The 72,089-nt window shown below is 43.7% G+C and overlaps 2 protein-coding genes across 4 annotated transcripts in view; both read left to right on the top strand.

The window, feature by feature from the left end:
* LOC142497610 (myotubularin-related protein 12-like) overlaps positions 1 to 5,195 on the top strand; it is a 58,964-nt gene extending 53,769 nt beyond the window's left edge. The window contains exon 16 of the mRNA XM_075606081.1: positions 1,566 to 5,195. Within this exon, the coding sequence (XP_075462196.1) occupies positions 1,566 to 2,141 (576 nt within the window). The 3' untranslated portion in view covers positions 2,142 to 5,195. The remainder of the gene's footprint in view (positions 1 to 1,565) is intronic.
* A 26,841-nt stretch (positions 5,196 to 32,036) lies between these two features.
* On the top strand, positions 32,037 to 66,377 carry GOLPH3 (golgi phosphoprotein 3). Of its 3 annotated transcripts, XM_075587518.1 has the most exons (5): positions 32,037 to 32,574; positions 60,877 to 60,978; positions 62,108 to 62,239; positions 63,329 to 63,443; positions 64,453 to 66,377. In XM_075587518.1, the coding sequence occupies exons 1-5, from the start codon at positions 32,392 to 32,394 to the stop codon at positions 64,875 to 64,877; spliced, it is 957 nt and encodes a 318-aa protein (XP_075443633.1). In that variant the 5' UTR covers positions 32,037 to 32,391; the 3' UTR covers positions 64,878 to 66,377. The 3 variants fall into 3 exon arrangements, with proteins under 3 accessions (XP_075443633.1, XP_075443654.1, XP_075443644.1); XM_075587529.1 differs by lacking the exon at positions 60,877 to 60,978 and having other exon boundaries at positions 32,039 to 32,574; XM_075587539.1 differs by lacking the exons at positions 60,877 to 60,978; positions 62,108 to 62,239 and having other exon boundaries at positions 32,038 to 32,574.
* The last annotated feature ends 5,712 nt before the right edge of the window (positions 66,378 to 72,089 follow it).

Here is a 72,089-nt window from a genome sequence, read left to right as displayed (position 1 = left end):
CCTCTGAGTTTAAAATGATTTGCATCACTACAGTTGTCTGACAGATGGATCCCACAATGTGATAGCTGTACACAACAAGCACACGTACAATGCATTCACCAATGCATTAGTTTATTGTAGATCGATCAATGTTGACTGGATTACAATAAACATGAAGCATTGGGAGTACATGGTACTTAGACTTGTTTTGGATTATACAGCTACAGCTTTCCACCTGGTCAACTGTCTTACTATTCGGAGTGGTCAGCTATTGTGACATGTATGTATAAGGATGGCACGCTAACATTATCCTTTTGCCTCGGTTCACAGAGGAATAATTCTATATAACAGCGAACAGAAGACAACCACTCTCGCGGGCCTTTCTGGAAGTAAAGTGATGGTGGTGATCTAATCAATGTTTCGGTCCTCTCCAGGACCTTTCTTGAGGACCGAAACGTTGATTGAAAGAGAGGGAAAAAAACCATCAAAACCATATTATATTTCCTTCCCCAACAGTAAGGATTATTACATTAAGTGAATACTTAAACCACCATAAATTTTGGGTGAGGGTTAAACAACCAATACATTCTACTTTTCCAGTTGAATTGGACAGAAAACAGATGAAACCTACCTTCAAATTGAAGCTGCTCTTTTCTCACTTGCAAACCTCCCCCCCCCCCTCCCCTTCAGTTGGGATGGATGGGTTGTGCAAAAGTCTTCCGGTGTAATGCTGCACTGCTTCTAGGAATAAAAGAGCTTCTATACTACACTTGGGGGGAAAAAGCATAAGATCAGTAGGAGAACATGCAAAGCGTTTTCTGTTCAAACAAACCCTTTCTCCGGACCTTAACGTCATTTGTTATGACTCATAAGGAATATTAAAATTGGCTTTGAGAAATGTAAAAGTAATTCACCCCTTGAGTGACGGGTAACTGAAATGATTTTTAATGTGTTCTTTTTTTTTTTTTTTAATGTTTGTGGTGCATGGGAGTTTAGTAAAGCTGACAAATCTTCTGTTTTGCAAAGATTGGTATACTGCAGCAGCATAAAATACTTGTTCTAATAACTAAACAATTTTCTTTAAAAATACTACAGATTAGTTTTTTTTTTTTTTTTTTGAGCCAATTAGATTTGCAAGTTCTTCTGAGCAGGAGCTTCTGTGTGTTTGTGCAGTGGTTAACATTTCTCGTACAATGCATTGTCAGGAGTAGACCTAATTAATATAATAAGTAAATAAATTAAGAAAACTGATGAAAACCGGCACTCAAGTGGGATTTTGCAAACAAAATAGTAGCTTTATTTCAAGAGCATTGATGTTTTGGTCTCTGCGTCTTGATAAAGTCTACGCAGAGACCGAAATGTTGTCCCTCATTAAATATAATATAATAATAAAACCATTATTTTGTTTGCAAAAGCCCACTGGAGCGGCGGTTCTCTTCAGCTCCACGCAAGTGGGCTTGTCCATGCACCGGTGGCAGTTTATCCACTTTTTGTGAGTGCACCTACTTCCTCTGCTAAGTAAATAGAAATTATGCATAAAATAGTCATGTGTTACAGCTGAAATGTTACTTTATTGTCATTTTCAGCATCAGAGACAGCTTTCCCTGCCACTCGCCCAATCAAAAACTTCAAATAAAAGAGGATTCTTCAAAGACGAGACAGGACCGTTTATAAAAAATCTGCTCGGCAAAAGAATAAGCAAGTTAATCAGTGCCTCGGACGAAGTGCCAAACAACTTCCGGGAGTTCTATGAAAGCTGGCACAGGAAACCAGTAGACCTCCATGGTTTGATTCTGCCTCACATTGAGGGGCCCGAAATTCGAATCTGGGCTCAGCGCCACCTGCGTTGGATTCCAGAAGCGCAGGTTCTCGGAGGAGGAAATGTTGCCACCATGCAAAGGGTTTTGGAAATAATGGATGAATTGCAGAGCTTGAAAAATAAAATCGAGCAAAATCCCACATTACATCGTCTTTCCACCAAGGAAAGCGAAGTCGATGCCAGGCGCAAAAAGTCAGTTCGGCGGTCATCACTATATCCATTTGCAATGCTACATGGGATCTCTTTTAGGCCAGTCATAGCCACCAGCACATGGCGAAGTTGGGAAGCAGAGGATGACCTTGTGAATAGGGAAGATGAGGACATAGACTTGGGCAATCTGTGATGTATATAAAATGTGTATTTTTTAATTTTATTTCCATGTTCTGTAAAATTGCTGATTTTGCAGGTAGCTGCATCCACTGTGGTGGCTAAATTATGATTATTATTTTTCTTCTTTGAATTTTTGGTTTCATTATGAAACAACCATATTCCAGAGGGCTTTATTAATGGTGTTTGTCAATCTATTAAAAATAAATAAATAAAAAGATAACCAACATTCAGTTTACAATGCAAGGACACTGGGTATATTTTTTCAGTCCTGAAGACTTCAGTGGATATAGTGTAATCTACAAGTCTGTCTTGTAGACTTGTAGAAAGGGATAAAGACATTGGCACAGGATTTATCTTTCAATCCCATTCCTGAGTAATAGCACTGAGGCAGATCTGTGTATAGCCAACGTTGTGTTAGTGACTGGTCCATTAAATGAGCGATGCAGAGAGATGAGCATTAACACCCCTTTGTGAATCAATTCTCAGGTATTGGTCAGATCTACTGGCTGTGTCTGGGGTTTTTTTTTTTTTAAAGATTCTTTCTGACTTAGGCTGCATCTAGAGAGGGGGGGAGCAGTGCGGAACAGCGCTGACACTGTGTGATTTCATGCACATGCAGGCGAGCCAGCGGGCGCGATTGGGAGGCGGGGGGGAGGCGGGGCAGTAACGTCGCTGGGCCAATCGCCCGCGACGCACTGACGTCAATGTCACGGCGCCGTGACGTTGACGCTGCTTCGCGCTGATTGGATGTTTTTAGCCGACAGCGCGCTGAAAAACAGCTTGGCGCTCGGCTGAAAAATCCAACTCCTCAGCACGCCTGCGGACGCTCGCGTGAGCCCCCTCTAAAGACATCCTCATTGAGGATGCCGGGGCTCAGTGCGGAGCGTCGCACGGCTCAGCGCGGCTTGTCCTTCTATGGACGTGGCCTTATGCAGAGGCTTCTCTAGTACAGAGCAGTGCAGGCGGAGTTAAACTTTCTTGTATCCTTCTAGTTTGTATGAAGAGGAATCACAATTTTCATATGATCATAGTTTGAAAATTTAGATTTTTTGGGGGGGGGTTCCCCCCATAGCTATTAAATGAATCCCCTGCTAGTTCAAATCATGTACGTTCCCAGGGAACAGACAATCCATGGGCCCTTCTCTGCATAAGGAGCCTACAGTACATTTCTTTGTATTTAAATGAGCTCACTGCCACTCAGATTAGAAGACAAAATAACGATGCAGTTACATATTTTGCACTTTGTTAAAGGTTTCATATTGTCTGCAATACGTGGAGTATACAATTCCAGTGCTCTGTTAATTCTGGAGAAAACTGAATGATTTGCTTCTTGTAATCCCTTTGTCTTTGATATATATTTTTTTTTTATCTACGTGAAATTTGCAGAATTCTTGTTGCTTGGCATCTAAAGCCAAACCATGCTCTCAGATGTGCAGATGGGCCCATCAGGCTCGCACACAGCATCTCATATCATTTTCATGTCGGAGTTATTTGCTAGGCGTAAAACCATTCCTGTATCAACGTATGATGACCGTTGTTGTTAATTTACTAGAATGAAAACAGATTTAGCAATATGCCAAAACCTGGGTTTGCGTAATTAATTTGTTATTTTTTTTATTAATGTGGTTTATAGTACCAAATGAAGATGCCATGGCAGGAATTTATTTATTGTCCATATAACTAGGTTAACTTACATGAACAGAATCAGTCATTTACCGTCCAGTCCTGAAAGTCTATTCTACTGGAGCTTTCCGAATAATATAAAATGGTGGGAAATGGTCATACTTTAAAACTATAAGTTGTTTTACATTTTTGCCATTTGTGGTGACTTCTTTTTATCGTTGCAGTTTGTCTACATTTTTTGTAATCTCGCTTACTCATACCGTTCTGGGCAGGCACCCACAAAAGTGCCACACGTCTGCAACGGTGTGTTATAAAGGAATTCTGACGCAGCTGAAGACGCCAATAACCATTCCTACTTCGTTGCTTTAAACTGTGGCTTGGTCTTGTTTTACAGTTTTAAATGTTTTTCGTGATGCAGGTGTAATTTTGTTAGCTCTAACAAATGCATCACATCTATCAGCACAAACTGAAACGCGTGGCTCGATGATGTACGTTTCTGTAAAAAGAGTTACAAACGCAGCGCTTGTTCTTTCATATGCGGCTGTCAAACATTCGGTAGATGCCACATCTGCTCCGTATGGCAGTCAAGCACATTTGGTCGCAGCCGTTTCGCCGCGACCAAATGGCCGCCAGTGCTTTGTCGCAACTCTCCCCTGCCAGAAGCTACCGCCGGCTGCTACGATAAATAAAAACCCCTTACCCGAAAACCCCCTACCCTAACACCTAAAGTTAACCGCCTACCCGCTAAAACCCTTAAATTAACCCCCTACCTATACCAATAATAAAACTTCCCTTCGAAGCAGCTGAAGTTCCAGTGGCGAATCGGCTGTGGCAGAGGCTAAGTCTGCGGCGAAGCAGCGGCGGCCATTTGGTTGAGGTGAAACTGGCGCGTCCAAATGTTCCCTTCTGTCGTATGGTTTCTTTGGGATGCTACAGAAGTAGCACGCTTTACATCGCCACTTCCTGCCGCCTATGAAAAACAAATGACGTTCAGTTTATCAATGTTTTTAATTAATATATAAATATATATAATATATAAATATATATATATAAATATATATATATATATATATATATGAAATCTGTTAGAATTACACTTATGGAGTAACACCACGTGGTGAATATAATCCTAAATGTATACTTCATCCCCTAGCACACAAAAAAATAGTTGTGATCGCGCGCTCACAAGCCAGCACTAGCCTGCATACTCCCTGCGAGCACGCGGCGTGAACCAAAGGCAGGCCATAGAGCACGTGACCGCAAACGCAATAAAGCGCGACCACGTGCGATTCCCGGGCAGACAAAATAATTTGATTTTGTTGCACGACAGCCGAGTCACGTGTGCGGCTCAGCCAATGAGGGCGAGCCACTCGCATGACATCACAGGCACGCCTCTTCGACGTATCTCCCTATCCTGTAAGCCACAGATCACCTCTGGGGCTGTCTCACACAACGCCACACGCTCCTACTATATCCGTGGACTTACAAAATGCCTATGAAGTAATGGGCTTATGGCAAATATATAACTGAAACTGGCAGCTATGGTTAAATCCCAATAACATTGTGTATTAATCTACTGAAAAGCACGTATACAGAATGTTTATTTGCAGTTAGAAAGTTTTTCACATTTTCCACAAAACCGTGCACCATAAAAAGCGGCCCGTGATTTGAGCCGCTAATCCTAGAGGTTTAAGGTTTCAAGGGTAAACTCTCTGTTCTCTCTTCACGTGGAAGAGATACATATATACAATGAATAAGATTATTATTTTATTTATTTTTAAAACCTTTCTCCATGTTGAATAGTCGACACACACGGCAACCCAGCGTTGGGTACAGCTGTCCCAGCATAAAGCATCAGTCTTAAAATATCCTTGGTGGGCAGGGACTATGTATAAAGGTACTGAAAAGAAAGCAACGAGACGTACAGCACCGACATATAGATTTGTCTGCTCCAAATATAAGAAACTAGTTAAACAAGTGTCTGACATTTGACACAGATCTTTAGTCAGAGAATATTATCCCGAGTCAGGCAGAGGATTTTGACAGATACAAAATAGGTGGGTGGGAGCAACGCACACAGGGTTTTATTCACGTTATATGTGGCATGTGCGTCTGGTGATTCCTCCTCTAACCACTATACCAAAACACAAGGTGACACGCAGGGCAAAAGTGGTGAGAGAATTACTTTGATACATTGACATTTGGAGACGCATTTTTGCAATGCCCTTCAAATAATCATTTTTACAGCAACGAGTAATTGCATCCCTTTATACATGGTCCCCGGTGTATTTACATAAATATGATGGTGTGACAAGCATAAAAGCTTAGATACTGTTTTTGTCACTCATTTTATGATGATGCTGTTCAGCCATGTAAGATTGAAATACTGTATACTGTACTAAAACATTGTAAAAGTAACATTTTAAATTGCTTTGTGCCATATCTGATTTACATACTCACCCTGCACTTCTAAAGACTGTCCCCTCTGCGGATCGCCTTATGATAAATTAATCTGCGATGTAGCACAATTGTACACAATAGAACAGCACCAACACCTTCACATTCCATAAGTTAAAACAAACAGGTTGATTATTCTTAACCACAGTGAGGTACATCCTTGGGTGCAGTCTGTGAGATACCTGAGCATGTTCTTATTAAAGATACATAAGGGCATACTGAGATTTTCTGGCATCCATCAATGATTCACACTTTGGGGATTCGTCCTTGAACTGTGATGATGCCAATGAGGGCACGATCGCACCGAAATACCACATGGAAGCCAATATGCGTGTCTGGTAGTGCAGGGTCAGCACCACCGCAGTGTAATGAAGAACGCCCTTTGTTCCCTTTACCTTTGAAAGAAATATGGACAACTTTTTGAAGAGTTTACCAGAGCAAGGTTTTTTTTACTTTATGTATAAAAAAACAAAACATGTTTTTTATATCCTATTACACAACCCATCTTCAATAGAAATGTCACATTTGTGCTGCCATCTACTTGAAAAATACTTGCAGAGAAAGACATGCTAATGTTACAGATGTGATCATTTTGGGCAAGGTCTGTATTAGAGGCAAACTATTTAGTACCAGTGTTGAAAAAGACTGTCTTGTCTTGTGTTTTTATACCCTTAAAAATGTTACTACTTCACGTTTTGCTTTATTCCAAATGTAATCAATACAGGTGTCACAAGGGGTTTTCTATGGCATATATGTATGTATGTATATACTGTATGTATTTGGCCAATCTGCATTTATTATGTATAACTAATTTTTATTTAAATGCTTCTGATGGGACATTGGAAAGTAACGAGGAAACTTTGTGAATAGGAACTGTATTTTGCTAAATAAAGCATGCTGCTTTTTTCCCCAATGTATTGTAAATTTTGAGAAACAAACACCTTCATTAAACAAAAATAATGACAAATGACATTGTTTTCTTTCTGCACTGCAGATTGAAATGCTGTAAATTTTATTTAAGGTGTAGTTTTCTTCCGTCTGTAGGCAAGATTTAATTAATGTTCTTGTAAGTTGATTTAGTGGCATTACTTGTATCGCTGCAACACCATTAATTCAACAACTTTACTTAAAGGTGCATTTTAATGGGTTTAGAAACATAGCAAGTATTGATGTCAAAATAAAATCTGGCAAGTATAATTATTTTGTAATAGAACCAACTTTAAGGTGGATGTTTATTAATTGAACTGCAATAGCGCCAATTGGGAAATCTCTTATGTGCCCTGATTGGCACTGTTGCAATTTAGTGACATAACCATATAAGTCAATCTTGTTTGCTTCATCAAAGTGATACCTTATCAGATTTTATATATGTGTCATCTCTGCAAATGGACAACATTAAGTTTTCCTCTGGAAATAAAGGCAATAAAACATGTAAATCTCATGTTCGTGTTATCTGAAGTTAAAAGTTTCCGAATGATTCTGGACTACACATAGGAGGAAGGGGGAGGTAGAGAATCAATAAATGAATCTGGCACCCTGATGCAAAAATAAATATATTCTCACATATAATTTTACAAAAAGGGTATATGAAAGAAAGATTAACCCTTTTAGTGCCCTAGGATGTAGTCACTACATCATGTGGTTTAGCACTCCTGTGGCCCTATGACAGTGACACGGCATGCGCAGGGAGGGTTGAATTTCCCCGTTAGATTGTGTCCTGCGTTCCCATGGAGCGCCGGAGTTTATCTGTCCTGTGAGGAAACGGCAAATTATAACGCCACTTCCGTTTCATAAAAAAAAATGGCTGCAGCAGTCACGTGACCTCAAGGTGCCGGAGGCAACCTCTCGGGCGGTCAAAGGTTTAAAGAACAAATGGACCTGGTGAGAAATCCTTATTGAGGAAAAACCCTTTCTCATGGGTATTTTCCCCCCAACTTTCCTTTAAGTGCACCCTCTATCCCTTCTCTATACATTCACGAGGCACCCGCTCAATCCCATCACCTACAAAAAGAAAACTGGCATTAAACACTTGCGTTGCTCCACCTATAAGTTATGATTAAGGGATGCTGCCATAACGTGATTATCTGGATCAAAACACTCATTGGCGCTGCTTGTACTGAATCAGCTTCAGAATAAGGCTGTGCCTATAATGCCGGCGATGGCGTCACGACACGACGGGTGACGTCGCCACCGGCGAAAGTTATGTTTCGCCAGGCAGCGGCGTCGCGGTATTCCGGCAATTTGATTTGTTCAAGGGCCGCCACGTGATAGCCCTTGAAAAATCAAATTTGGCTGGCTTCAGGTTTTCGCGACGGCGATGTATTTGTTTTCAGGCGACATCGCGTCGCCTGCACTATAAGCGCGGCCTAAGATTAGAGATCAATAAGGCTTTTGGAAAGCAAGATTTTTAGTGTACTGCAGTGTCAATTCACTTATACAAATCCTCACATACGCCCAACTTAATTTGAAGTTGGTTAAGTTAGTATCTTCTCTATCATACCTTCTGGGATCAATTCACTAGGCAAAAAAAGGTAGTGGAATAAAATTAGGTTTACTTAGGTAAACCCGCGTATACACGCATGAAATACAAAAGAAAGTTGAAATACACCTTGGGGGTGAAAACTAACCTCAACTAAGTGCAGGCCGCCTGCTTCAGGAAGGCTTACCCTGTCTGCTCCATGTCCAGGAACACACACTACTCTTTTTGGGAGAGTCACGGTGCTCTCCCCACTGCAGAACTTGTTCTCAGCTAGGCTAGGCTTCTCCGGCACCTCAATGCCTAGTGCTTTGCTTTTGCGCTCAAAGCACCTTGGAGAAGCCTGCCAGCGCTTCACTGGACCAAGTCCCATGATTGCACTGTGAGACTGAGAGAGAGCTCTCTGATCGGGCAGTCCCTTACATAGACCTCGGTGTCCTATGTCTAACACGTAAGAGAGATTAGCTACTAATCAGAGTGTGGGAATTTTTCCCACCAGCCAATCAGAATGGGACTCGCCTGGCTGCTGATGTCAGAGGAGGGGGTGTGCAAAGCTGGCTTGAAAAAACGGGTGGGTGGGAAATATGAATTAGCCAATGGGAAACGTGCCCACGAGCAGCATCTTCTCCCCAGCTAACCCATTGCCACCCCCTGGGCAGGCTCCACCAGGTCTGGCAGTCACAAAGGGGCCCCAGTGTGGTGCCCCCTGTTCTCTGGACCTAGCACTTGGTCTTTCCCGCTCACCAACCAGTTTTCTCACCTCTGGACATCCTTTCTCCTTTGAACTCTGATGTCTATGCAGACATCCTGGCACCTATGTATATGCCGGGCTGACTGCATAGACATTTATACAGAATGTAGAAAACATTATAAAACATACTTTAATAAAGTATAGACCTTGGGGAACCTTATACCTGTGATGGAAAGGGTCTGGGATACCTGTGGTCGAAAACCAGAATTCAGGGGGTCACTGGAGCCCCGGTGTAATTCACATCACGTACCTGCAAATCATGTCTGCACGTGTGGGAGAATTACTGGACCTTCGGTACCTTTGTCCCCCGAACTCCTGCAAACACAAGGAATACATTTCTACCCAAATATCCCACCTAAAATTTACACTCCCGAAGTTGTATGTCTCTAGGGCAAGGGGAACAGGTAAAGCCCAAAACCAAGACATGTTTTTACTTTGCATTGCATGGGACTTCCATAATACACCCTGTCTTCATCTGCAGACCGGTTCCCGCAACTCATACACTATTTGCGGGTAACATAACAGTACTACCGGCTACTCCGGTAAGCATCATTTAATACACTTTTTAACCCTAGTTGCTTCCCAATATCCACCCTTAATCTGCTCCCAAAGTCCCTGCCCTGTAGCTATTTCCTAACAGGAATCCTAACTACACCTGGCATCCCTAGCTTACGTTCCTGCAGGGGACCGTAAAATGGGAACAGAAATACAGAAATTCTCCCCCCCTCTCTCTCCCTTCTCCCCGCCTCTCTCTCTCCCTTCTCCCCGCCTCTCTCTCTCTCCCTTCTCCCCCCTCTCTCTCTCCCTTCTCCTCCCCCTCTCTCTCCCTTCTCTCCCTCTCTCTCTCCCTTATCCCCCCCTCTCCCTTCACCCCCTCTCTCTCTCCCTTCCCCCCCTCTCTCTCCCTTCTCCCCCTATCTCTCTCCCTTCTCCCCCTCTCTCTCTCCCATCTCCCCCCCTCTCTCTCTTCTCCACCCCTCTCTCTCTCCCTTCTCCCCCCCTCTCTCCCTTCTCCCCACCTCTCTCCCTTCTCCCCGCCTATCTCTCTCCCTTCTCCCCCTCTCTCTCCCTTCTCCCCCCTCTCTCTCTCCCTTCTCCCACCTCTCTCTCTCCCTTCTCCCCCCCTCTCTCTCTCCCTTCTCCCCCCATCTCTCTCTCCCTTCTCCCCCCTCTCTCTCTCCCTTCTCCCCCCCTTCCCTCCCCTCTCTCTCCCTTCCCCCCTCTCTCCCCCCTCTCTCTCTCCCTTCTCCCCCCTCTCTCTCCCTTCTCCCCCCTCTCTCCCTTCTCCCCCCCCTTCCCTCCCCTCTCTCTCTCCCTTCCCCCCCTCTCTCCCCCCTCTCTCCCCTCTCTCTCTCCTTTCTCCCCCCCTCTCTCCCTTCTCCCCATCACTCTCTACCTTTTCCCCCCTCTCTCTCTCCCTTCTCCCCGCCTCTCTCTCCCTTCTCCCCGCCTCTCTCTCTCCCTTCTCCCCCCTCTCTCCCTTCTCCCCCCTCTCTCTCTCCCTTCTCCCCCCTCTCTCTCTCCCTTCTCCCCCCATCTCTCTCCCTTCTCCCCCCTCTCTCTCCCTTCTCCCCCCCTCTCTCTCTCCCTTCCCCCCTCTCTCTCTCCCTTCCCCCCCTCTCTCTCCTTTCTCCCCCTATCTCTCTCCCTTCTCCCCCCTCTCTCTCTCCCATCTCCCCCCTCTCTCTCTTCTCCCCCTCTCTCCCCCTTCTCCCCCCTCTCTCCCTTCTCCCCCTCTCTCTCTCCCTTCTCCCCCCCTCTCTCTCTCCCTTCTCCCCCCCTTCTCTCTCCCTTCTCCCCTCCTCTCTCCCTTCTCCCCTCCTCTCTCCCTTCTCCTCTGCTCTCTTTCCCTTCTCCCCCCTCTCTCTCTCCCTTCTCCCCCCTCTCTCTCTCCCTTCTCCCCCCCACCACACCACTCCGTTTGCCCCCCCCACAGCAGCAGCCCTTTTGCCCCCCCCCACCCCACCAGCATCCCGTTTGCCCCACCCCACCAACAACCCGTTTGCCCCCCCAACCCAGCAACAACCCGTTTGCCCCCCCCCCCCACCACCCCAGCAGCAGCCCGTTTGCCCCACCCACCACCACCCCAGCAGCAGCCCGTTTGCCCCATCCACCACCACCCCAGCAGCAGCCCGTTTACCCCACCCACCACCACCCCAGCAGCAGCCCGTTTGCCCCCCCACCACCACCGCAGCAGTAGTCCGTTTGCCCCCCCCCCCCCCCACACCAGCAGTAGTCCGTTTGCCCCCCCCCCCCCCCCTTTCCACTTCTCTCTGCTCCCTCTCGGCTAAAAATGTAATGTTGTGTGTGACAGGAGTAGAACATGCCCTCTCTCTTACCATTGGTCAGAGCAGGGTCATGTGACCCTACTCTCAGCACTAAAGTATCTCTCCCTTGTCTCCCCAAACACAACGCTTGGGAGAGCGTGTGTGCACGCGCATGAGCGCGCGAGCACAGCGGGAGAGGGGATGTGCTGACCTGCATTGCAGAAGGTAAGCGCGCCAAGCGCATAGCGAGCTCAGCGCCAGCGGGGACAGCCTAAGTCAGACACGAGGACCAAGTTCTGAGAATTGAACGTAGCGGTCACGGCTGGGAACTGAAGCCGAAAAGAGGACCAGGAGAACCATATCGTATATCCCGGTCAGGGTAAGCTCATCCAAGCAGGCGCCCTGCCCCTAGGAAAGCCTAGATTTTTTTCCCCAGACCCCCAACAAGTGTATTTTTAATTCTTCTTCTTGTACGTGGGTTTACCAAAATAAACACAATTTGTTTTTACTACCTTGTTTTGCCTAATGTATGATCCCGGTAACATATAAATGGTGTTAAAAGTACCTGGTCTCCCGTGACACTGTAATTAAATGAAAAAGAAATTGAGAATTATTGTAAATTGAATATTTTTCAGCGATAACTTTGCTTTAAAAAAAATGTTGTTAGGGGTAAAAGACCTTCTATAAAAAAAGGATTTTTTTCGGTAGAATGTAAAATGGTTTCATATGAAAAATATGTTTGTTTCTTGTGAATTTATTGTCTTTTCACCCCATTCAAGAAAGTAGTGTTTTTAAAAGTCTCCTCAGTGAACCCCAGCTAGACAAGATTATGGGTACGTCCACTTAAATTAAGTGCATTAATATGTTTTTTGTTAGTTTACTTTGTCTAAAATCTAGTGTGATCAAAGGTTCCTTGAGTAGAGGAGGATAACCATGCATTTGTATACCTACTGCCAAAGAACAAATATGTATGGAACATCTCTGCAATTCCATATGGGGCTAAAAGCCTTTGGGGTAGACCCAACGAGCTAACGGAGCTCTGGATCTACCCCTCAGTGCAGTAGTGAGTGGAATGTAGCTTCTGTTATCCCGTGAACTGTTGGTGCACTTTGTTGAGGTACCTGCCGAGTACTCCAGTACTCGGTGAAGCCGACTTAGCAATGAGGATCCGTCTGATCCAGCGACATGGCTCTCCGCAATGGCGTCCACCGCTGCATTGGGTGGACTCCGGTAGGAGGGTCTCACCTTTAAGAGTCTTTGATAACACCGCAGTGGTCTGGTCCCAGACCACAGGGCGCTATCATCGCGCAGCGTTTTCACTGTGTCACTGACACTACAGTAATATGGGGAAGCGTCCCTATCTAAGGGCTTTCCCTGCAGCAGCCACGAGCTACACGTGATTGGGGCCTATCTGGAACCTAAGGGGGTTCTCTGGCCTAATCTGAGTGCCACTGTCACTCAGACACTACCTTCCTCTTGTCTGTCCTTGCTCCAACTGACTAGCGTGGCTTCAAGTGCGCAAAATGTATCTCTTCTCCTCAGAGGATCCTAACAGCCCTATTGGCTGAGCTGCGCCCTTTACCCTATGCCCCAAAGCACTATGGGGCTTGTAGTTCCCATGCGGAGACTGTATGTAATGGCCGCCGCAACTGTGAAGCCTCTGAAACTTGTAATGGCCGCCGGTTGCTTGCTGCACATGCGTGAGCCTCCCTGACATGGCGGCATCTCTGGCGACCCGCTCGCCCGCATTGACCTCCCCGCACCCGCGATACCTGTGCCGGGTCCACCTGCCATTCCGGCAGCACCAACACCTCTCTGCAGCGCGCCCGCAGCCTCAACAGCCTCCCCCTTCCCCGCAGCGGAGGTAAAGGGGGGTGGGGGGGTAAAGGGGACACGGCTACCCATAATGACACTATCATTTTTCGAATAGTTCAGAATCAGGACAAGTGCACAATAACATACACATGGTGTGTGTAAAACATGTTTCAGGACTCAAATGATGTTTTCAAATATTTCTGAAACAGCAAAATGACATTGGTCAGGTGTCTGCTACAGTAAGTGGGACAGCCCTTATCATGTAGTATGAGTATACAGATCAATCATTTCCAATGCATATTGTGCCATATCTGACAAGTGAATGTATTCATTGAACTGATCTTCAGGATAGTACAATTTGAGTTTCCCTGCTAAAAACAAATGGCTGCAGGTTGGCACTGCAGAGTAACTACTGCTTTTTATTTTCACACCTAGAAAACTATTACCCTTTTTTATTTACAAGCTTACAATTTCATATTATTTTTTTAATTAAAAAACGGGATTTTCATTTAGAAAGCCTCTCCCCTTCCTGTTTTCACAGATTAAATGTTGCTTACTGTACATTTCTCTTCTACAATATACAGTAATTCAAAGCACTTTGCCCCAATATTTAGATTTGTGTTACGCCGGTAGCCGACAGAACCAATACTTTTTTAAGCCGCTTCGACCACTGGCTAAAACTGAAGTAAAACAAATGTCAGTATAAAGTATATGTCTACTTTATAGGCAGTTTGACGGTTAAAAGATAATATATGCAGTAAAATATATCTGGATCAGATAACAGAGCAGCAGAAAGTGCAATTCGCACCTCATTATCATAATGTTGGATCTGCCACACAACATTTCCTATTCTGCAAGTGAACAATTTTGCTTTAACTCCCTTCTTCTCCGTGTTACTAATCCTTTCAAAATTGCTGGTTCTCTTTGGAGCACAATAGAAAAGGATGTGTGACCAGAGTAAGCAGGAAGGAAATGTCACAGAGATTAGACAAGGGAGATTAGAGTCCCCAGAATTCAGGTCCCATTCCCACTCAGTAACAGTGTACTCTGACCTGAGGAATAGAGCAGGAGTGTCCAAATAAAAAAAGGTGTCATCTACTTTTAAAGCACTGAATTTTTCACAATTGCAGCTGGACTGACCTTGCTACCACAACCTATTCGACAGAGAAACATAAATTGCATGTGCAACAGAGTGAAAGTAATCGGGCTTGTCACGTTTGCCACCTTGTATTATTTGTCTCAAACATATAATAAAAGCCTGTGAAAATTACCATTGTCAAATATTACAGAATATCATCCCATCATCTTCATCCCTTGTCCACTGCTGGATGAAGGCCTCCCCAATGATCTTCCAGGTACTGCGATTGCAAGCCTGTCTTCTCCATGTAGCTCCAACACATTTTCAGATTTCCTCCTCCCATCTTATCTTTGGTCATTGTCTTGGTCTTTTGAAATCCCTTGCTATCCAATGGAGTATGGTCTTTGTCCAATCATGGTCATCTCTTCTTTTGATGTCTGGCCAATGCCATTTTAATTTCTTCACCCGTGTCATGATATCCCAGACGTTTGCCAAATTAAAGAACATAACAGGCCAAATTGACTAAGTCATGTTATGCAATGACATTTTCCAGCTCTGGAAACACCCTTAGTGCTCAATCATTTAAATTGGCAGTAACGTGTCTTGTAGCCGCAGAGGTGTTTAGTTTAATATCTACTGCTTTTATTAAGAGCTAGTTAGGGGTTAACTGAAGAAATAAACCAGATTAACAGAGCTAAATTATAAAGATAAACCCTGTGTAACTGTTGCAGGGTACATGCAACTACACACGCGGTTTTCTTGACAAGACTTATTTATTTAGCCTTAAAAGATATACAGCACACAAAAACAAAAATAGCTTTTCATCAGCAAACAAAAACAAAAAATGGCTTTTTCTTCAGCAGACAAAACAAAACAGTTTCTCTTTAGCAGACAGTGTTAAAATCAGCAGCTACCCTTTTCTATGCAGGAGACAGACAGTTATAATTCATGTACTTTGATAACAGACCTTGTTTCAGTAATCTTTTCAGTAGCTTACTCCTCTCTCCTCAACAGCCAGCACCATGTGTCTACAGCCTGGGTTTTCAACACACCTTGATTAGGCAGCTGGGATCCAACTAATTGTCCTGAGGTTCCCAGCTGAAGTTAACCTAGTCAGTGCTGCACTGCAGACTAGACATAGGTTTTCCAGGCATATAACTGGTGGCTTTTATTTACCCTGTCACAGTAACCCCATATTAATAATAGATAAAAGCATTGCAGGTGATGAGGTATAAGCAGGGTTGACATCACTCCGGGTTTGACCCGGAAACTGCGGGTTCTTGCCACGTATCTCCGGGATACGGGTTTACCTTGTAAACCTCTGGGTGGCGGTGTTCGGCGGCGGCATTTCCCGGCGCCCTCCCCACATCTTCCCCTGGAACTCCTGTCAATATGGCCGTGTGGTGTCAAATGGCTCTGCCTTGCCATGTCAATGGGAACGCTACTTGGCGTCACAGCATCATGTAACGCCCGTTGCCATGATAGCGTTACGTTACGTGACACCTCAGTGCCATAACGCATCCCTTTGTCATGGAAACTTGACACCGTGTGATGTTCCGCTGTCATTGCAATGCGCGCCGTTTGACGCCGTGCAGCCATATTGACATGTTGCAGGGGGAGATGCCGGGAGGATGTCAGAAGGATACCGGGAGACGCTACCGCCACCGCTGAAGTTCAGCGCTAAATTTAATCATGTTGCCTCCGGGTTAGCCTTCAGCAGAAGGTGGCAACCCTGTTTATAAGTATAGATGAAATCAACTAACTACCCAAACCCTCCACAATAAGCAAATACATTTTATTTTATACACATCTTACTGCATACACTCTTATGCTTTTCTTTATTGAGCTTTTTTCATGCAGTGTAAGAGTTTTTGTGGACATGGGATTATAGGAGATGCGTGCAGAGGTGAAGACAGGAGACTCGCTTTGGGAAGGTAAATGTAACCCTCCCTCCCCGGCTCTTAGGGACTTTACATCAGTGTCGGTGTTTGTCTGTATCAGGGCTGCTCAGGATGCATGACCTTATTCAGGGTGCAGGTTTCGGGCAGGCTGGGCGTTGGTAAGCAATGATGGGCGCCAGGAACTTTATTCATTCAAACAGCAGCTTTATTATCTTGTAGGCTCAGTCTGACATTTAATATACAGACGTCATCTTGTATTTCCAAAGGAGTGTCCTTGGACTTGGCTGTTTGCACCACTTCCCTAGCTGCCCCCATCTCAGCCTGCTCGGAAGTTGCTGAGACTTTATATTTACTAGGCTACCTACAAAGCCCCTCTACTCAGCAGCGCTGGGAGCTCTCAATATCCATGGGGCTTCTGACGGGCCTAGCACTTGTAACCATCTAAGCCCTGGCTGCTAAAATCCTCTGCCCTAACATATAAGCCCTGGTACCAGTGCAGGCAGTGTTAGGGTTAATCTCTTATCCTTGCTGTAGTAACTCCCCAGTAGTTACAGGGGGGGAGGGAGGGGGTTGCTGGCCAAGGTGCTGCCCACCTACCGGGGCTAAACCTGGGACCCTCCCCTGGTAATAAAAAGGGTCTGCAGCTCAAATTATAGTGTTGTGTTGTTGAGCCAGGCATCTGGTTCCTGTTCTGTCCTTCCCTCCCACAGGGGAGTGGGAGCTGATAGCTCTTTTAACCCCTGGTGGGATAAGGGGTAAGGAGGGACTTTGATTACCACATGTATTACTACTGTGAAGCGCTATGTACATTAATGGCGCTATATGAATAAAGACATACAATACAATACTTGCGGGGCCTCAAGCTCCTTGGGTCTGCTCCAGGGACCAGGAGAGATGTGTATGCTGCGAGAGAAATAGACACTGTTGTTTTACTCCTGCCTGAGGATGCAGTTTTCAGGGGGAGAGAAGAGAGTTTTCCTGCAGGGACTGCACCTATCTATGATGGGCCATGGAAGATGGAGGCGCAGCACCAAAGAGATGGGAAGATAAACCCAAAAGCCTGACCTGTTGATCCCCAATACCATAGGCGGATGCTCAGAGTTTCCTGAGAACCTACAGTTGAGCACCACAAAACACCAGGTAGCAGCCATATCTCGTGTGAGGGTGGGGGGAGGGGTTACACAATACTCCCTCGTTGATCAGCCTCCTTATATCAGTACGGGGCCTACCACTACGTGGCCTTCTGGGTAAGAGCCAGTGACGGACCCTTCAGTGGGGCTGGTCCAACTATACTTAGGGGCTGCTGCTTGGGGTGCTGCCTCTGGGCATAGTCTGTTTCTCAATATATCTTGGGGGTAATTCAAGACCATACTGGCGAGACCCTAGATAAGCAGGATACATCCCTAACTTACCTTGTTTACCTAATGTAATGCAATGTCTTTATATATAATGTCTACTCTGTTCACCTAATGTACCCATGTATTTGTAACCATGTATCTGTCCTCATAACTCTGTGCCCAGGACATACTTGAAAACAAGAGATAACTCTCAATGTATTACTTCCTGGTAAAACATTTGATAAACAAACTGAAACCAATAAAGGGGATGGGGGACGTATCCTGTACATAGGCGCATACTTAACTATTCACATTGAAATCCCTCTTATTCAACTCCTCCTAGGATCTGCCTTCCATACATTTCACCCTTCTATTTATAATCTAGCATGTTGTCACTTTCTCTAGGCAGAAGGGGACTTCTGCTGAATCATCCCAGCACCATGTGATGGGGAAGGGGTATTACTGTGTGAGCCAATACAGTTAACCCCTAAAGGCTCTAGTAATACCAAAGGGGGGGGGGGGGGTACATACATGTAGGCTTTTATTTCGCAAAAGTTCAATACACGAAAACTCAGGCTTTTCCTCAGCAAAGGTGAAGCAAATATAAAGGATAGGGCTTTCCTAGGCCAAAGTTCAGTTTCCCCAGAGTATGGAAGTCCATATACGACTATATAGATCTGGTGTCCCTTGGCATCAAGGACACGGGGATATGGCCTGCACGCCCTAGTGTCCCTAGGGGTCAAAGACACGCACGTGTGGTCCTAACCACAAACCAGAGAGAGACAGTTCCCTTTCCTGCCTTTTAAACACCTTTCGAGACTCAGCTGGGCTCGTTAGTAGTCCTGTCTTCCTTCAAGCAGGGACTAACCACAGCCTGGACGCCTTCCAACAGCTCTAGCTATTGAAAACAGGCCTGCCCTCTCTTACCGGGATGTTAACCGCACACTTCTGCCAGTTGGCATCCAGAGGTACCATGGGAAAAATCCATCTTGCAAGATAAATATGCTCAGTGATCTTGCATGTCCTTATTTAAACTTTTGTAACAGACGGACATTATTTCCTAGGATAAAGAACAAAGGTTACTGTAATATGAAAAAGTAATGTTGTTGATGTTTTAAGTAGTAGGGAGCTGACAGCCTGAGAATTTTATTTAACGATGACAAACCCTCCAAAATCAGGAATACTGTAGGAAATATCTGAAATCCCAACAGATTTTGTATACTGTATTTCCCTACTATATGAAATGCAAGATCTGCCGCATTTTGCATCATAGGTGCTTAGTTGGGCAATTTACAAATACAGGTAGTCCTCGTTATCCAACGTTTCACTTTACAACGAATGGCATATCCAACGCTTTACAATGCAACCCTAAGGGCCATTTTTCGACGCCTGAATGCGTTATCCAACGCTCACCGCCACTGATTAACATGGGACTCACTTTACAACGGTTTCACTATCCAACGCTACTCCCAGAACGGATTCCGTTGGATAAACGAGGACTGCCTGTAGCTGAAGTTTACCATAACGTTGAAAGTTTAACCACTCTGCAGGATATCTACTCTCTCACAATCTCATTATCCCTTTCTTTATCTGTCATTCTAATCCTCATTCTCTCTTTCTAATATCTCTCATTTATTTTTTACCCCACCGCTTTCACTTTTGCACCCTATCCTGTTACTTCATCACTCTTCACTGCAGTCTAAAGACCTTATTCTACACACAGTATGCTAAGGTGGCCAAAAACGGGTGAAAATGGCCCAAACAGCCGAAATCGGAATGTATAGAATTACCCCCTAAGTGTCATCTATCTTTCTTCCTAAATCCTTGTGACGGTAGGGGGTAACCAGGCTATCTAATAAAGGTTAAGCCCTCTGGTAACCCCTGAACCTTTGGGGTCCCTGGTAGCTACATAAGCACCATAAGCCAGGGACCAGGGATAATACATGTAGAAAATAAAGTGGCCCCTGCTTTTTTCTGTTTTCATGTTCCCTTGGCCCTAGAACTGTGAGATTTCTTGTGTGTCAGTTTTAGGGGGGATATTTGGGTAGAAATACAATTATTTTGTTTGTAGGAGTTTGGCGGCTGAAGTTACCGGTAGTCCTTTAATTCTCCCCGGCGAGCAGGCATGATTTGCCGGTACGTGGGGTGAATTACACCGGGGCAGCCCAGACTCCTGGATTTCGAGCTCAAATATCCCAAATCCATTTCTCTTAGAAGTATAAGGTTCACCAATATGTATACTGTATTAAAGTTTACTTTATAATGTTTTAGGCATTTACTATAAGGCTCTATACAGTCAGCCAGGGCATCAGCATAGACGCCGGCATGTCTGTATAGAGTCCATAATTCAAAGAGGAGAGAATGTCCAGAGGTGAGAAGACCGTTTGGTGGGCGAGGAAGGGCGAATTGCCAAGTCTGGAGAACAAAGGGCACCCTGTGGGGACACCTTTTGTATCTGACAAACTTGGTGGTGAGTTAGCTGGGGTAGATACACCTGTAGGCGCTTCTCCCATTGGCTAAATCATATTTCCCGCTCGCCCGACTTTTCGAGCCGGCTTGGCACGCCTCCTCCTCTGATGTCAACCCAGAGACGAGTACCTATTTCTATTGGCTGGCAGGGAGGAATTCACACGCTCTGATTGGTCGCTCCTCCTTCCTCCATGCTGAACATAGTTCACCGGAAGGTATGAAAGGAGAAGGCCCAGTCAGAGAACCAGACGATTTTGTGCCTTGAGTCGATGAAGCTAGGGCGGGCTTTTCAAAGTTGCTCTGTCCCAAATGGCAGAGAACCCGGCTTCGTTTTGAAGCTAGGGAAGTCTGCCCTGCAGAGACTAAGTCAGACGCGAGGACCAAGTTCTCATCTGAGAATGTAGTGGTCGCGGTCAGGAGTTCCTGCCCAATACCGTTCCAAGACTATCGGGACTAGGTTCCGGTCAGGAGTTTCGGCTGAATCTCGGTTCAGGACATCCGGAACAAGGTTCCGATCAGGGTAAGCCCTTGCAGGCGGGCGCCCTGCACCTAGGAAAGGCTACATCTCATACTCCAGACCCCAGTAAGTGTGTATATTTCTGTATTTTGTGTTGTGTTCTATTTCCGAGGTTTTATCCAAATAAACCCCATTTTATTTCACTGCCTTGTTTTGCTTATTGAATGATCCCAGAAATAAATATGTGTTAAGAGACCTGGTCTACCGTGACAGTCCTTTTTTAATCTCTGTATGCCGATTGTGACTCAGTAGGTAAGGAATCTCTACAGCAGTGGTTTTAAACCTTTTTTTGGTTAGGCAACCCCATAATTCAATTGTGAAATTCTGGGGAACCCCAACCCTCGCCCCCCGTCTCTCGTGTCTACAAATGTGTGTTGGTCAATGAGGCCGTTCATATTGCACGCGAGCGCTTAAGAGCGACAGCGCGGGCGATTTTTGAAAATACAAATGGATTTGTTTTTTTTTAGTGCGACGGCCGCGTCACGGGAGCGGTTTTAAGTATGTAATACTTTGGGCACTTTCAGTGCCAGAGGTCCCGAAGCAAACTCCAATCACATCAAGTTTTGCAGTAAGTGTGGTCTCCTAGGGAACAATCAAAAGAGGTATGAAGTTCACTGAAAATCACTAGGGTCGGGAGCTACGCTCAATGTCATAAGGACACCCAACCAGTTAAAGCAAGACTTAGCAGAAAAGATTGAGCACGCAGAAAATTATACATTACAATCCGAGAGGGCACTTCTATAACCTGGCTACAGCTCTATCCTCTCCCTGAACCACTTCTATAACATGGCTACAGCTCTATCCCCTCCCTGAGCCTCTTATATAACCTGACTACAGCTCTATCCTCTCCCTGAACCACTTCTATAACATGGCTACAGCTCTATCCTCTCCCTGAGCCTCTTCTATAACATGGCTACAGCTCTATCCTCTCCCTGAACCACTTCTATAACATGGCTACAGCTCTATCCTTTCCTTGAACCACTTCTATAACCTGGCTACAGCTCTATCCTCTCCCTGAGCCACTTCTGTAACATGGCTACAGCTCTATCCTCTCCCTGAGCAACTTCTATAACCTAGCTACAGCTCTATCCTCTCCCTGAGCCTCTTCTATAACATGGCTACAGCACTATCCTCTCCCTGAGCCTCTTATATAACCTGGCTACAGCTCTATCCTCTCCCTGAACCACTTCTATAACATGGCTACAGCTCTATCCTCTCCCTGAACCACTTCTATAACATGGCTACAGCTCTATCCTCTCCCTGAACCACTTCTATAACCTGACTACAGCTCTATCCTCTCCCTGAGCCACTTCTATAACATGGCTACAGCACTATCCTCTCCCTGAGCCTCTTATATAACCTGGCTACAGCTCTATCCTCTCCCTGAACCACTTCTATAACATGGCTACAGCTCTATCCTCTCCCTGAACCACTTCTATAACATGGCTACAGATCTATCCTCTCCCTGAACCACTTCTATAACATGGCTACAGCTCTATCCTCTCCCTGAACCACTTCTATAACATGGCTACAGCTCTATCCTCTCCCTGAGCCTTTTCTATAACCTGGCTACAGCTCTATCCTCTCCCTGAGCCTATACCTGGCTACAGCTCTATCCTCTCCCTGAACCACTTCTATAACCTGGCTACAGCTCTATCCTCTCCCTGATCCACTTCTATAACCTGGCTACAGCTCTATCCTCTCCCTGATCCACTTCTATAACATGGCTACAGCTCTATCCTCTCCCTGAACCACTTCTATAACATGGCTACAGCTCTATCCTCTCCCTGAGCCTTTTCTATAACCTGGCTACAGCTCTATCCTCTCCCTGAGCCTATACCTGGCTACAGCTCTATCCTCTCCCTGAACCACTTCTATAACATGGCTACAGCTCTATCCTCTCCCTGAACCACTTCTATAACATGGCTACAGCTCTATCCTCTCCCTGAGCCTCTTCTATAACCTGACTACAGCTCTATCCTCTCCCTGAGCCTCTTCTATAACCTGGCTACAGCTCTATCCTCTCCCTGAACCACTTCTATAACCTGGCTACAGCTCTATCCTCTCCCTGAGCCTCTTCTATAACCTGGCTACAGCTCTATCCTCTCCCTGAACCACTTAAATAACATGGCTACAGCTCTATCCTCTCCCTGAACCACTTCTTTAACCTGGCTACAGATCTATCCCCTCCCTGAACCACTTCTATAACATGGCTACAGCTCTATCCTCTCCCTGAACCACTTCTATAACCTGGCTACAGATCTATCCCCTCCCTGAACCACTTCTATAACATGGCTACAGCTCTATCCTCTCCCTGAACCACTTCTATAACCTGGCTACAGCTCTATCCTCTCCCTGAACCACTTCTATAACATGGCTACAGCTCTGTCCCCTCCCTGAACCACTTCTATAACCTGACTACAGCTCTATCCTCTCCCTGAACCTATAACCTGGCTACAGCTCTATCCTCTCCCTGATTAGTCATCCAAATAGAAAAAGAAGAGGTTAGACGCACACATATAATATAAAGGTCAACTCAGACCATTTATTAGTATAGTAAAATGTGCACAATGTTTCGGGATACAAACAGCCCCTTCTTCTGGTGCCATACTCTGACAATGTGTAACTCCAGGTGTACAGTATATATAAACCATATGCAATTCTCACACAGGGAGTGCAAGGCAAGTGTATATTTTTGGGGACTTTTCTCCCTCAACTGTAATGCAGGGACATGTTTGTCTATGCACTGCCCACTCCCATATCAACTGCTACAGTACAAAGAATAATCTAAAGCGCTTCATAAGTGGTGTGGACCAAACGCCATGCTATCCAACACCCCCTAACACCCACACCCCCAAACCTTAATAGATCCAGCTGTGCGACTGCACCATACTCCATCCTGAAGAATACTCCATCCTGAAGAATACTCCATCCTGAAAAATACTCCATTCTGAGAGATACTCCACCCAGAGGCATACTCCATACTGTGGCATACACCATCCAGAGACATACACCATCCAGAGACATACTCCACCCAGAGGCATACTCCACCCAGAGACATACTCCACCCAGAGACATACTCCACCCAGAGGCATACCCCATCCTGTGGCATACTCCATCCTGTGGCATACCCCATCCTGTGGCATACTCCATCCTGTGGCATACTCCATCCTGTGGCATACTCCATCCTGTGGCATACTCCATCCTGTGACATAGTCCATCCTGTGGCATACTCCATCCTGTGGCATACTCCATCCTGTGGCATACCCCATCCTGTGGCATACCCCATCCTGTGGCATACTCCATCCTGTGGCATACTCCATCCTGTGGCATACCCCATCCTGTGGCATACTCCATCCTGTGGCATACTCCATCCTGTGGCATACTCCATCCTGTGGCATACTCCATCCTGTGGCATACTCCATCCTGTGGCATACTCCATCCTGTGGCATACCCCATCCTGAAGGATACTCCATCCCACAATGAGCATCCACTTTACATTTTGTTTCAACATAGCCCCTTAAACAGGGGGGCGTGCCCCCATTTTCTGGAGGGGGCGTGATGGTTGCAGAGGCCCTGCGCTCTTCCCCAAGGCATTTAAATTAAATGAAATGCCGGGGGACTGCGCGAGGCCTCTGCATCCTGAACTTACCGAGATTCAGCTGGCTTCTGGACACGTCTCCATGGCAACGCGGCGTCAAATGAAGCCGTGGGTCTTGTCGTCATATCACATGACCCCACGGCATCATTTGATGCCGCACTATGTTAGGGGGGGGGAGCGACCACCGGGGGAGACAAGGCAAGGGTTCGCAGCAACAAAAGTTCCCGCACCACTGCCTTATTCCCTCTAGATAGTAAGCTCTCAGGAGCAGGGCCCTCATTGCACTCTGTATCTGTGCTTATTTGGTATGCCATTCTGTGTATGTAATATACGTAACTCTGCAACCCCTTTGTACCACGCTGCGGAATATGTCGGCGCTTTAGAAATAAAGGATAATAATAAGAATGCCCGCGGCTGCTTATCTTCTGTGGCTGCTATCTGCCGTCTAATTAACCTGGACAGGATAGCAAAGGAAATGATGTAAAGAAGGGGGGAAATAACACATTTTGGGAATGCTTTAGAATATATAAGTGGATATCATCTCCGCTCTCCTGTGGTTTTAAACACAAACAAGCAGGGGCACAATTGTTCTCCAACTCTTAGTGGTTATGGATCATTAAGAAGGAAGTTTTCTCGGCTCACATCCTGATTCTCAATGATAACGTTTAGGCTGCATTTCAACAGCACAATAAGCCCTTTCCTTACTACTGTACATTAATGATAACAAAAGGTTTTACTATCAATGACTTACATACTTGAATGCAGCCTTGGGGTCAATATACTGCCTGGTGTTGTTATCTTTATCCTACTGTGCTACAGTATACACTGACACCTGCCCATGTAAGTATTTATGTAGCATTTTATTTCTATAGAGCCAACAATGTATGCAGCGCTTTACACAATTACAAGTTAAATCAATTACAAACAATGGAGATGTGTTGGTAAATGACAGCATAAGGCAACGGAAGACCCTGCTCTGAAGAGCTTACAATCTACGTGCAAAGTTAGAGGAGTTACAGACACAGTCGGAGTAAACGCACGTTATTAAACGTTCCATCAAGGAAGGTCAAGTGCATCTGGAGTCGTTAGTAGAGTCGTACTGTAGATAATTTAATGAGATGCCTCTTCTAAGAGGTGAATTTGCTGCTGGGCTGTGAATGTGGAAAGTGAAGGCGCTTGCCAAATATTGAGTGGAAGAGCGTTCCATAGTAAGGGAAAGATTAGTGAGAGAGGTTTAAGATGGGAGAAGGCTGTAGATGTGAAAGGGGAAAAGATGAGACAACCTTGAGTTGAGCGTAAGAGACGAATAAGGTATTATGGGGTTTGAACAGCTCCATTCTTTTCTAACATACACCCCCCCAAACCTATTGGGACCAGTTATGGTGCTGAACTAAACTCCACACTATCTAATACCCCCAAATAGCCACACCCCCAAATCCTAATGAGACCAGCAGTGCGGCTATACCCAATTCCAATCTGAGGCCTTCTCAGTCCCACAATGAGCAGACACTTGACCTTTTGTTTCAACTTTGCACTTTATTCCCTCTAGATTGTGTAGCACTTTTTCCCCCACCCTAAATGAGATCATGTAGCTACCAGTGTATTCTGATGCGGTGCATACCTGTGAGGTTGAACAGAAGGCCCTGAGAACTCTGCAATGGCATGGGGAGCCATCTGGACAGGCTCTCAGTGATGATCCTTATAGCGCAGTGCCTCCAGCCGGTGAGGATCCTTGTACAGCCAGGACGGCCCTTACTGGCTACTCATATAGTGTTCTATTGATACAGGCCACAACAGATGTATACAATAGGATCTTTATTGGCATCATTCTGGTTACAGCATAGATGTTCCCTGGAGCAAACCCACCAGGCTTGAGGCCCTGCAGGCCCTTCCTCAGCTCCCTTACCCTCTGATGTGATAAGGGTAAAACACATCAACTCCACTGGGGGAGGGAAGGAACCTCCTGACCTCTGGGAGAGTGCTAGCTTATGTACCCAAGGGGAGGAGCTTGCAACCCTGCCCCATAAGAGGGCAGGTCCAATACTGACAGGCGTGTGAACCCGCCAGTATCCTCCCCAGGGATGACACTCAATGGTTGTTGTTAGGCCAGCCCCTGGATACAGCAATAGTGTATCCAGGCTGCATCAACAAGCTAGGCCTCAATGAGAGAGCTTATCTCCCACAGTGCCTGTGTCTAACAGGACTTATACTGTTAGGACCACAAAAAAGATGATAGCCAGGGGATTAGGCTACAATTGTAGAAAGCTTTTTTTTCCCCGTCTTCTCTGATGTTTTTTTCTGAAGAAAAGCTGTTAACCATGTAAAGCCCATTCGTTTACTTTGATCCAAGGTCAGAGGGACTTCCCTTTTAAGTTCAATCATACTTAGCTTTGTCTAAAGCCTTCTCAAGAGAAAGTATTCCCCTGAGACGATGCACAAATTAACAACAGGTCAGGTTTTAAGGATATCCCTGCTTTACCACAGGTGGCTCAGTCAATAACCTAAGTCACCTGTGCTGAAGTTGGGATATCCTTAAAACCCTTACCTTGTAAAAGGCTGCATTGCACAGCCGAAACGTTGAATCACTTGGGTCATTAAAAGTTTCCTGCTTAAGCCCGTGTGCCTGCTTCTTTGTGGAACACTGACTGCTACTGGGACCTTAGGATATCCTTAACACCTGACCTGCTGGGGGTCTTGAGGACTGAAGTTGACAACCACTGCGTTACCAGATGCAAATCAATGGTTATCCCAGTGTTAAAGAACCAACAGACTTTTCTAAAGAGAGACAAAACTAGGTGTGTCATTTATGTACACATACTAAAGGGATATTATTTGTGCATCTTAAAATTCTGGTCTATTTATCACACGTCTACCTATATGTGATTTCCATCAACAAAGTTATGGAGCAATATCCGCAATTATGCCAGAAATACCTTTTGTTGAGAAGATGCAGCTTTGAAATGGCACAAATAATGTAGGATTTACTTGAATTTGTATAACTGGCTGCAACTGTGGACAGGGAGTTGGCCACCCCTGTTGTAGAGTCTCTACCATGCTGTGCCATTAAAGGTTCTGTATAGCTACGGTGACCAGATGTCCCGGTTTTTAATGAGCTGTCCCAGTGCTCCAATAATTGTCAAGATTTCCCGGTTTTGCGAGGACAGTCCCGGTTATTAATGAGCCGGTCGGTGCACGGTGTCCTCCCGGTTTGAACGGGTAGGAGAAGAGCCGAGGTTGGAGGAGATCAGGGGAGGATGCTGGCTGCTGAGCACGGAGCTGATCATAGAACAGCTGTAGCCGGTAGGAGGGAGGAGAGCAGCGCTGTCTGACTGCTTATCCACTTCTGGGCAGCAGGTGACGCTGCAGAGCACAGCATAGCTACTCCTCTCTAGATCTCCCAGTTCTGTGTGTGTTGGTGTGTGTGTGACAGAGAGACCAGAACAGATGGTGGGGAGGGGAAAGGATGGGAGAGAGTGTCAAGGGGAGACTCCTGGAGTGGGTAGGACCTCGGTGGCCGGAAGAACAGGGAGCAGGCAAGAATTGTTGGGGTAACAAGCAGGGTTCGGTGGCAGGCAGCAAGCAGGATCGTCGTGGTCACAAGCAGGGTTTGGTGGCAGACAGCAAGTAGGATCGTCTAGGTCACAAGCAGGGTTCAGTGGCAGGCAGCAAGCAGGCTCGTCATGGTCACAGGCAGGGTTGATAACAGGAAGGCAGGAGCAGGGGAGCAGGAACTGGGACTGGGACTTGCTAGCAGGAAACAGACTGGGGCAATCTAGTTTAATAGCAAGGGCCTTTATTACGGAACAGATACAGGAACAAGCTCAAGCATAAGTCAGGGAACACACCACAAAGCAAAGGCAAGAGATGAACACGAAACAGGAAACAATAAGGACAGAGGACAGGAGCAACAAGGAGACAGACAGAGGAACCCCAAAGCAGACCGAAATCAGGCGCACACCCGGTGGACAGAGAAAGGAACTGTGGCTGGGAGCAGGATGTCTAGGAAGACTGTGACAGAGAGATGATAGGGGAGAGGGAGAGAGACGATGGGAGAGAGAGGATGGGGAGAGGGAGAGAGAGGTTGAGGGGGAGAGGGATAGAGAGAGGATGGGGGAGAGGGATAGAGAGAGGATGGGGGGAGGGAGGATGGGGAGATGGAGGAGAGGATGAGGGGAGGAGAAGATGGGGGGAGAGAATGGGGGGAGAGGGAGGAGAGGATAGGGGGAGAGGATGGGGAGAGGGAGAAGAGGATGGGGAGGAGGGAGGAAAGCAAAAAAAGGGGGCGGGGCACAGTTTGACATTTAATTTGTTTTCTAAATATTTTTTTATGCGTCCCGGTTTTTACATTTCAAAATCTGGTCACCTTATGCATAGCTGCTTCTATTCTGGCTAGCAACAAACTTGGATTGGTTCTGTAGCACGATAAAGTTTGCACTGGATTCAGTTTTGTGTCTACTTCGCTCCCTGCTGCCTGGAACTGGATACCCAGACCTCCAAGACATTCAGTCACTGCACAAGACAAGTGATGTCAGTTCTTTGAGGCAAGGGCTCGGAAGTACGTTTCATGCACTTGGCTCATTCCCCAAATGTGCATTATGTTTCCTATGAATGTGTCTTGTATACTACATCTGTGCAGCACTGTGCACATCATTGGTGCTATATTATTATAAACATACTGGGCAGTTCTATAAGATCTTTGAAGCAGGGACTCCTTCTCCTAAATGTCACCTTTATGTCTGAAGCACTTCTTCCCTTTGTGTGTTGTTTGTATTATTGTTATCTATATGATTGTCACGTGTATTACTGCTGTGAAGCGCTATGTACCCTAATGGCGCTATATAAATAAAGACATACATACATCTATGTGAGAGACTCCCTTGTAATTCTCAGAAAAACATATCATTTTCTTCCCACTTGTTTTTCTTTATTTTTATAACATACATTTTTAGTGGTTTGTATGACAAGACAATAATGCAGCATACATCCACTGTTTTCACGAAATTGCCAATAAACATCTTATTTAAAATCACTGGTAAACAAAAAATATTCGGGGACAGTACAAGGAGCTTTCAAAAGAACTATTCATCCCAAGGGCTGTACATTTGTTTAAAAAAAGTTGGACATCTTTTTAGAAAGGAAAGGTATACACGGATATACCAAATAAGTAAACATGGGAAGGATGTTTTTCCAGGGATTAATCCTATTGCCAATTCTTGGAGTCGGGAAGGAATTTATTTTTCCCCTTATGAGGTATCTCATTGGATGATATGACACTGAGGTTCTATGTTTGCCTTCCTCTGGATCAATAAGTAAGTATAGATATAGGATAAAGTATCTGTTATCTAAATTTAGCATAGGTTGAACTTGATGGACGTACGTCTTTTTTCAACCTCGTCTACTATGTAACTATGTAACTATGGATGGTGTTAATCCTTTTTGGGAATACCCGAAATTACATGAAAAAAATAATAATATATATAAATCTATTGGTTATAGATACATTGAGTGCATTATTATTGAAGGCAAACTTTTTTAGCAGCACCTACCACATGAGCAAAATTCAGTGGCAGTGAATGGAGTTGATGGGAACGGAAGTCAGTGGTGACGGAAGTGACATCACTGCTGACAGAAGAGGCCATCAGCAACATTAACTGCCACTGAATTCTGCCAGCTTCCAGCAGCAGGAGGAACACACACACACACGTGAGCCGCCAAACATCCCCACAGAGTGAGCCGACGAGCACACCCTCCCCCCCCCCCAGTGACCCGCCGAGTAAACCCTCTCCTCCCCCCCAGTGAGCCGCCGAGCACGCGCAACCCCCTCCCAGTGAGACGCCGAGCACATGCAACCCCCCCACAAGCCGCCGAGTACACCCTCCCCCCCAGTGAGCCGCCGAGTACACATTTTCCCCCCAGTGAGCCGCCGAGTACACCCCTCCCTCCCCCCCGTGAGCAGCTGAGTACACCCTCTTCCCCCCCCCCCAGTGAGCCACCGAGTACACCTTTTCCCCCCCAGTGAGCCGCCGAGTACACCCCTCCCTCCCCCCTCTCCCCCCCGTGGGCTCTCACTAGCAGCAGGACACAGCTCCACCGGGGAAGAGAGTGAGGGGGGGGGAGGGGCTGCTCAGGGGGGGGGGAGTCAGGAGATAGGGTGGCAGGACCCTGAGAACAACACACACAGACAGACTGACACACACTAACTGACTGACACACTGACACATACACACAGACTGACACACACAAGGAATTCAGTTACTATAAATATAGTGCAAATAGCTAAAACACGCGTTCTAAGTCAAATTTCCTTGCGTTTTGGCACTGATTGTGTTTTGATTAATTAAAAACATCACCATTACAATTTCCGTGACAACAGATAAAGAAGTTTCACTTAAAATGCGCGTGATCAGCACACACACAACTTTTATTATTTATCACGTGCCAACATATTCCGTAGCGCAGTGCAATAGGGTTGGAGGACGAAAACAGTATAATAACAAACATTAGCATACATTGTTACAGTAGGTAAGGAGGGCCCTGTCCCAAGGAGCTTACAATCTATAGGGAAAGTGGAAACAGAGGGTACAGGGGGATAACATATTTTACCCAAGACCAATAACAGAGCAGCTGTAACATCAGTGAACTGCCACTGATTGAGCCACCTGTGCTGAAGCAGGGATATCCCTAATACCTGGCCTGTTGGTGGCCCTTGAGGACTGGAATTGGTCACCCCTATTTTAATTGTTTTATATAACATCTAAAAAAAAATTTTTCAGATACTCACAATAATGCCCCCTAGGATTGCCAGGTGTCCAGTATTGAACCGGACTGTCCTGTATTTGGACACTGTCCAGTTAAAAATGATAGGTAATACTAGACATGTATTACCTCTCTGGACAAAGCGACCTGATCAGTCCTTCGAGCCGCGGGATTTCCCCTAGCAGGGAGAGAGCAGGGCTATTGCTAAGGAGCTGGACAGCTAACTGATTGGCTGCAATACCCAGCAGCAGGGGCCAATTAGGAGGAGGTGGCAGGAGCCTGAGGGTGTGGCCAAGGAGAGGAGGAAACATCATGGAGCAGAGAGGCATGTGTCTCGAGTGCGTCACACCTTTCACCATTGTGTCCGGCATTTTTGGAGAAGTCACCCGGCAACCCCACGTTCCCCTGAAAAAACTCTCGGTGCTAATGTATGCATGTACAGCACCCCCACCCAACTCATACTACGCTGACATGTATGTGCTGAGGGTGCTCCCGTTTTATTGGAGGAGCGGCTCAGTGAGTAAAGACACTGCCTGACAGCGAGTTTGGAGCAGGGGAACCATGTGACCTTGGGCAAGTCACTTTATCCCCCTGTGCCTCAGGCACCAAAAACATAGATTGTAAGCTCCACGGGGCAGGGACCTGTGCCTGCAAAATGTCTCTGTAACATGCTACGTAAAACTAGCAGCGCTATACAAGAACATGCTATTATTAATTTTATTATTATTATAACCACAGCAGAGACTTTCCTTCACACCTCCGCCTGCTGCCAGGCTTCCCTCCCACTGCACATACCCCCTCAGCCCCCCTCTCCGCGCAGCGTCACTTCCGTCTCTGGGCTCCCTCTTCCTCCTCCCTCCCGTGCCACATCCTCCGGTGACGTCAGCAGGAGCCGCCATCTTGGAAAAGGGTCCCTCCGGCTGCCTCCCTGAGAGAGGAGCGGATAGGCAGCGGGGGGAAGAGCCTGCGGTCCCATGAACGCACCCCGGGACGGCAGATAGCCCCCTCCCTGACCTTTCCCCTCCTCCCCCCGGTGTGTGTCTGTGTCCCGGCTCAGGTTACCCGGTGTCCACCCCCCCCCGTGTGTGTCGGTGTCCCGGTTCCGCTTACCCTGCCCCCCCCCCCGGTGTGTGTCCCGGCTCGGGTTACCCGGTGATCCCGGCGTGTGTGCCCCCGCTCCCGGTGTCGTCCCCCTGTGATCCCGGTCCCGCCGCCATGACGTCCCTGACACAGCGCAGCTCGGGGCTGGTGCAGCGCCGCACGGAAGCCTCCCGCAGCGGGGCCGAGGGGGAGGCGGAGGAGAGAGAGCAGGAGGAGGAGGAGGAGAGGGCCGGGGACAAGGAGGCCAGGCTCACCCTGATGGAGGAGGTGCTGCTGCTGGGGCTCAAGGACAGGGAGGTGAGGACAAGGGGTGTGTTTGACTGTGTTTAGGGGGGTGTGTGTGTGTTGACTGTATTTAATTTACATGTGGCAAGAGTTTTATATACACCTCCAATATGTGTGTGTATGTATATAGCTCTGTACCATATGTGCATCTGCTTTATGTATGCAGGGTGTGAAATCCCCAGCTCCGTTACATATTGGTGAGGCTCCTAATATTCCGTTGCCTATCCGCATGCAGCACATCAGGATTGCTGGCAACATGTGGGTATGTAAGGATGTGTATCTAAGGCAGGGATTATGGTCCCTGCGCGGCCGCGTGAGAACGAGCGCACACTCCTGCAGCCCAAGCCATTTGTGAACTTGGCTGCAGGAGAACGTAGACGCGTGGCGGATGCGTCACAAAGCTGGTTCGCCCTCATTGGCCGACATTTGTCGTATTTTCAAAACACTGCTGCGTCAACGCGCCTCTCCGCCTGTAGGCGCACAGCCACGGGGATAGCTCCCATAAGAAAATACAGCGATGAGATTATGGTGACGGCGTTGCTGTGTGCATGCACCCGGCAACCTCTCTGCTGTATTTTCTTATGGGCGCTACCCCCGTGCCTGCGCGCCTACAGGCGGAGAGGCGCGTTGACGCAGCAGTGTTTTGAAAATAGAACAAATTTTGTATTTTCAGGCGGTTGCTGCGTGACGTCAGCGCACGTGAGCTGGTTCGGCCAATGAGGGCGAACCAGCTTCGTGACGCGTCCGCCCCGGCCCCGCAGCGCGTCTACGATCTCCTACAGCCAAGTTCACAAATCGCTTGGGCTGCAGGAGTACGCGCGGTGGTGCGCTCGTTCTCACGCTGGTTCTCACGCGGCCGCGCAGGGACCATTATCCCCGACTCAGACTGTGGAAGAGGTACAGACACTGCATCGTATTTGTGTATCTGTAAGGGGATATGTTAGTGTATATACATAATATGTACATGGAGCTATATGCACACCTAGTCCCTGTGTATATCTATAATAATGGTGTCTGCACCATATCTATTCAATGCCGATTCTTTTGATGGATACTTGTGTGTGTGTGTGTGTGTATATATCTCTATCGCTATCATGTCTCAGTTAATTGGATGAAAGTTTGGAAAAGCGACATTAATGTTGCCAGTTCTTATCCCTGCCCATTTCTGTTTCTTCTACCCAATCAAGTTTATGAAACCACAAATCGTAGCCATTCCGTGTTTTGTGTGTTTGGGAATTTATAATTTTCCTATTGGCCTATGTATAAAATAATGTATTTATCCTCTAGTGACATTATTTGATTCAATCCACTATCAATGGTATCTTAAAGTATTTGTGGAAAAACATTTTTTGTGTGTGCAAAATGAACATTGTGGAATTGTGAATATTTGAAGCATTAAAGGACTTAAGCAATAAATAGAAAGTCAGTTCAGTTTATTTGGTACAAGAACTAATAAAGACGTACTTCTTTGTACATATAACGTTTTACGTTCTGTAAATCTCACTGTAATTATAATACCAATACAATATTCTGTGTGTTTATGTATTTCCACTCAGATTTGCATTACAATAATCAGTCTCTGACAGTGGCGGTTAATCCCGCAACCACGTACACACAGGTATCAACCTGCCCCACTCACTGTGTGTGTGTGTGTGTGTGTGTGTGTGTGTGTGTGTGTATCTACTGAACAAAACAAGCGAATATCTTAGGCCTAAATTCACAAAGCTCTGTTAAGTCACTTCATGTCGTATTACGACTTTATTTTCAAAGGACTGTAACATAACGTTAAGCCAGAGATTCACCTGTAACGAGCATAGTGTTAACTATAACGTACATTAGTGATGACATGCAAACAAGGGATTATCATAACATTGCATATCCGCTAAACTCCGTTAAGGTTTATGCAGGGACTGAGCGTTACAATAGTTACGTTGTACCTAAACTTGGCGTAACTCCCAACCAGACACTGAAATAGGGATTTTGTAGTGTCTAGATGGCTGTAACGCCATAGTTGGATATAATTTAAATAACATTGCATTATTTTCCTTTCCCCTCTCTCCACTACAGCAAAATCCCTATTTCGGGGTCTGGATAGAAGTAAAGCCAAGACTGGAATAACGTCACACTTTTTTAATGTTAACGCAATGTTATGTTACAATAATGAACTGTTAAGCCTGTGCAAATGGGATGTAGCTTGGACGTTGTTTTTACTCATGGATCTTTACGTCCGTTTCTCTTGTGGGTAATGTCACATTATGAACTCTGGTTTAACTAAGCTTTGTTGTATGGAAGCAAGCACTAAGTTTTGTATACATATAAATGATCCTTCTAGTAAAAACATCTTGATGGCCTATTTTCTTATGTTGATATGTGTAAAAGTGTCTGTCCTGAAGACGGTTTAGTTTTATACCAAAACTTCGATTTTTTTTCCCCCCAATATTTTTATTGTAAGACTGGTGTGTGGTCCTCCCATTTTTGTATTTAGAAGTGCCTACCTAGATATCTGTGTATTCTGATATCGGGTATTCAGCTATAGGAGGTTTTTGTTCCCCACAGCAACCTTTTGTAGGTGTTATGTATATATCGAGTTGGGTACATCATAGACCTCCTTATACCTAACTTTCTTTTGTTTATGAAGGCCTGTGTAAATGTCTGAATAAGGAACAAACATTGCATCATTTGCATATCTTATTGGCTAAAGATCATACACTTTGCGGCGCATACTTTTGGAAAGTGCTTATATTTTGCACCTGACGTATCTACGAAAGGAGCAATAAGTACGGATGAGCTACTGCAGACTTGTTATCATCAACTAGACACGGTGAGTGAAGCAACACAAGGCTCATACCGATTTTAAGTTAATTTAATTTATTTAGAGCCATTACACAATGATTCGACCCTTGGGTCTTTATCCAGTGAAATCAAGTGGCCATTTGATAGATTAACTTAAAATCCGTTTGTGCCTTGTGTTGCTTCACTCACTGTACCCATTGGATTTACTGCAGGCTATCCTTCAAACGCAGGAGCACCGGGTGTAATTGTATCGCTATCATTATTTTTGTTTCTTGGTGTGCAGCACTTGTCTCTATTTTAAATCATATTGAACTATCCATGCACAGTATGCTTGCGTAACTGGATAGCATATGCAAAACTGAAAGGGCTACCCATATACACTGCCTCACTTCATTCCCTTATTTACCTACATGGAGAACCAAGATGATAATTGATAGTGTAAGGAGACCATATTTAATGAAATGGAGTATTTGTGTGTTTCAAGTGATTCAGTCCCTGGCAATGTCTTAGCAGTGCCCCAAACCATGAGGCGTTAAAACCACACAAGTGTACAGTATATGCAGTCGCTAACGCAGAATGAACTGAAAATGTACACAATGGAAAGAGGAATGTATTGGAAGGAAAATATTTTTGTGCTGCTAAGCCTATTTGATGACATTTGATCTGTCAAGTTTCTTACATGTGATCACTACGTGATTACCTTTTTCTCAGATGTCCATCTCCCTCTTGTGCAAATAAGGGGTCTATTTCCTTCAAGTCTTGTCATTTATGAAAGTCCAAAGGGGGCTTTTGCACAAATTGCATTTACATAGCAAATTGTGTCCTGCTGATGATATACACTTCTCCAGTACACTTATGTTAGGTTTAACTCTGATTATTGAACTTTTAAAACTATTGCATTATTATTGTCCGAGAATATTTATTATTTTTTAGGCTACCCAGCGAAAAAGGGCATTTCCTTTCCCTTTTATTATTATTTATTATTATTTACCTTATTTACCGTCATAGCAATACAATTATCTAAGCTGCCGATCCGTGAGTGATCAGTGAAGATCCTACATGGCAAGGAACGCACTAAATATGGCTGCCTATTTCAGTAGAGGAAGTACTGTGGCTTTCTAAATAGTTGCTATAGCAACCTGAGGTGCAATGCATTAGAAATAATTACAAAGGGTAAAACAAAATGCAGTAAGTATCATCTAATTCCACACAAGTGATTTATTAAAAAAAACACCAGATTTTGAATGAAATGCAGCCAATATTATGAAAAATAACTTTTCAATAGAATTTTAGATCTTTTATTGATTGCTTTCACTTTATTGTACCACCGGTATGTACTTTTCTAATTGGAGCCGAGTAGTTTTCTTTCTTTTATTAGGCTGCGGACATGGTGCCGCAGCCCGCGCGGAGGCTGAGGGAAAGCGGGTGCTTTCCCTGACCATGCACTTGGGCCGTGGCGGGGCGTTCCTAGTGACGTCACGGAGCTGGTTCGCACTCATTGGGCGAACCGCTCACGTGACCGCCCTGTCAAACAGATTTCTCGCGCATCGCACGCTGCCTCCGCGTGTACACAAACACTGCCTTAAGGCAGTCTTCGGTCAGCGTGCGGACGCGCCTGCGCGGTCTGAGGTACCATGGACGCAGTCTAATCTAGCAGCATGAACTGACCATGCTTCTTTGTAACATACAGTAGTCACAGTTGATCTGAAACGTATAGTAAAACTTTGTAGAAGGGCGGTCGCGGACCATGTTCGTGGTAATGTGACATGTTGGCTAAATATGCTAAAACACAGCGTTTATTTGTTACAAGAAAATGCCAACCTGTGTATCCCTTTTATCTGGTTATATAGGTTGGAGTGTTGCTTTTTCCTGTCCGGGTGTCGCATTTTACTCTGCAAGTTCCACGACCTAATACTTTATAAATGTAGCAATTCCTTGTGGTCCCTTGATAAGGTGGCACAGTTGGCAGCGACTCGTGCTAGACCGCTTTGTCTGCATGTAATTGCGCCTGTTTTGTTGCGGAGTAGAGGACAAAACTATTAACTTCGGAGCCAGCTACAGTTTATAGGGGCCAAATATAATTTTATTTTTTTTGGTGTGGTGGGCGAGGGGGTCTTTTCAGTAATGGCCCTTTCCGTCCCTTCCATCTTTCCCCCTCCTGTCGGTGGCGCTGTGTGTGTGTGTGTGTATATCTATGACACGCACACAGCACACTAACAAACCATCTTACCTCCGCTGACATAATTTGATATCGGGTGGACAGAGACCTGGAGCTCTCCGCCTCAGTCCCTTCCCCAGCACGCGTGCGGCTTGGACACCTGCACCCCACACTAAGTGGCACAGCCTACGATTTAACCCCTGGCACCTGTTATGCGTCTGACCACTCAGCCACCTCTGAAGCTGGTCACATTGCACCCGATCCTGCTGCACTGTTGCACTAAAAGCAAGATTGTGCTCCCTATTACTGGTCACAGTGGTGATTGACATGTCAGTCACAACCACAACAAAGGTGCCAAAGGTTAAAGCAGCAAGACTTTTAAAATCTAATGTGTTTTTAATCAGTTGTGTAGTATTAGATATTCAATTTTTTTCATTTTTTTGTCCCCAACCCTTAATGCCTTGAGTTTTAATGTAGTGAGCATCCTCTACCTGCTTAGCATTTAGAAAGTCACATCCACTTCCTATTGTGAAACAGGTTCTGCTACACACACTCTTTTGAAGCTTTACCCTTTGGCAACAAAGTATCACAACCAGATACATTGCAGTGTTCCCAGCTGCAGTTGCTGAGCTGAAAGCTGTGACAATGTGTTGCACTTAATAATATAATGTTAAATTGTCCCTGTAGCATTTCATAGACTGCAGCTGCTGTCTGACTTCTCCATTTCCCCCTTTCCTCTCTCTGAGAATCTTCTTCTCATTTTCACTTCTCCCTTTCTCCACCTCCCATGTACCCCTCGTTTCTGAAGAAACCTGTGTTCCATTAACCACCCTGCTCTTGACTCTACTTAGCGCTCCTCCCTCTCCTCTCTCGGCCCTGCTACAGATTCTTACAACCTGGTCAGGAATTTCAACTCTGCCCTATCCTCTTCTCTTGATCTACATGCCCTTCTCGTTCTCTCCCGCTCACCCTTCTAACCCCAGACCCTGGCTAAACTGCCACACATGTAAGCTCCACTCCTGACTAGCTCCTCTGAACGCCCCTGGATGAAATGTCACACTCTCACAGACTTCCTTCACTACTAATTTATCCTATCCTGTTTCAATTCTGCCCTCTCCAAGCTAAACAAACCTACTTTTCATCATTAATCAACACAGACAAGTAACTCACGGAGACTCTGTCATTGACTCCTTACTCAGACCACCGTCTGTTACTGGTATTTCTTACTCTAATTCACCTCAAGACTTTGCTGACTATTTCAAGACTAAGGCTGCGCTTATAGTGACAGCGATAGCGCCGCATTGTTGCGTCAAAACAAACGTATTGCCGCCGCTGCGTGCACTTATAGTAAGCGCGATGCGACTTCTTGGTCGCGATCACTGTAAGTCATCTCAATTTGATTTTTCCAGTGACCGCAGCCTGACGTCGCGTCACCGGCACTATAAGCGTAGCCCAAGGGGGATTCTATACGGCAAGACATCCTCACATTCTACACGTCTTCCTAACTCACCTGCCATCCTTGACTCCTTTTCCTCTGTCACAGAGGAGCATGTGTCATTACTGATTTCTTCTCCCTAGACCACCTGCTTCCTGACCCATTGCCTCCCATCTCCTCAAACCTCTTGCTCCTACTATAATCCCTACACTTAAACATATTTTCATATTTTACCATCTAATTTAACCAAGTAACAGTTATACCTTTACTCAAAAACAGCAGGCTTGACCCTACCTATCTAATTATCGCCTTGTCTCCCTCCTGCCTTTTGCCTCCCTCCTGCCTTTTGCCTCTAAACTTCTTGAACGCCTTGTGTTCTCTCGCTTGCTCCACTGTCTCACCACCTAGTCTCTCCTATACCCGCTACAATCTGGCTTCTGCACTGCTCACTCCACTGAAGCAGCCCTTATCAAAATAACTAATGACCTCCATGCTGCAGAAGACAAATGTCATTACATTTTACCCATATTACTCAACCTCTCTGCAGCCTTTGATACTTTGTACCACCCTGTTTCACATTCTCCATAATCTTGGTATCTGTAACAGATCCTCTTACCGCTCCTTTGGTACTTTCAGTGTCTCGTTTGCCAACACCACCACCTCTGTCGATCTTTCTCTCTGTGAATATTCGGCGCAGGGTTTCATTAAATGGCTGTCAGTGCAGCAGAAGAGGACCCAAGATGCAAAGTTCTGTTAGGAAGATCATGTGGCCAGGTAGTCACCAGATACAATTTGTTCACTGCTAGAGAGGGCAGGGCTACAAGTATTTTCTCATAGTACAGACTGATTTATTTAAAAAACCACATGTAGGATATTGCTTGGTCTGCAGCTTTTAAAATTAATCTCTGTGCCTTTTTGTGTAGACTAAGCCCATTGAGGCTAATGTGATACAAAGCACACAAGTTTACCATTAAAATTGGTTGCCATTTTCTTTTATTATTTTCCATGATGTAATAGTTTAAAAGGAGGATCACAAAAATGCCTCTATATTGCAAATCTTTCCCAGCTGTTATAAAATAAATAAACCTGCTCAGGAAATTAGTTGTCATCCCAGTTTAACACTGCAAAGCATCGACCGCCATTAAAGCCTTACTCCTTTTGTATTTTAAAGCGGCTATTTGTGGGAAAAGGTGACCCATACTGAAGGATATAACTGTGCAGTATTACAGAGCATTGACGAGGATATAACCGTGCAATAGTACAGAGCATTGACGAGGATATAACTGTGCAGTATTACAGCATTGACGAGGATATAACTGTGCAGTATTACAGAGCATTGACGAGGGTATAATTGTGCAGTATTACAGAGCATTGACGAGGGTATAATTGTGCAGTATTACAGAGCATTGACGAGAATATAACTGCAGTATTACAGAGCATTGACGAGGGTATAATTGTGCAGTATTAGAGCATTGACGAGGGTATAACCGTGCAGTATTGCAGAGCATTGACGAGGGTATAATTGTGCAGTATTACAGAGCATTGACGAGGGTATAATTGTGCAGTATTACAGAGCATTGACGAGGATATAACTGTGCAGTATTACAGAGCATTGACGAGGGTATAATTGTGCAGTATTACAGAGCATTGACGAGGGTATAATTGTGCAGTATTACAGAGCATTGACGAGGATATAACTGCAGTAGTACAGAGCATTGACGAGGATATAACTGCAGTATTACAGAGCATTGACGAGGATATAACTGCAGTATTACAGAGCATTGACGAGGATATAACTGCAGTATTACAGAGCATTGACGAGGATATAACCGTGCAGTATTACAGAGCATTGACGAGGGTATAACCGTGCAGTATTACAGAGCATTGACGAGGGTATAACTGTGCAGTATTACAAAGCATTGACGAGGATATAACTGCAGTAGTACAGAGCATTGACGAGAATATAACTGCAGTATTACAGAGCATTGACGAGGGTATAATTGTGCAGTATTAGAGCATTGACGAGGGTATAACCGTGCAGTATTGCAGAGCATTGACGAGGGTATAATTGTGCAGTATTACAGAGCATTGACGAGGATATAACTGTGCAGTATTACAGAGCATTGACGAGGGTATAATTGTGCAGTATTACAGAGCATTGACGAGGGTATAATTGTGCAGTATTACAGAGCATTGACGAGGATATAACCGTGCAGTATTACAGAGCATTGACGAGGATATAACTGTGCAGTAGTACAGAGCATTGACGAGGATATAACCGTGCAGTATTACATAGCATTGACGAGGATATAACTGTGCAGTATTACATAGCATTGACGAGGATATAACCGTGCAGTATTACATAGCATTGACGAGGATATAACCGTGCAGTATTACAGAGCATTGACGAGGGTATAACCGTGCAGTATTACAGAGCATTGACGAGGGTATAACCGTGCAGTATTACAGAGCATTGACGAGGATATAACTGTGCAGTATTACAGAGCATTGACGAGGATATAACTGTGCAGTATTACATAGCATTGACGAGGATATAACTGTGCAGTGGTACAGAGCATTGACGAGGATATAACTGTGCAGTATTACAGAGCATTGACGAGGGTATAACCGTGCAGTATTACAGAGCATTGACGAGGGTATAATTGTGCAGTATTACAGAGCATTGACGAGGATATAACTGTGCAGTATTACAGAGCATTGACGAGGGTATAACCGTGCAGTATTACAGAGCATTGACGAGGGTATAACCGTGCAGTGGTACAGAGCTTTGACGAGGGTATAACCGTGCAGTATTACAGAGCATTGACGAGGGTATAACCGTGCAGTATTACAGAGCATTGACGAGGATATAACCGTGCAGTATTACAGAGCATTGACGAGGGTATAACTGTGCAGTATTACATAGCATTGACGAGGATATAACTGTGCAGTATTACATAGCATTGACGAGGATATAACCGTGCAGTATTACATAGCTTTGACGAGGATATAACTGTGCAGTATTACAGAGCATTGACGAGGGTATAACCGTGCAGTATTACAGAGCATTGACGAGGATATAACTGTGCAGTATTACATAGCATTGACGAGGATATAACCGTGCAGTATTACATAGCATTGACGAGGATATAACCGTGCAGTATTACAGAGCATTGACGAGGGTATAACCGTGCAGTATTACAGAGCATTGACGAGGATATAACCGTGCAGTATTACAGAGCATTGACGAGGATATAACCGTGCAGTATTACATAGCTTTGACGAGGATATAACTGTGCAGTATTACAGAGCATTGACGAGGGTATAACCGTGCAGTATTACAGAGCATTGACGAGGATATAACTGTGCAGTATTACATAGCATTGACGAGGATATAACCGTGCAGTATTACATAGCTTTGACGAGGATATAACTGTGCAGTATTACAGAGCATTGACGAGGGTATAACCGTGCAGTATTACAGAGCATTGACGAGGGTATAACCGTGCAGTATTACAGAGCATTGACGAGGGTATAACCGTGCAGTATTACAGAGCATTGACGAGGATATAACCGTGCAGTATTACAGAGCATTGACGAGGATATAACTGTGCAGTATTACATAGCATTGACGAGGATATAACCGTGCAGTATTACATAGCATTGACGAGGATATAACCGTGCAGTATTACAGAGCATTGACGAGGATATAACTGTGCAGTGGTACAGAGCATTGACGAGGGTATAACCGTGCAGTATTACGGAGCATTGACGAGGATATAACCGTGCAGTATTACAGAGCATTGACGAGGATATAACCGTGCAGTATTACAGAGCATTGACGAGGATATAACTGTGCAGTGGTACAGAGCATTGACGAGGGTATAACCGTGCAGTATTACGGAGCATTGACGAGGATATAACCGTGCAGTATTACAGAGCATTGACGAGGATATAACCGTGCAGTATTACATAGCATTGACGAGGATATAACTGTGCAGTATTACAGAGCATTGACGAGGATATAACTGTGCAGTATTACAGAGCATTGACGAGGATATAACCGTGCAGTATTACAGAGCATTGACGAGGGTATAACCGTGCAGTATTACAGAGCATTGACGAGGATATAACTGTGCAGTAGTACAGAGCATTGACGAGGATATAACTGTGCAGTATTACAGAGCATTGACGAGGATATAACCGTGCAGTATTACAGAGCATTGACGAGGGTATAACCGTGCAGTATTACAGAGCATTGACGAGGATATAACTGTGCAGTATTACAGAGCATTGACGAGGATATAACTGTGCAGTATTACATAGCATTGACGAGGATATAACTGTGCAGTATTACAGAGCATTGACGAGGATATAACTGTGCAGTATTACAGAGCATTGACGAGGATATAACTGTGCAGTATTACAGAGCATTGACGAGGATATAACCGTGCAGTATTACAGAGCATTGACGAGGATATAACTGTGCAGTAGTACAGAGCATTGACGAGGATATAACTGTGCAGTATTACATAGCATTGACGAGGATATAACTGTGCAGTATTACAGAGCATTGACGAGGATATAACTGTGCAGTATTACATAGCATTGACGAGGATATAACTGTGCAGTGGTACAGAGCATTGACGAGGATATAACCGTGCAGTATTACAGAGCATTGACGAGGATATAACTGTGCAGTATTACATAGCATTGACGAGGGTATAACTGTGCAGTATTACAGAGCATTGACGAGGGTATAACCGTGCAGTGGTACAGAGCATTGACGAGGATATAACCGTGCAGTATTACAGAGCATTGACGAGGGTATAACCGTGCAGTAGTACAGAGCATTGACGAGGATATAACCGTGCAGTATTACAGAGCATTGACGAGGGTATAATTGTGCAGTATTACAGAGCATTGACGAGGATATAACTGTGCAGTAGTACAGAGCATTGACGAGGATATAACTGTGCAGTATTACATAGCATTGACGAGGATATAACTGTGCAGTATTACAGAGCATTGACGAGGATATAACCGTGCAGTATTACATAGCATTGACAAGGATATAACTGTGCAGTATTACAGAGCATTGACGAGGGTATAACCGTGCAGTATTACAGAGCATTGACGAGGGTATAATTGTGCAGTATTACAGAGCATTGACGAGGATATAACTGTGCAGTATTACAGAGCATTGACGAGGATATAACTGTGCAGTATTACATAGCATTGACGAGGATATAACTGTGCAGTATTACAGAGCATTGATGAGGGTATAACCGTGCAGTATTACAGAGCATTGACGAGGGTATAACCGTGCAGTATTACAGAGCATTGACGAGGGTATAATTGTGCAGTATTACAGAGCATTGACGAGGATATAACTGTGCAGTAGTACAGAGCATTGACGAGGATATAACTGTGCAGTATTACAGAGCATTGACGAGGATATAACCGTGCAGTATTACAGAGCATTGACGAGGGTATAACCGTGCAGTATTACAGAGCATTGACGAGGGTATAACTGTGCAGTATTACAGAGCATTGACGAGGATATAACCGTGCAGTATTACAGAGCATTGACGAGGATATAACTGTGCAGTAGTACAGAGCATTGACGAGGGTATAACCGTGCAGTATTACAGAGCATTGACGAGGGTATAACCGTGCAGTATTACAGAGCATTGACGAGGGTATAACCGTGCAGTATTACAGAGCATTGACGAGGGTATAACCGTGCAGTATTACAGAGCATTGACGAGGATATAACTGTGCAGTAGTACAGAGCATTGACGAGGATATAACCGTGCAGTATTACAGAGCATTGACGAGGGTATAATTGTGCAGTATTACAGAGCATTGACGAGGGTATAACTGTGCAGTATTACATAGCATTGACGAGGATATAACTGTGCAGTATTACAGAGCATTGACGAGGGTATAACTGTGCAGTATTACATAGCATTGACGAGGGTATAACCGTGCAGTATTACAGAGCATTGACGAGGGTATAATTGTGCAGTATTACAGAGCATTGACGAGGGTATAACTGTGCAGTATTACATAGCATTGACGAGGATATAACTGTGCAGTATTACAGAGCATTGACGAGGATATAACTGCAGTATTACAGAGCATTGACGAGGATATAACTGCAGTAGTACAGAGCATTGACGAGGATATAACTGCAGTAGTACAGAGCATTGACGAGGATATAACCGTGCAGTATTACAGAGCATTGACGAGGATATAACTGTGCAGTATTACAGAGCATTGACGAGGATATAACCGTGCAGTATTACATAGCATTGACGAGGATATAACTGTGCAGTATTACAGAGCATTGACGAGGATATAACTGTGCAGTATTACAGAGCATTGACGAGGGTATAACTGTGCAGTATTACAGAGCATTGACGAGGATATAACTGCAGTATTACAGAGCATTGACGAGGATATAACCGTGCAGTATTACAGAGCATTGACGAGGGTATAACCGTGCAGTATTACAGAGCTTTGACGAGGATATAACTGTGCAGTATTACAGAGCATTGACGAGGATATAACTGTGCAGTATTACAGAGCATTGACGAGGATATAACTGCAGTATTACATAGCATTGACGAGGATATAACCGTGCAGTATTACAGAGCATTGACGAGGATATAACTGCAGTATTACATAGCATTGACGAGGATATAACTGTGCAGTATTACAGAGCTTTGACGAGGATATAACTGTGCAGTATTACAGAGCATTGATGAGGGTATAACCGTGCAGTATTACATAGCATTGACGAGGGTATAACCGTGCAGTATTACAGAGCATTGACGAGGATATAACTGTGCAGTATTACAGAGCATTGACGAGGATATAACCGTGCAGTATTACAGAGCATTGACGAGGATATAACTGTGCAGTATTACAGAGCATTGACGAGGATATAACCGTGCAGTAGTACAGAGCATTGACGAGGATATAACTGTGCAGTATTACAGAGCATTGACGAGGATATAACCGTGCAGTATTACATAGCATTGACGAGGATATAACCGTGCAGTATTACAGAGCATTGACGAGGATATAACTGTGCAGTATTACAGAGCATTGACGAGGATATAACTGTGCAGTATTACAGAGCATTGACGAGGGTATAACCGTGCAGTATTACAGAGCATTGACGAGGATATAACTGTGCAGTATTACAGAGCATTGACGAGGATATAACCGTGCAGTATTACAGCATTGACGAGGGTATAACCGTGCAGTATTACATAGCATTGACGAGGATATAACCGTGCAGTATTACATAGCATTGACGAGGATATAACTGTGCAGTATTGCAGAGCATTGACGAGGATATAACTGTGCAGTATTACAGAGCATTGACGAGGATATAACTGTGCAGTATTACAGAGCATTGACGAGGATATAACTGTGCAGTATTACAGAGCATTGACGAGGGTATAACTGTGCAGTATTACAGAGCATTGACGAGGGTATAATTGTGCAGTATTACAGAGCATTGACGAGGATATAACTGTGCAGTATTACAGAGCATTGACGAGGATATAACTGTGCAGTATTACAGAGCATTGACGAGGATATAACTGTGCAGTATTACAGAGCATTGACGAGGATATAACTGTGCAGTATTACAGAGCATTGACGAGGATATAACTGTGCAGTATTACAGAGCATTGACGAGGATATAACCGTGCAGTATTACAGAGCATTGACGAGGATATAACTGTGCAGTATTACAGAGCATTGACGAGGATATAACTGTGCAGTATTACAGAGCATTGACGAGGATATAACTGTGCAGTATTACAGAGCATTGACGAGGATATAACCGTGCAGTATTACAGAGCATTGACGAGGATATAACTGTGCAGTAGTACAGAGCATTGACGAGGATATAACTGTGCAGTATTACAGAGCATTGACGAGGGTATAACTGTGCAGTATTACAGAGCATTGACGAGGATATAACCGTGCAGTATCAGAGAGCATTGACGAGGATATAACTGTGCAGTATTACAGAGCATTGACGAGGATATAACCGTGCAGTATTACAGAGCATTGACGAGGATATAACCGTGCAGTATCAGAGAGCATTGACGAGGATATAACTGTGCAGTATTACAGAGCATTGACGAGGATATAACTGCAGTATTACAGAGCATTGACGAGGATATAACCGTGCAGTATTACAGAGCATTGACGAGGGTATAACTGTGCAGTATTACAGAGCATTGACGAGGATATAACTGTGCAGTATTACAGAGCATTGACGAGGATATAACCGTGCAGTATCAGAGAGCATTGACGAGGATATAACTGTGCAGTATTACAGAGCATTGACGAGGATATAACTGTGCAGTATCAGAGAGCATTGACGAGGATATAACTGCAGTAGTACAGAGCATTGACGAGGATATAACTGTGCAGTATTACAGAGCATTGACGAGGATATAACTGTGCAGTATTACAGAGCATTGATGAGGGTATAACCGTGCAGTATTACATAGCATTGACGAGGATATAACTGTGCAGTATTACAGAGCATTGACGAGGATATAACCGTGCAGTATTACATAGCATTGACGAGGATATAACTGTGCAGTATTACAGAGCATTGACGAGGATATAACTGTGCAGTATTACATAGCATTGACGAGGATATAACTGTGCAGTATTACAGAGCATTGACGAGGGTATAACTGTGCAGTATTACAGAGCATTGACGAGGGTATAACTGTGCAGTATTACAGAGCATTGACGAGGATATAACCGTGCAGTATTACAGAGCATTGACGAGGATATAACTGTGCAGTATTACAGCATTGACGAGGGTATAACAGTGCAGTATTACAGAGCATTGACGAGGGTATAACCGTGCAGTATTACAGAGCATTGACGAGGATATAACCGTGCAGTATTACAGAGCATTGACGAGGATATAACTGTGCAGTATTACAGAGCATTGACGAGGATATAACTGTGCAGTATTACAGAGCTTTGACGAGGGTATAACCGTGCAGTGGTACAGAGCATTGACGAGGATATAACCGTGCAGTATTACAGAGCATTGACGAGGATATAACTGTGCAGTATTACAGAGCATTGACGAGGATATAACTGTGCAGTATTACAGAGCATTGACGAGGATATAACTGTGCAGTGGTACAGAGCATTGACGAGGATATAACTGTGCAGTATTACATAGCATTGACGAGGATATAACTGTGCAGTATTACAGAGCTTTGACGAGGGTATAACCGTGCAGTATTACAGAGCATTGACGAGGATATAACCGTGCAGTATTACAGAGCATTGACGAGGATATAACTGTGCAGTATTACATAGCATTGACGAGGATATAACTGTGCAGTATTACAGAGCATTGACGAGGATATAACTGTGCAGTATTACATAGCATTGACGAGGATATAACTGTGCAGTATTACATAGCATTGACGAGGATATAACTGTGCAGTATTACAGAGCATTGACGAGGATATAACCGTGCAGTATTACAGAGCATTGACGAGGATATAACTGTGCAGTATTACATAGCATTGACGAGGATATAACTGTGCAGTATTACAGAGCTTTGACGAGGGTATAACTGTGCAGTGGTACAGAGCATTGACGAGGATATAACCGTGCAGTATTACAGAGCATTGACGAGGGTATAACTGTGCAGTGGTACAGAGCATTGACGAGGGTATAACCGTGCAGTATTACAGAGCATTGACGAGGATATAACCGTGCAGTATTACATAGCATTGACGAGGATATAACTGTGCAGTATTACAGAGCTTTGACGAGGATATAACTGTGCAGTATTACAGAGCATTGACGAGGATATAACTGTGCAGTATTACAGAGCATTGACGAGGATATAACCGTGCAGTATTACATAGCATTGACGAGGATATAACTGTGCAGTATTACAGAGCATTGACGAGGATATAACCGTGCAGTATTACAGAGCTTTGACGAGGATATAACTGTGCAGTATTACAGAGCATTGACGAGGATATAACTGTGCAGTATTACAGAGCATTGACGAGGATATAACCGTGCAGTATTACAGAGCATTGACGAGGGTATAACCGTGCAGTATTACAGAGCATTGACGAGGATATAACTGTGCAGTATTACAGAGCTTTGACGAGGATATAACTGTGCAGTATTACAGAGCATTGACGAGGATATAACCGTGCAGTATTACATAGCATTGACGAGGATATAACCGTGCAGTATTACAGAGCATTGACGAGGATATAACCGTGCAGTATTACAGAGCATTGACGAGGATATAACTGTGCAGTATTACAGAGCATTGACGAGGATATAACCGTGCAGTATTACAGAGCATTGACGAGGATATAACTGTGCAGTGGTACAGAGCATTGACGAGGATATAACTGTGCAGTGGTACAGAGCATTGACGAGGATATAACCGTGCAGTATTACAGAGCATTGACGAGGATATAACTGTGCAGTATTACAGAGCTTTGACGAGGATATAACTGTGCTGTATTACAGAGCATTGACGAGGATATAACTGTGCAGTATTACAGAGCATTGACGAGGATATAACTGTGCAGTATTACAGAGCATTGACGAGGGTATAACCGTGCAGTATTACAGAGCATTGACGAGGATATAACTGTGCAGTATTACATAGCATTGACGAGGATATAACTGTGCAGTATTACAGAGCTTTGACGAGGGTATAACCGTGCAGTATTACAGAGCATTGACGAGGATATAACCGTGCAGTATTACAGAGCATTGACGAGGATATAACTGTGCAGTATTACATAGCATTGACGAGGATATAACTGTGCAGTATTACAGAGCTTTGACGAGGGTATAACTGTGCAGTGGTACAGAGCATTGACGAGGATATAACCGTGCAGTGGTACAGAGCATTGACGAGGGTATAACCGTGCAGTATTACAGAGCATTGACGAGGATATAATTGTGCAGTATTACAGAGCATTGACGAGGATATAACCGTGCAGTATTACAGAGCATTGACGAGGATATAACTGTGCAGTATCAGAGAGCATTGACGAGGATATAACCGTGCAGTATCAGAGAGCATTGACGAGGATATAACTGTGCAGTATTACATAGCATTGACGAGGATATAACTGTGCAGTATTACAGAGCTTTGACGAGGATATAACTGTGCAGTATTACAGAGCATTGACGAGGATATAACTGTGCAGTATTACAGAGCATTGACGAGGATATAACCGTGCAGTATTACATAGCATTGACGAGGATATAACTGTGCAGTATTACAGAGCTTTGACGAGGATATAACTGTGCAGTATTACAGAGCATTGACGAGGATATAACTGTGCAGTATTACAGAGCATTGACGAGGATATAACCGTGCAGTATTACAGAGCATTGACGAGGGTATAACCGTGCAGTATTACAGAGCATTGACGAGGATATAACTGTGCAGTATTACAGAGCTTTGACGAGGATATAACTGTGCAGTATTACAGAGCATTGACGAGGATATAACCGTGCAGTATTACATAGCATTGACGAGGATATAACCGTGCAGTATTACAGAGCATTGACGAGGATATAACCGTGCAGTATTACAGAGCATTGACGAGGATATAACTGTGCAGTGGTACAAAGCTTTGACTCCTTTCTAGTTCCTTCATAGAGAGCATTGCATTGACAGATAAAACAGTGGATGAAGGAGGTTATGTATCAAGGCAATTTTGGAGCAAGAAGTGTTTTTAAGCATTGTAATATTGAAGGGAGAATTAGTAAAGCACAGAGGTGTATAATTTAAAAACTCTCTTTTCTGTCTGCTTATGAATAGTTCCTATTGACACAGCTCATTGAAAGATGGCACATGTGGGACAAAATATGGAGCCAACGTGCTTGATACATTGCATATGGGTGCAAGATGAAAATGAAGCAATTTGCAAGAATCTGTATGAACTGCCATTTGTATTGGAACTGACCGTTCTCCCCTTTGAAACGTGGTGGTAATTATAGAGGTGTTCATACCCCAATTGTATTTTTTTTCCCCCCTTCTCTGTTGCAGTAAGGTAGAGCTTAGCAGGAAATACGAGTGGGCAGTGGTGATCCACACAACCAGGAATAATCATGAGGACTGAATAGACAAAATCATTCTTGAAACGAAACCTTTTACATTTCTGTAAGCGTTGTTGCACTGTAGCATCTTAATATACAGAATATGACCTTTTAAAGCAGCAAAACATGAAAAATAGTGGGGGGTTGTTAAGATAAATCTGGTCTATAGCATTGGATAATATTAGTCTGCATTTTTTTTAACTTTATGCCATTTGAATGTTTTTAATGTACTGATATAACCTTTTGGTTGCTACAGCAACCACTTAATCATATCCACTTCCTCTTTTGAAACAGGCTCTGACTCACTTTTGTGAGTTCTGCCCTTTTGCAACAAAGTATCACAAGCAGATCTGTTGCTTTGTTCCGAACAGCCTTCTGTCTATTACTCTGAAAGCAGTAACAATGTGTTATGTAACAATATATTACTAATACTATATCAGCTGTAACATTTCAGACAGCAGCACAAAGTTTGAAGGTGGCCATTTCATTAGGCACACAATCAAGATTTATAATAGAAGCACCAAACTATTGCCAGCTTAGGTAAGAATGTAGAATTTTATATATAGTCACATGCTTTACATATAAAAATAAGGAAAAAAGGGGGCAGGTGGTATTTCTGCTTTAAACATGAACTGCAGTTGTAAATGCTATTGTCATGTTATACACAAGATGGGTTTTTACTTTGGTTGTTCAGCCCTGCATTATTCATCTGATTTGCCAATGGCATTAAATATTTCAAGAAATTTGAAAGCGCATTTCAGCTCTCACGATTTCTTAAAGTCTTAAATGTTATTAAAGGTTACATTGTGCTGCTAGTATCACATGAGATAATGAAAAAGCACAGCTTTACTTCTGTCTACATATTTTCTTTAAGACTGGATGCAAGTGTACAAAGGGGTGGTATTTCCACCCATACCTCTGGGAACCCCAGACAGAGTATGGACCTAGGATTTAAGAAGCATGACCGTACATTAAATACTGTTCGTAGTATTGCTTGGTTATTGCCAAAACACGATTTTGTGAGGAGAGGTCTGAAAACCACACTTGTCTAGTGTATTTCAGGGATGCATCATTCTAGCTGTCAGTACATTTGGTAGATGGATAGTTTGTGTAAGCGCAAATAAGCATACTGCATTCTGTGCACATTTTCCTGATTCCATCTGCGCATCTTCAGACAGTGGAAAAACTGACCCATTTATTAAAAAAATAAATATGAATAAACATATTATACGGTATGTTTACTGCCTTTTTTATTCTTGTAAGCCGTGTAGCTTTTCATTCCTGTTTCCATGTGTTTCCAGAAGTGCACTGTGCCCCAAGGTTTGTTGTTACACGCTGGATATTGGATGTTTTCATGGTGATGGTACAGAGTGTTTTGTGCCTGTTTCTTCTGCAATGAAATGCTAGAAATCAAAATACTTGGGTTTGGGCTGAGGGTTGGTACGCCAAGGTACATCATAGAATACTAGTTTTCCAGGGGCAGATCACTGCGCCATCGGAGGTGAATGGGATCGAACGGAAAAGGAGCCTCCTCCACCTTTTTGTTCACGTCATCAATTGGCCAGCCCACAGTCGTGATTTCTATTCAGATAAGCAATGGTGCTGCTGGTGTTCCGGCATTGAAAGGGTTACATAGACCAAATGTCAAAGCCATGGAGAAAAAAAAATCGCTTGCTGGTGTCTTGAGTTAAATGTCGGCCATTACCAAATTTTCCTCAGGGAATACCAGGGTTGGGTGCCACAGAACACTTGTAAACAACAGTATTCCCCCTCCCCCTTCTAATTGTCTGCTGGAAATGGTGTGCATGTGTAAATCTGGTGGTCTTATCATTTCATTGGAGCAAGCATGTTTGCAGTCACACTTCCCATTCACAGTCCCTATTGTCAATCAAGTAAAACAGAGCTGATACTTAAGTGACTTTTAAACCATCAAACCTATTGGTGTCATTGGTTCAAGTTGGTACTAGGCCTACATCAAACTGCTCTTTATTTTTTTGACAACCGGTCTTTGCATGGCACTGGCTTTCATTATAAGCTGTGAAACGGCAGACATATGTTTTTAAGGCATCCACGTTAAAGTGAATAAGAAGCAAAAATGTAGCACTTTGTGCTCATTTGTATTTCATAACACAGAGCCATTGCTGCAGTTTGAAGCCCTGTAAGCTGTGTGTTCATGGGGTAAGGCATGTTTGGGAGAATGTCTAATGTGCTCATACAGTTGTGTGAAAAAGAAAGTACACCCTCTTTGAATTCTATGGTTTTACATATCAGGATATAACAATCATTTGTTCCTTAGCAGGTCTTAAAATTGGGTAAATACAACCTCAGATGAACAACAACACATGACATATTACACCGTGTCATGATTTATTTAACAAAAATAAAGCCAAAATGTAGAAGCTGTGTGTGAAAAACTAAGTACTGTACACCCTTACTGCTTCCATAGGAATTAAGATGCCAATTAGCAGACAGGTGCTGCTAATCAAATGCCCTTGATTAATTGATCAGCAAGTGTGACCACCTCTATAAAAGCCGAAGTTTTAGCAGTTTGCTTGTCTGGAGCATTCAGGTGTGTGTTAACACAATGCCAAGGAGGAAAGACATCAGCAATGATCTTAGAGAAGCAATTGTTGCTGCCCATCAATCTGGGAAGGGTTATAAAGCCATTTCCAAACAATTTTGATGTCCATCATTCTACAGTGAGAAAGATTATTCAAAAGTGGAAAACATTCAAGACAGTTGCCAATCTTCCCAGGAGTGGACATCCCTGCAAATTCACCCCAAGGTCAGACCGTGCAATACTCAGAGAAATTGCAAAAAAACCAAGAGTTACATCTCAGACTCTACATGCCTCAGTTAGCATGTTAAATGTTAAAGTTCATGACAATACAATTAGAAAAAGACTGAACAAGTATGGTTTGTTTGGAAGGGTTGCCATGAGAAAGCCTCTTCTCTCTAAAAAGAACATGGCAGCATGGCTTAGGTTTGCAAAGTTGCATCTGGACAAACCACAAGACTTCTGGAACAATGTCCTTTGGACAGACGCGACCAAAGTGGAGATGTTTGGCCATAATGCACAGTGCCACGTTTGGCGAAAACCAAACACAGCATATCAGCACAAACCCCACATACCAACTGTCGAGCACGGTGGTGGAGGTGATGATTTGGGCTTGTTTTGCAGCCACAGGACCTGGGAACCTTGCAGTCATTGAGTCGACCATGAACTCCTCTGTATACCAAAGTATTCTAGAGTCTCCTGTGAGCTGTCCGACAGCTAGAGCTTGGCCGAAATTGGGTCATGCAACAGGACAACGATCCCAAGCACACAACCAAATCTACAACAGAATGGCTGAAAAAGAAAAGAATCAAGGTGCTGCAATGGAGCCAGTCAAAGTCCAGACCTCAACCCGATCGAAATGCTGTGGCTGGACCTTAAGAGAGCTGTGCATAAACAAAAGCCCACAAACCACAATGAACTGAAGCAACGTTGTAAAGAAGAGTGGGCCAGAATTCCTCCACAACGATATGTGAGACTGAAAGTAATACAGAAAACGATTACTTCAAGTTATTGATGCTAAAGGTGGTTCTACAAGCTATTGAATCATAAGGTATACTTAGTTTTTCACACATGGCTTCTCAATTTTGACTTTATTTTTGTTAAATCATGACAGTGTAATATGTCATGTGGTGTTGTTGTTCATCTTAGGTTGTATTTACCTAATTTTAAGACCTGCTATGGAACAGATGATTATGTCCTGATATGTAAAACCATAGAATTCAAAGAGGGTGTACTTTCTTTTTCACACCACTGTAGGTGTTCTTTTATTAGAGGCATAGGGAGTCTAAAGTTTGTGGGGCACGATGGATTTTGTTTGCTTTTGCAGAGTATAAGAGTAGTATTATGTCAATCAAATAGTTTCTGTGTTTTTTTTCTCTTGTGATTGGTCAAAGGGAACCTTTGCTTGTAGCTATACAATGTGAAAAGAAAGCTCTGCACCTCTTAACCTATACACATAAAAGGAATTGTTATTAATATGCTACCAATGAAACCGTGCTGCTAGATTACCTACAGGGCTGTGCCTCTTGAAGTCAAGTTAATGACAGATCTTGGCTGCAGTTGGAAAATCAAATAAACAACCTCTCGGGCAACTACCATCACTTTTGCAAGAATTTTAGAAAATAGTGTCATCCAAACTCAAAACTGCATACATGTCTACATCTCTGATAAATGTATATACAATATGTGCATACAAATATCATTATGAATTAAGCAAACAATGAGAACATGTCCATATGTAATAAAAAGATAACGTATACCAAACTGGCACAATGTCCCGTGATCATGGAGAAAACCAATAATATACACAGGGGTCTCCAGCACGCAATAAGAAGAAACAGACAAAAATGTTAATGACAAATTAAATTTTTGTTTTTCTTATTGCGTGCCGGAGACCCCTGTGTATATTATTGATTCCCTTGGGGGGTATAAGGTGGTTCCCTGCTCCTGTGCACCTGATCATTTATTAATACATTTGCTTTGTGTTGGAGTGCTACCTAGCACACATACGTATCATTTATTTTTTATGGAGAAAACCACTTCCGAGGAGGGGGACCAACTCTTCTAAGGAAGTATCACTTACAAAAATACAGATCTATAAAACAGAACGGAAAAAGCGCACAACTCTAGTGCATTACCATAACAAAAAAATAGACCGTTTATTAAAGTGGAGACAGATGTCCACTTGCAAGATGAATAATAAAAACAAGCATTGGATATAAAACCCGGTTACTGGCTGGAGACTCCGCAGTCCACTGGAGGAAGATTTTGATCCGTACAGACCTGCAGCAGCAATGGGGATCCACGAACCTCAGCTTCCGAATGGAGCATAAATGTCTGCATGTAAACGACACAATCCAGCGCAGTATAGTCATCACCCGCATTTAAAGGAAATCCCAAAGGTAACGCAGATCAGCTGCCTACTATGGGAGTATCATGCACGGCCCGGCGTTGCCGGTCATGGCTGCGAGATGCCGCAATAGCCCTACGTGTTTTATCGGGTAACAGCCGACTTCTTCAGGGATTTACCCACCAAGTGTGGAGGACCGCACATAAACAGCGTAGTTTGAGCTGATTTGGCGAATAGGAAGAAACACAGCAGACAGGAGATTTGCCCAAAGTGAGACATATACACCTAACATGGAGAAACTTAACTCATGATGCAAAATATAATTATAGATACCCTCAGTCTAAGTTATGCACTGATCTATATCTAGAACTACTGTAAATAAAAATACTAGTGTTTAAGAAAGATAATTCTCTATAGAGTATAAAACAAATAAAACTAATATTGGCACTAGATTATTAATAGTGAATAGAGAATAACAATTATTTGTAATAACATATACACAACTATATAATGGACAATACCACAAAATATATCAATGAAAAAAAAATATATATTAATGGAATACCATAATGATATGAATAGTGACCTAATGACATCTACTAAATTCTAATTTGTAGATGATATATCAAAGATTTTCATTCAGACAATATGGTAATACACGGGCGCGCAAATTATTATTATATTATTATTTTTTTGCTGCCCTCTCTCTCTCTCCCCCCCCCCCCCCATATGTGCTGGTTCCAGCGCTCGTGCCCCCCACTCCCCAGTAACCTTGTGTCAAATGATGCCGAGGGTCACGTGACCCCGCAATGTCATTTGTCCCGCGTTTCAATGAGGACACGTCACATGACACCACGTTGTCATGGTGATGTGGCCAGAAGCCGGCTGAATCCCAGTAAATTTAAGTTGCAGAGATCTCGCGCGGTCCCCCGACATTTAATTTAAATGCCTCTGGCCAGAGCACGGGGCCTAAGCAACTGCACGCGCCCCTCCAGAAAAATCCCATGCCCCCAGTTTGCGCACCGCTGTAGTAATAGACGTTTAACGTCAAGCTTAGTTCGATCCATCGCTAGAACCGAGAGGGGAAATTAATTCTAATCCCATCATTTTAAATTCTTCCGGATTTTTATTATGAGCTAATAAAAAATGTGTAGAAACAAAGTGGTTGGTGGCCCCATTAATAATATTTCTTCTGTGCTCTAGAAACCTCGTACTTAGAGGTCGGTGGTCCGACCCACATACTGGGGACCGCAACTACAGGTCAATAGGTAAACAACAAATGCTTTAAAACAATTGATGAACCCCTTAACGTTAAATGATTCACCATTGGAGGAAGATGTGTACTCCTTCTTGGGATCAAAAAAGGTGCACATTAAACATCTCCCCCCTATTGCACCTGTAATTGCCTGATGGCCTGAAACTAAATGTGGGGCCCTGACTAGATCTAAGTTTACAAGAAGCCACTATGTTTTTATTACTGTTTGCTTTCCTATAGATGGGAAATGTTCCAGGTTTCCTTATAAAGCTGGATCACCCTTTAATAAACTCCAATGTTTCTTCATTATAGCTTCAAGTGACCTGGAGGACTGACCGTGGTGGAGACCGTCCGACTGTCCAAAAATCCTTCGTTTTTATCTTTATTTAAACGGGTAACCAGCCTCTCTTTTTAGATGTCTGAAGCAGATCGCCACGGACCTCACTCTTCCCCCTCCCCCCTCTCTCGCTGACCCGGACCTAACGTTTACCTCTTTCCCCTTCCCTCGCTGACACGGACCGTATGTCTCCCTGCTCCCGTCTTCCACACGGAGAGCAGGGGCGGGCACAGAGCTGATGCTCTTCGATCCAGAAACCCTCTCTCGTGCAGTACACACTGAACGGAGCAGCTCCAGGTGACCTGTCACCTGTCGGCACCCGATCCGGCTTTGATGTTGCACTACTAAAGCAGGAACGGGTGAGCGGCTGTGGCACAGTTACTGACCACAAAACCCAGGCGCCAGGGTGAAAATTTTAGGTGCCCGAGAAAATTCTGTATGTCAGTGGGTATCCAGGATAGACTCGCACTAACATTGACACACACCTCCAACTTGCTCTGCCCCCTGCCCTTGCGTGGCCTCTGCCTTCTGCTCTCTGCTTCTCCTAGCTCTCCTCACTGCGCGGGCGACCTGTCAATCGCTGGTGCCAGCGCACCAGATCCAACTTTGAAGTTGCAGCTGTGATTGATGGGTCAGTAGTTGCGCACAGGACAGACACCAAAGGTGGCATTTTAAGGGACCAGGTGTCCGGTATTTTTACATCACTATTATTTTGTGTGTGTTGTATAATGTATACATGCGTTATTTGGCTGCTTTTGACGGCTCCATTTTATAGTACTACCGGTTCGGAATGAGACGTTTGCCCGCGACCAAAACGCTGACTGTCCACTGCATGTAATGCCTGCCTGCCTGGGATAGAACAATATGGCAGAATAGAATCAGGTCAACTTCAAAATGTTATCTGATGTTCCTGCCCGTGTAGAATAAGTAGGTTGGACTACACAACCCAAATGATATGGGAAATGGAAGACATGGCATTAAAAGTATTGTGAACCACAGCTGGCAAGGGATACGATAGCGGTGCTACCACATTAAGGAAAGAGATGTTCCAGGGAGAGGCTCAGGTCAGTAAAGACACTGACTGGCACTGAGTTTGAAGCCGAGGAACCTGGTTCGATTCCTGGTGTCGGCTCCTTGTGACCTTGGGCAAGTCACTTTATCTCCCTGTGCCTCAGGCACCAATAACCTAGCTCCATGGGACAGGGACCTCTGCATTACGTAAAACTAGCAGCACTATACATCAACATGCTAAATAAATAAACAAGTACACACAGTTACTCTGCACCCGTGGTTCTTTCTTGTACCTACAGACACAGATGAAAAAGGCCTATAAAGCAGGAGGCATAAAAACAATTTAATAAATGAAGGGATCAGACATAGCCCCCCACAGCAGCAGCAGATGACACACCTATGCGTTTTGGGCCGTGTGCCCTTTATCAAGGTGTACTATGCTCCAAAAATAAGCCGGTATATAAATACAAGCGCCGTTCGCGCTAACGAGTGATGTCACGATCTCTCCTCCAATCCACTAACATCCCCTACGTGTATACAATTTGATAGGCTGGAGAAATGGTGTCTGTCTCAACAAACTTTATTGAGACCCCAGCATGTCCACCTGCATCACAACAAGTGTGTGCAGGCTCTTGGATAGGGACTCTGATTGGTTGGTGATGACAATATTGAAAATAACTTTAATAAGAACTCACAAAAATACAATAAAAAGAGGATAGTGACGTCAGTCATTCGGCTAATCACCCAGTGCAAGAAAAATATCCTAACAATACAGAAAAAAAATAAACTAAATATTAAAAAGGAGAAATCCTAAGAACATTTAAAAAAACAATATTTGAATAAAGCACAAAACAAACAAAAAAACACACACAAAAACAAATTAATTAATTAACATCCCCCAAGATCCTGAAAACACATCAGTGCCTATATAAACCAACATCTTTATTACTCATGGCAAAAATAGCCCAATATGCACTGGTGTGTACCCTGGAACTCCAGGGGGATGTGAAAGGCAACATATGATTCTCATGCATGTACTGGAAAAATTACATATACTAGAAAAATTACAGTAATTTCATTAAATCCAGGTCAAACATATTTTGCATAAATCAATACTTGTAATTTGTAAGAAGATGTGCAATGCGTAAAGTAAACATACTTGATAACAGCAGTTGATAATCATAGAAACAAGTCTACATAAACTTGAGGAGCAAAAAATAAGATATCAATAAATGAGTATACAAAAATATCTAAAATAATTAAAATATCAGAATTGTTTGAAATATCTGAAATAATTAGAGGGGTTGTATCAATAAGGTACTGATTGAGGCAAGATAAATCAAATATTATGAAGATATCTATATTGATATTATATTAGGGGGGGGGGGTCAAGAGCAAGAGCGTAGAGAGCCACCAGATCAAAGGAAGTAACCCAGGTCCCAATCTGTATTGAGCCCGAAAGGGACCTGGGTCTTCAACATGAAGATCCAGTAGGCCTCTCTATGGTCAAGCCTCCTGATCCGATTCCCACCCCTCACATGACAAGGGACAGATTCAATACCACACACCTTAAGTAATCGACCATCCCCCCTCGGGCAGTGCTATTTTTGTCATGATTAATAAAGATGTTGGTTTATATAGGCACTGATGTGTTTTCAGGATCTTGGGGGATATTAATTAATTTGTTTGTGTGTGTCTTTTAATTTTGTTTTGTGCTTTTATTCAAATATTGTGGGTTTTTTTGTGTTTTTTTTTTTACATTTTCTTAGGATTTCTCCTTTTTTAATATTTAGTTTCTTTTTTTCTGTATTGTTAGGATATTTTTCTTGCACTGGGCGATTAGGTGAATGACTGACGTCACTATCCTCTTTTTATTGTATTTTTGTGAGTCCTTAATAAAGTTATTTTCAATATTGTCATCACCAACCAATCAGAGTCCCTATCCAAGAACCTGCACACACTTGTTGTGATGCAGGTCTCAATAAAGTTTGTTGAGACAGACACCATTTCTCCAGCCTATCAAATTGTATACACGTAGAGGATGTTAGTGGATTGGAGGAGAGATCGTGACGTCACTCGTTGGCACGAACGGCGCTTGTATTTATATACCGGCTTATCTTTGGAGCATAGTACACCTTGATAAAGGGCACACGGCCCGAAACGCATAGGTGTGTCATCTGCTGCTGCTGTGGGGGGCTATGTCTGATCCCTTCATTTATTAAATTGTTTTTATGCCACCGTGAGCCTCCTGCTTTTTAGGCAGTGCACTGCCTTTTTCATCTGTTCCTGTTGTCCTGCCTGGTGGATTGCACGCCGCTGATTGCTGCTTTGAGACCGCTCTATGGATCCTGGAAGCGAACTGTGAGTTGCACCTGTGGGTTTCCATACCCTTATCTCTCATTGTATGGGACAAACTATGTACTGTTTATTGGTGCTCAATAGCACCAGGTACTAGTCCCCTATCCCTATTAGGGCATACATTAGCACATTTGGAGTGGTCCTAGCGGGACTGGCTTATTCTGAAGCACTGGTTTTCCACACATTTGTACCTACAGACCCCTAGAGCTTCAACTATTTACCTATGTACCTGACACTCTTAAATACTATATTGTCATAAAAATGCGTTACAAATTAGCTAAGAAAAGTATGTACTCTGAATAGGATAAAGTTTACATTTTTATTTTTCTGGTTCTGTTTTAGGCAGTACTTTAAAAATATATATATTGCAAGGACCCCCTTGGTGGACGGGGTGTGGGGAGCATGGACCACAAGTTAAGAACCCCTGCTCTACAACAATTATGTGCTAAATGAAGGTTTTTCTGCAGAAATGCTTTTCTCTGCTGCTGTGCCTAGGTGCTGCATTCTTATTTTCACAGCCAAAAAAATTGCACAATTTCAAGGGTACGGATATGGGGCCTCACCACGCCCAAGTATGTGTAAATGCTGGGCTTAGGAAGATGGCTTTCTGAAGTCCTATCAATTCCTAACTTGTAGAACACCTACAAGCTCATATTGAACCCCCAAAATACCCACAACATATATATAAGCATATAAGTTTCACAGAGGAGTGCTACTGAGCATGGCAATATATATATTTAAAACCAGAGACATAACATAAAACACAGACAAAGCTCAGTGCACATCCAGAAATACTTATATACGGTACAGTGCCTTTGTCTGTGTTTTATGTTATGTCTCTGGTTTTAAATACAATTCCTAACTTGTACAGATTCTATTGAGTTACAAAATGGTTGTGTGCTGATCTATAGTGTATGCTGTCTGTTCCCACTGATCATCTAGTGAACGGTTTAAGTACTTGAGAGATCTGCAGAGCATTGTCAGTATGCACTCCATGTTTGGGCAATCTCATACTGTGGTGTGCATGGGCGCTTGGTTTGTTAGGATTGCTATTGTTTTGTACCAGTGCATCCTGTCGGGACCTGGCCATGCAACGTTTAAACAGAATGCCCGGGTGATTGTTTCCTTTCAGGGTTACACATCCTTTTGGAATGATTGCATTTCCGCTGGTTTACGTGGCTGTATGTTAATCGAACTGGCATTTAGGGACCGGATCCAACTCGAAGCTTGTGGTATGAGGCGCAGAAGTCTACTAGCAAGAAAGGTAAGCGAACACTACCTGGTGCAAGTGTTGGACTTGAGACCTGTTTTTAAAGTCCTAAGTGAGACCAAATTGAACTGTGTGTTATGGTTGAATAGTTAAAACGGTATTTTTGAAAGTTTATTTTGTTAGTGCTTGGAGAAATGTGTAAAAAGATATTTAGTATGGATTTTGACCCTCCTTTGTCCAGTCCCCTTTTCTAATTGTCCTTTTAATAAGGAGGGCATGTGTCTTTAATCTGCTGTGTCCTACACTTCTCATCTAGGGGAGACATAGCGTTCGGATTTTGCCACCCCTCTTCTGCCCCCGCTGCTGATCTTCTAAGGCATGCTGATTTTGGTGCCCTCTGTTTACTTCCTTACGATGGATGTGGAACAACCAAAATAAACATTGACCCCCTAAGGCTGCGCTTATAGAGCCGGCGACGGTGACGTCACGCTGCGTTTGCTGGAAAAATCAAATTGAGTCATGACCAAGCCGTCGCTCCGTCCTTACTATAAGCGCACACGACGGCAGCAATGCATTTGTTTTGACACGAGTTCGCCGGCGCTATAAGCGCAGCCTTATTCAGTGAACGAAAACACTAGCATATTTTAAGGCCATATTCTTAGTTTTGGGGCTGGGGGGCTTTGAATATAGGAGCAGTGGTGTTGAGCCTTTGAGCAATACTCACCATGCTCACTTGACCTATATCAGGTACATAATATGCACCTTGGCTGAAGGCGTATAGACCGCGCCTCTTTTGTATTGCATATCCAGTTGTCCATGCGCCTTTAGCAGAGGTGCACATGTCAAGACTGTTGAAATAAATTGGATACTTATTAATGCAAACGGGTGCGCTTTTTATGTGGAATGTCAAAGACTTGTTCTTCACACCATAATTAAACTACAAAGTGCTGCATCTTGCTCTATTACTGCGTGCTGGATGCATTGGAAGGGTTTGAGCTTTTAAATATGAACATTCTGTAACTTATTGGCTAATAAGTTTGTGAATAATAAGTGGGTCTTCATCCTGCATCACAGATGAGACTCAAGGCTGGTTGTATTACTGAGAGTAATGTAATGCCAATTCTGCAAACCTCTCTTCCATAGGTTATCTGTAAGTCTGAAGCTCCCACAGGCGATGTAATGCTTGATGAAGCCTTGAAGCATATAAAGGAAACTCCAACACCGGAAACTGTGCAAAGCTGGATTGAACTTCTTAGTGGTAAGTGCAAATGTTTGTTCCCAAGTATAATAATTTGTAAGACGTATTTGAGGAGGGGAGTCGGATGCCAGAGGAGCTAACAATGCATTCTGGTAAGTATGTTTGCAAGGGGCCAAGGTGTATAGTATCAGCCACGGAACTACTCATATGCTTCGTTAAGCAGGTGTGTTTTAAGGTGGCTCTTAAAGGTGGATTGAGAGGATGCTAGTCGGATATCTTCACCTTTTTGGTGCACACAGATCTACTGAAAATCTACAGTTGACCATCTTCAGCTAAGAAGCGGTTGGGTCTTAAAAGCTCATGTTCATCTTTGAAGAACTTCATGGTGTATCATTAAAAGATGTTGCAGAAAATTGTCCTTGAAAATGATACAAATTTATAACTGTAGGCCACAGTATATTATATCAGATGTTTTGAAGTTTGATTCCCTCCAATGGCTAATATCAAAGATCTCCATAGCTGACAGAACGTTATTATTATTATTTATAATGCACCAATATATACCGTAGCGCTGTACAATAGGGTTGGAGGACAAAAAAACAATAAAATAACAAATATTAACATACATTGTTACAGTAGGTAAGGTTCAGTCTTTTAACAATACATCTGTTTTTACATTTGTGGTTGCATACAATTTTATTTTTTTGTATTCACAGTCTTGCAATATTGAGACACTATTATTCACTTATCACTAGTGTTCTGCTTTTCATAAGATTTGGAATTGAAAATAAACTTTACTACGGGGTTACCGTCGATAATGACATTGCCTGTAAGTTTTTCAAACCCTGCCCCTCGGTGAAACACACAACCATAAAAACTTAAGTTTCATTCAGGTTTTTTTCCCCGCACCATTTTGTTGGAGACGAGCAGGACCTGATGCATGCACCATGTGAACCGGCAAAATCAAATATATTTTATATATCGTTTCGATTAATTTTGTCCTGGCGCTTCAACTTGCTGGTAATCTTCTACACATGCTATAATTATAAATATTTGTAATTTATTTTAGGTGAGACATGGAATCCATTGAAACTACACTTCCAGTTACGAAATGTGCGTGAACGTTTAGCTAAAAATCTTGTGGAAAAGGGTGTGCTAACTACAGAGAAACAGAACTTTCTTCTATTTGACATGACCACACACCCCCTAACCAACAACAACATCAAGCAACGTCTCATTAAGAAGGTGCAGGAAGCGGTTCTTGACAAATGGGTGAAAGATCCGCATCGCATGGACAAGCGTTTGTTGGCCCTGATCTACCTAGCCCATTCTTCCGACGTCGTTGAGAACGCTTTTGCCCCGCTTTTGGATGAACAGTACGACTTGGCCATGAAAAGAGTGCGGCAACTGCTCGATCTAGACCCAGAGATTGAGTGCATGAAGGCAAACGCCAATGAAATCCTATGGGCCGTGGTTGCCACCTTTACAAAGTAAATACAGTGGACTGGAGTGTTCATGGTACATAAAACCAGTTGTCTCTGCTTCTATTGACCTTTTCAGTGATTTGTACCTTTTTGCTTATAATGAATCGGCTCAGAAGACATTTATTTGTGTCTGTATGCAGATTCTGCTGGTACGAGACACCTTCCTGTTGAGAAACATGTTTTTCTTGCCATATTGGCATTCCACTACTCTTTAAACTCGTGTAACTGTTGTAACCTTGTTTTCTAGTTACCGCAAGGGTTTATGTTAAATAACAAATAACTGGCAGCAAAAAGCATGCATGCAGAGTTGGATTAGCTTTTTCTCAAGTTTCTCCAGAAAGGCTTGTTGCAGCAGTTACAAGTTGCAGACTTGGGAGAACATGTCACAAAAAGGCCTTTGCATCACCAAAGTTAAATAGCGTTGTCCCAATTTCTCCATTTTATTTTTAACACTCATTGGTTAGTGCTTATTAAAACTGTTTTAGCATAAATGTATCATTTTAAGCTGCTCAGTAAAAAAAAATTCTCCATAGGTTTGCTTTTTCTGTACATTTAGTGTACACTTCTACTAATCATAATTTTAAACCTTAAAGTGTTAGGTTAGTATAGAGAGGTCCCATGGTTTTTGAATGCCATTTTGGGATGGCTTACATTCCATTATATAATGTAAATAGTTTCAGTTGTATAGTAATTCCCCCTTTTCCTCCCATCTTACTATTTTGCAAGATCTGATGAGTTGTACACCTAATGTCAGAACCCACATGCGAGATTACATTTCAGCCTCTTATTTGCAAGCGGTAAAGGAAGGCCTACAGTGACATTTGGACCGTGCAGGTGCTCTGCTATGTATACCCTTTTAAATAATGTGTTACACATGACGTGATTTTGTTTTATCATCTTTCTGTTTTTCTGTGCGAGATGCTTTTTTTGGACCAGTACACATGTTGGGTGCAGTTTTTAATTTTCTGTGTATTCACCTAGGTTAACATGTTCCACTAGAAATGTCGTCTGTCTACGTCCGATCAAACACCGACTGTCAATCCTAAGAAATGTTGCATGTATATGATAGCAAAGTAATGACTGCGGCTCAGATGACGACAATTTCTGTAACGAGAACTCGAATACATTTTTATAAATAAAATTATGCAGGTTAACCCATTAATGTTTAAACTCTAAATGGTGACTTTTACAAGTTTGTTAACGCTGTACCACTGTGGGTTACACTTCTGTTGGCTTCACTCTGTACATATAATACATTGCATAGAAATCATCCCCTTCAGTGCCAGAGGTACCTGAAAGCATCGGCGTCAGTTGCAGGGCCAGGCCGCACAGGAAGGGATGACCGTGGGGCTTTATAGGTGATGAAACATTAACATTTTTTTGTTGGTATACTGAGAGCAAAAATCCTAGATGGTGAATAACTATAGTTGCTATTATCAGATTCCCTCTAATCTGTATACTAGATTTTTATTATACAGTAAATAAACTATGATCTTTAAAGTGCCTGAAACAGCGATACTATTGTGTCATTTTTACCAGAAAATTGTGACTGCTATAATGCACAATTGTTTTATTTTGCTAATTAACTTAATAGCTGGAAATGTATGGGCCTACTTGGCAACTTTTAGTGATATGCTGAGTTGGTGGGACTGCCTGAAATACACAACCACACACTGGGGCATGTAACCACAAACTATACGAACCAGAACATTTCTGTAGCTTAACCACTTTGATGCAGCAAAATCCTTAAGTGTGAAATGAATGCCTGAGGGAAAATGTACCTGCATGTTTCACATTGGTTGGGCACCTTATTCCCTGTGTGCATGGAAGCTATGTAAAACAAAAAACACATGTTCTAATGACTTTCTTAATGTATTGATTATCCTTTTGCTAGCTGCAGCAACCATTTAGGAAGTCTTGTCCACTTCTTCTTTTAAAACAGGCTCTGATGCACACCTTTTTGAGCTCTTCCCTTTGACAACAAAGTATCACAAACAGATCTGTTGCTGTGTTTTCAAACAGCAGGCTGTCTATGACTGAAAGCTGAAACAATAATGCAACACTTAGTAATATATTGTTACATATCAGCTGCAGCATTTCAGACTGCAGCACAAAGTTAGAAGGCAGCCATTTCGTTAGGCACACAATCAGGATTTTTACAGATTTATAACATGAGCACCAAATGATTGCCAGCTTTAGTAAGAATGTAGAAATATATATTGGCACATGCTTTACACACAAAAAGTTGGGGGAGCGGGGGAGAGAAATGTATTGCTGCTTTAAAGAGAAAAGAGGATTTAGCACTTCAAACACATTAATGCTTTACATAGGTTATCAAATGGAACCTTCTAGTGCTACAAAACAGATCATGCAAGAACGTGATGGATTCATGGAAAATACTCTCCATTTGATGGGCAGTAGGTGCATGGAACAATCTCCGTGGAAATAGTGAGGTCAAATATTGCACAAGTATGTCTTCATTTCTGTTTGTCATTGAACTAGTGCCCACATATGCCACTTGGGAGCATTCCCATGTAGTATATTTAGAATTGAGAGAACTTGAAAGCCTGTAGCAACCTTTCCAACAGTTTTTCCTCCCATCTATATTTCTCTAAACCAGGGGAAAACTAATAAACAGTGTGGGGATGTCACTTTTAGTGGGTGAATGGGTTATGTGTCAGTCTCCTGCCTGAAGAACTGGGGCAAAATGTGGTGCAACAAATGGCACACGAGTTATCATGGGGGGAAAAACAATTAAAAGCAATTAAGAGTTTTCTTTGAAAAATATGGTGCTATTTTCTTTCTTCTACTTTTTTACAGCTGGTTTACTTAAATACATAACCCCCGTCAATATTATCTTTTATTTGTATTTCGCCAACATCTAATGCCACGCAGTATAATGTGTGAGGGAGGCCAATAACATTGTATGACCAGAATACATATATGTTATGAACTGAGACAATGTCTTCATTGCATGTCATTAGAAATATAGGATGATGCTAATTTATGTTAATTCAACTTAAGAGAGGAATGCCTAGTGCAGGGGCCGGCAACCTGCGGCTCTTTCCGCTGCTACAGTACTTGCGGCTCTCTGCAGGTTGCAGACCCCCAGCTGCTGCCTCTCCCTCACTATCCTGCAGGCAAACCTCCATCTGGCCTGATCCACAGAGGTGGCCTGCTGGAAGGTGTCTTTGGAGGTGCCTGTCCAGGCAACTTGCTGTAGACTGGTAGAAGGGACATTCCACTGACAGACACCTTTCAGCAGGCACATCGGCAGGCCCCCTCCACAGGTTTCTAACAGAATCCCTCAATCCTCCGGGGCAGCCGGTAGGCAGAGGGGCACACTCAGAACCTCTTCCAATATCCCTGTCCCCTCTCTCTCACTCACACTCTTATCTCTTGCCATCTCTCCACAGGGGGGCTGTCTCTTTCTCCTTTACATCCTCTTTCTGTCTCTCCTTCATTCTCTCTCTCTCTCTCTCTCTCTGTCTCTCTCCACACCCTCTCTCGTTCTCTATCCTTCCCCCTCTCGCTCTCTATCCTTTGCTTTGTCTCTAGTTCCCGCCCCCCTCTGTCTCTCCCCATACCTCGTTCTCCCACCCCTAAGGAACACACAATACGTTGTGTGGGGTTTAATGGGGGGGAGAGGGAGAGATGTGGGGATAACAAGGGGAAGATGGGGGGATTAATCAAGGTGGGCTCTTCTCCTTTAATTTGAACTGGACCCCAAGATTTCTATTGGCGTGCGTGCGTGTGTATATTCTCACAAAAGAAGTCTCAAGAATGAGCACTCAAAACATCCCTAGAAAATAATCACTTTAATGTATTCAATTATAACAATATAAAACATAATTAAAACCAATGAGGTGGTACCCCATAATAGAGAAGGTAAGTGCAAACTGTAAACTGCAAAGACATAGGTCTAAACCTAAAAGAATGAGGGAGCGCAAAGACCATGAAAAATAAGAAACATATACAACATAGTGCAATATGTCTGAAATATTCAGCCGGATCAAAGAGGGAGGCTCCACACAAGAACAGCTGTCAGCCCCGAGATACCGCAAGAGTTTCGCGCCCGAGAAACCAACCCGGAAGTGCGGGAGAGGGGAGACGCGACCGCTCCGTGTATTGAGCTGAGAGACGGCTCAGGGACCTCCACTGTGGGCGCAGATCTTATGATCCAATTGCTATTATGATTTGGAAACCATATACCCTAAGACATATGCGGAGGCAGTCTCTATATGGGAGACCATTGCAGCATGGGGTGAAAAACGCCTGTGACAATGTGGCTGTACACATTTGATATTATAGAAGTGAGCGTGGCAAGCGCACTCAGCGGCAGCGTGGCCGCAGCCTAAGTACTGTATATGGATTGCAAACACTACAGGGATTGCATATTTGGTGTTGTAATTCACTAAATGACCGCTGGGTGGCAGTGTAGTCCTTTAAAAATATATAAGAATACATGCCTTGTATATTATGTCCAAACAATCCATATCAAAATTGTCTAGTGTGACTTATTTATTGTTACACAAACAAATGCTACCAAGCACTCGTTGGTCAAATGACAAAGTCTCTTATTGTGTATCAATTTTTTTATTTTATTTATAACACATCTTTGGAAAGTGGGGTGGGGTGAGCTTAAACCCTGGGGGGGGGGAGCACTTACCTCCAAACAGTATGTATTTTGTCACTTTGGATGTAGCTTTGGGCATTTCTGTCTTTTGTTGTATGCATTTGGCCACGCTGAGTAGCTCTCCTTTTTGACACTATATATAGCCTTTATAAATGATGTGGTGGGTTTTGGGGTTCTTGAGCTAGCTGGGATATTGTGTGTTTATTACTTTTAATTTGCAACTGGTATCAGTTGTTTGGAGGTTAGTGCCCCCTCCCTCCCCCCCTGCACCACTTTCCAAGTAACAGTTTTTTTTCATGTTCCCGTGTAGGACAGACCCAATGTGGTCATCTCCCTCCAGCAGAGGTAAAAGAGAATGTTATCAGGTAGTGTTAGGATGTGCTTCCTGGTCATGCCGTGGACGTGGCTGCAAACTTATAATGCTTTGGCCAAAGGGTTTAACTAAATGACCTTTACTCACGAGAATATCAGCACTGCAGTATTGCAGTATGTATTTTGTCACATTGGATGTAGCGTTGGGCATTTCTGTCTTTTGTTGTATGCATTTGGCCACGCTGAGTAGCTCTCCTTTTTGACACTATATATATGCTTTACAAATGATATGGTGGGGTTGGGGGTTCTTCAGCTTGCTGGGACTTTGTGTGTGTTTAATGTTAGCTGTGATACTTGTGTGCTTTCAGTTTAATGCCGGTCCAATAAATTAGAACTGGTGCTTTGTAACCTTGCGGGAGCAGCAGCATATTTCTCCAGCATCGAAGGGGTTAACTGAGTTGAGCTAGTTAGATGAATCACGGGAGAAGTTTCCTCTGCAAGTTAACGATGCAGCTAAGTAACCCAGCTATGGCATTGTGAATAGGAATAATTCCCCCGGGAGTTTACCAGGCCAACTAAGGTTTTTATGGTTCATACTGAAATCTTGTTTTCAAGCAAGAACTGTGCAGAAGAACATTTCATTATTAATGCTTCGCTGCATACTTTGGATATGCTGTATATAAGCCCGCTGTGCCCTGCAGTCATGAGCTCAGTTAATTAATACATTGCTCTATATTTATCTTGCTCTAATTATACTCTTGACTTTATGACAAAACTAAATGCATGTTTTCCATCAACATCATTTAGGGTTATTTGTTCTGTGGTCAAATACCAGGGGGCTCTAAGGACAGAAACCAGTGAGATTTGGGGGTTCTGGACTAATATATGGCTTGTTACTGGAAACGTGCTGAGACTATTAAAGTTTATGAGACTGCTTATTCTAAAATTCAGTGAAACTTGCACACAACCAGTGACAGTCGACTTGTCTGGGTATGGAGTAGCACCATTTTTATTATGTGCAGACTCAGTACACTTTTAGTTCCACTTTCTTCTTAAAGTAAAGGTTTGTTTTTTTTGTGATGCTCTTTTTCTTTCTGTTTTTACAATGTGTGTGTGTGTGTGTGTGTGTGTGTGTGTGTGTGTGTGTGTAGCCGTGGTAAGATTAGGGGCTATATTTCTATCCTCCTCCTGTGCGTAATCCCTGTTAAGGGCAGGTTGCCAGGAATAATGGATTTTCGCTACTTATGACACTGTACTGAGTCAGTGAAGGTAGGTTACCTGACCCTGTGTCCAATCAAGAGACACAGGGGCGGTGCCTACTGGAAGCTACAAAGAGCAGTGTCACTTCCTATTTAGTGTGGCTAGTCTAGTGATGAGGGTTGTCAAGCCTGACACTAGTCTGTGAGGAGTTATGAGTTAGCTAGAGAGAAGAGAAGAGTGAACAGCCTATGAGTAGAGCTGATAGTGATGTGGATCAAATACCTCTTACCCTGCTTAGGGGGTAAGGGAAGAGCTAGCCCCACTCTGGATGGCCCTAGGTCCAGAGTGGAGGCAGGGACATCCTACAGGAGTACAGCTGGCTGCTGGTTCTTATGCGATACCTGATTGTATGCTGTGGAGAATAAGAGAAATAAAGAGCTGCTGCTAATTGAAAAAGACCTATTGTGTGAGACTGGAATCTCTCATCCCTGGGAGGGGGATTTCTGCGGTAGGGATTCCACCCCGTATCCCTGGGGTTTACTGCAGATGGAGGCGCTGTACCAGTAGAAGGAAAACGAAGGCATTCACCCCATAAACCTGTCCTGTTGTCCCCCATGTCATCGCGGGAGACTCAGGCCCTCCTGTTGCCAGCAGGTATGCCCCACACAGAGACATGTAGCCAGACCACAGAACACCTTAGGGGACCTGATCTGCGATTGGGTGGGGATCGATGGGTTACATACATATATATGGCTTCCTCAGTGTATTACCTTATCAGGATGCTGGGTGATGATGTAGAAAGGATGGGCGCCAGGAACTCTATAGTTATGAACAGAGTGGTCTTTATTTACATTTATATGGTGATCCCAAAATGGGGTTAAATATATCTTTCTATCATATACTCCAAAGAGCTTTGCCCCAGTTTTAGAACATATAGAATTGTTTATTAAATCAGGCACAGCATTACTTTTTCTAAGCTACTTTAACCCCTGGAATTATTTAGAATGTTATCTGCTTTCTATTTGTGCAGGAGTCAAGTTGCCAACTGTCCCAAATTTAACGGGACGGTCCCAT

This window comes from Ascaphus truei, chromosome 1, assembly GCF_040206685.1.
Source record: "Ascaphus truei isolate aAscTru1 chromosome 1, aAscTru1.hap1, whole genome shotgun sequence".
Taxonomy (NCBI): Eukaryota; Metazoa; Chordata; class Amphibia; order Anura; family Ascaphidae; genus Ascaphus; species Ascaphus truei.
Note: the sequence above shows the minus strand (reverse complement) of the source record. Positions and strands in the feature narration are given on the sequence as shown.

What these genes read in the sequence shown, in the direction of transcription:
- GOLPH3 (XM_075587518.1), top strand. Translation starts at nt 32,392, where the DNA reads ATGACGTCCCTGACACAGCGCAGCTCGGGGCTGGTGCAGCGCCGCACG. An exon ending in ATGGATCCTGGAAGCGAACT is followed by an intron (nt 60,979 to 62,107) that starts GTGAGTTGCACC and finishes GTTTCCTTTCAG; the next exon opens with GGTTACACATCCTTTTGGAA. An exon ending in GAAGTCTACTAGCAAGAAAG is followed by an intron (nt 62,240 to 63,328) that starts GTAAGCGAACAC and finishes TCTCTTCCATAG; the next exon opens with GTTATCTGTAAGTCTGAAGC.